Here is a 72,089-nt window from a genome sequence, read left to right as displayed (position 1 = left end):
TTAGTACCAGCTTGATGGAGTTACGTGGCAATTAGCAGGCAAGCAGCTCTTTTATTAGTTTAATAAATGAAGGGGCTGGCTGGTCGGAGCCTGTCCCCCCGCTGGTCTTTGCTTGGTTAACGCTGAAACCTGCCATCAGCTCCTCTCAGTTCTGGCACATCGAACCACTTACTCCCCAGTCCTGGTTTTCTGTCTAATAGTGCTACTCAGGAAATGACACGGCAGTAATGACTTTTTTTTTCATTTTGCATTAGAGATCTAAGACCTGGGCGTTTTATTGTTGCTTGAAATGCAAACCTGGAAATGGGAAAACAGAGCAGACAGAGCGCTCATTAGTTTAAAGCGGATGGCACTGGAATCTCCCCAACTGTCTGAAAGTCTCTCCTTTAATCTCACACATTTCAATGCATCAGGCTGAGGCGTGACATCCTCTCAGCTAGGGGGGAAAGTATGAGACGTTTGAGCTAAGGCACACTCTCTCAGGTCCTTTGGTTTGAGTGACTGACATTTTTCCTTTAACTGTGGTATTACTGTGGCACAAGTGAGGAAGCATAGTGACAGGAAATTTTGTTCGCTGCGGTAGCCGCGGACATGCATCGAGCACCAGAGTAATGCAAGGCTGACAACAAGGCAAGATGGGAAGGAGCTCTCCGCACACCCGGGCAGTATTGCTTGTTTCAGAGGAATATGTTGTCCCACTAGCTTTAACACACTCTGACAATGGCATTGTGTGCTGTACAATGGGATCCTTGTCGAAATAATAGCAGGGGCAGATTGGGGCCCGCTGCTGCCAGCCGTGAATGCACAAACACACACGCGTGCACACAAGGGTGCCTGACAGGCTGATTACAGCACAAAAAGCAGGGCACGTCTCATTCCCCTCAGTCTCATTCCCCCAAAGGACCCCTTACACCCCCCTAAATACACCACTAACTCACTTACTCATCCACACACAATAAGGAAACCACTGTAATTAGGAAGAAGATCATTTCATTGAGCTCATTATGTCTCCCGTGTTACAATTTGATGCTCAATCAACTCTCCGAGCAGGGCAGAGAGATGGTTTCATACTTGCAATGCCACTTTAGCATGGTTTAATCCTTACGATAACAAGTAAACAGATTCTTGCAAATATCAATTACAGGGATACACAACGTACCTACAAATGTATATCCAGATGCAGTAAAATAAGTAAACGGACTTGTAACATTAATAGCTGCAGACATACCCATTGATATATATTCTATGAGTCTGAAACATCTATTTTCAAGCTGAATAACTTAGGGCATAACTTAAGACTGTTCTTGTATCATAATGGACTATCTTAATTGTACATCATTATTTTGTAAATGTGGAACATTCATGGCATATCACAAAATTCTGTATGATTTTTACAAAGCAAAGCCAAATCAAAGCGTGATCAGTTAATACACATGCATGTCTAATGTTGATCACTTTACTCCTTAAATTAGTGGAAAGAAATGTAACTATTACACCTGCATTCTAAAGATGTGCTGTTCAAATGTAATTTCTGAACAACAGTAGTTTCCCACGTAATACTGACTCTGGAAAATATGTGATATTAGGCAGGATGTGATTTTAACAGGGCTACTACATTATCCAATGCCACTACCATGCAGGAGCGCATTTAACAGCATTTTAACTGTGGTTGTTCATGAACCCTGCTGTTTTGTAAAGAAAGCTATTTGAATTACACAGTGTATTGTTTTTTTTATGTTTTTTTTGCCATATGGCACTACTGTTGCCATATTAAATTGCAATTTATTGCACAAGCCCAGTTTTTTTTTCAGAAATCACAAAGTGTGCTTGACTACAATGTCATCATTAAGTATTAACATATATAGTAGCCTGCATGAAGACCATGACGTCCTTTGTACAGTAGCTCTCTGAATTTCATTAGTAGAACAGTAGTTGCCTGAACAACAACCTATTTCTTAATATCAGTAGTTTAAACAGTGGACCATTCCTGAGATATCTTTATGACCCTCCAAATAAACATTAGCTGAGGTTTTACAGAAAGTCTTGTTAATTGCTTTGAGTTCACTGGACAAGCAGATATTTTCAGTGTGGTTATGGCAAGTGTGGTAACCAGTGTCAGTTTTGCTCATGATATCTCTGCAACATCGTCCATTTAACAAATAGTGAATGCCAAGTGGTTTTGAAAAAAGAGGTCTGATATTAAGCAAGGGGTATTGACTTGGATATGCATACATCCATACTGATCTAAAGAGTTAAACACAACTCTTCAGCCAGCCAGTGTGACATCCATGTCATCAAATAAACTATGCAATCTTAAAGAAATGTGCATGTAACTTGTCACTGCTAAAAGGAGGAAGGAAGGCATGGAAAGAATTCAAAAACTTTTTATATGACTTTCTTATACACATGGCCTAAATGGAGCTTACACTCGTGTACTGTTGTGTCCATGCTAGCCATGAGTGATTGAACCTTAGATGAAGAAGCAGACCTTTGATCGCCCTGCCGTTCTCCAGAGAGACGTTACAATGGGACATCTTTGTATTCTTTATTAGCAAATTTTTATTATGGGGGAAAAAGTGCAATGGGTGGAGACAGCATTTCCTTACCAGGGGCAAATTTTATCTTGCTTTAGGGGGCCTGCGGTGGTCCCCTTGAATATGCATGGGCTGCTATATCCTGGTCCCTCAGAGCCCCAGTGGTGACAGTGTGATGGACGACCGCGGCTGGGATCATCTGGGGGTTCTTCTAACAAAGGGCCGTCTCCCCCAGACCCGCTCTTTTAGAGGAGTTAATGAAGGCCTAATGTAAATGAGGGACATGCCAGCACTGAAGGCGAGGGACAGAGGGACGGTACCCCAGCAATCCAGCACAGGACCCCCAAAACACTGTGGGGGAACACACAAATAAGCAGCGCCGCTTTTTTTGACTGATCGCTTCATGAAATGTATCTGCGGTCTCAGTACCTTTGGTTAACCTGTCACTAATGGGCGCATGCCCAGAGAGAACTAATCTCGGACACTGGCAAAGCAAAAATGAACATATCTTTACTGTCAAAGTGCACCGCCTATACTTGCCGATGCATTCATTCATTTATGTCATGAATGTTGCTGCATGCACTGCAGTGTTAGATAAGTTGTAAAATGTATTCAAAAATAGTTATTTAGAACTGGAATGAGCAAAGCAGCAATCACATATTATTTGTATATTGGATTTCACATTTTAATATGTATTGCTTCTTCACGGGGATGGTAGGATCAAATTCTACCCTCAAGACCTTGATAGGTGGACAGCGTGGCTGAGTGCCTTTAGCCAGTCAGGAAGTGAGAATGAGCTGAGGGCTGAGAGTGAGGCTATTTAGAGCAGCGGCGAACGCGGGCTGATGCAAGCAGAACCAGAAGGGCCTGACACGAGTCTGCATCGCTAGGTCTGTGCAGCCTGCGTGACTGTCTGATCCATATCTTACCAATTCCCAAATTCAACAAAGAGTGATCGCTTCCACATCTGCCTCTCCCTCCCTCACACACACAGTGAATGAAAAACAAAGAGACAGAGAATGAGGCTGCTAGGCTGCTCTCGCTATTGATCTCAAAGACATTCACAACTAGACTGAAAGTCTCTTTTAAAATGGCACGCATCCTCGGCGACTTGTCCTTTTCAAATATAAGTGAGACGCTGCATAACAGGAGGGAAACACTGGAGTGCAAGCTTGGCCAGCAAAACCTGCACACCACTGCGGGCAGTCGAAATGAGACTGGCCAATAAGATGAGGGGGCTCCTGCTACAGAGCTTTCCACACTGCCATACCTTATCGTTATATCAGTTATATCAGTCACATGGAATCAATCAACACATTTATTGAAGCAGTAAACTGGAAAACTTGCTCCAATCCGAACCTGAACCTGCAACCTTCTTGACAGAAGTCTGGCTCCCAAACTGTATTTACTGCGATCCGTGCTCAGAATTGATCGCAGTTGCAAGTCCTTACATGCAAACATGGCATCCCCTACACGCCTCTCCTCCACCACTATAGTCCATACACAGCTGTTCTACATGCTGCAATCTGAGAGAACCAGCCTGCAATCTGCGGTTGTGCCACATTTAAATACTGGAAGCAAATCAACAAAGAAACCTTGAAGCAATCGAATTTGCATATTTCATTTCACATTAAGAGGACGGGCGAATTGCAAATTGAAATGGGAGATCAGGCCAGACAATGAGAAGAGGCTGACCTTTTCAGAAAACAGAGGTAAACCCTTCAAAAACAGAACAGCAGCTTGGGCATGTCTAACAGCGTACACCGTTGCACCGCCGAATGCAATCACCGAAAGGATTACAGCCGCGCTCTAAGGAGGGCAAAAAACTAACAGTGGCAGCAGACTCTTTGTGAGGGTGCATCAACAGCACCTGCTCCCTGAGGAGTAGCTGCTTGGGGTGGGCCACACTGCCTCTGTGAAGTGATCCCCCCCCCCCCCCGCTCCCACCCACCCTTCCACCACCACCACCACCATCCAGGGCGCACGTGTGCCCGCATTCTGGGGCATTACTGCGCACCGTTAATCAAAGGCAGGAGGAGACGCCAGCCCTGCTGTGAGTCTAAACCATCCCCTCTGTTCCCAGCCTCTTTTAATTAGAGTCACAGCAGGGCCACTTCCCTGACCCACGTATCACTCTATCTCCCACTCCCTCCCTCCCTCCCTCCCTCCCTCCCTCTTTCCACCTCTACATCTCTCTCATTCTCTGTCATTCCCTCGCTCCCACTGCACTCTCCCTTAGGCTCCCTTAGGCTCACCCACACCATCCTGCCAGCTTGCGGGCTGCTGTCCGGCAGCCAAGGGGTCATGACCTGGCCGTAGAAAATGAGATGTCCAGAGACATATCCCTTTCCAAAAGTCTAGTTTGTTCGATTGTCCGAGCAGAGCTGATCAAACGGGCGGTTAAGTACAATTTCATTTGCATCTTCAATAGGGCTCAATGCTTGGTATCTCTTGAGTCTGAGAAGCTGTTGCTGCAGTTCAGTTCCCAGAGAAAATGTGACCGGTAGTTAAAGAGCACTTATAGCTGGTTTTGTAAGAGTGCAAAAGTATTGAAAAGCAAATCACATTTTAGTTTATGACAGATGTAACTACTGAAAACAGTTCACCTGTGTGGACCTCTCACACCTGCATGTGACTCATTGTTTGGGATAAGCTCCACAGAGGAGCTGCCTACCATCTGTCCAGACCCCAAAAGTGCTGATGTTGGGTTAAGGCCTTTAACCTTGCCAGAAAATGTCAGGCCACTGAACGTCACCCCAACACAAAGACCCTGACCTCCCAGAGGACAAGAACAGAACAGAGATGACAGGAAGAGTTTATAATGACAAATCAAATGATTAATTACTCAGTACTCATTATAATTGCAATTATATATACAGTAGCTACATTCATAAAACTTAAACAATTGCGTGACATTCTAAAACAATGTAGGGAGCGACCATTCAGTAACAGTGCGGAACTCCCTGCAGTGGGTTCAAGGGGGACCCAAGGTGGGCAGAGATAAGGCCGAGCTGAAATGAGCGGGATACGGAGCAATTCTAGTCTTTATTGCCATTATCAATCACCACCTCACAAAGTGAAGAGACAGCAAGTGGGCCAACGTTCACACCCGAAGCAGTCTCATTATGCTAAAGCAGAAAGGTGTCTACAGTGAATTATCTTTCCGCCATTCGCTGAGATAGTGTTTGAAATAGCCTTCTCCAGTCTGTTTCATAGGCTTCAATCACTAAGGATGCGTGCCCTTTCCCCTTCACAGGAACTTGAAAGGGGGCTGAACTGTAATTAAATACCGTGCCTCTCGACTTTACCATTAAGATCTGAGTAAAGGGACTTCACAATTGGTCTGAGGTGTACAATGTCCGCACAGAGTATGGTCATTCATTAGGAGTTCTTTTTCATCTTAACAGTAATATAGCTGGTGTACATGATATGAATTGTCTTCAACCTGTAAAGGAGACTTGATTAGAGCAAATGAATTCATTATGTTGCAGTGCCATGCCTGCTCTGAATCCATCATGGCAGTTTAGTCAAGCTTTAATCCACAAGTCCCGTTTTCCCTACACTGCTCACAAAGCTAACCTTCTTGATGTTGCCTAGTACCACGCGGCATCTGTCTCTTTGAAGTCATTGGGAAGGTTTGGATACACAAGAAGAAACAGCACAGTAAATTTGATCAATACGAACGATAAAATAATGGCAATAATAATGTGTCAAGATGAAAGCTTTGTCTTGAACAAGAGCAATTATCATAAAGGACATAATCAAACATAGAGATCATCTCTCACTTTCATGCAAAGCATTGTATTTTACAATGAGATTTTGCTAAGCAAAGAGGAAGCCAGCAGAATGCTGATATGTTCATTTTTCTTTTTTTTTTTTTACTCCAGAGACAATATGTGATCCATTTCAATTAGGCTCCATGGAAATGATAACTGTAGCGACTGCAGAAACGAGACTTTCACGGAGAAGCAGGAGACTCGTTTCCTTTGCTCTCTTTTACTGGCTATCGGAAAAAGGATAACCCCCTCAGAGCGCTTATGAAGCGAGTTCTCCCACAGCAAGGACAGGGGTAGATAGGGCAGCTGCCGCCGGTGTAACGACGTATTGAGTTCTGGACATCGCCGAGGTCAGGGGCCACTCCCAGTGCTGGGGGCCCAGGGTCCAGCTGCCTCACACCTGGGTCCACAGGGGGCAAAGGCCCGTCCGCCCCGGGACCTCCCTCCACCCAAGCAATGAAGTGGCCAGTTTATCAGTCAGGCATCACGCAGCACATCAACTGGGAGGGGGCTGAATCTCTTAAGTGGCTTCATGCATCAAAGAAATGGCCATTATGGATCCCTCATTAACTCCTTCTCTGTCTATAACCAGGGACACTGGGTATATTTACATAGAGTGGACCCTGATGGCGTGAGGTAGTTGGCTTTACACAAGGCGTCCTTGTAATGTTGACTGAAAACTGAAGGATACAGGAAATGAAATGTTTATTATTAGCACATTCAGACTGAATAGTATATGCAGATTGTTTGTGTTTTTCATGTGTATATGTGCACACACAAGAAATTGAAATCTATGTCACAAATTTATTGATATCTATGCGTAAGATATGAGAAAGGCATTTTCACACTATGTAATACATTCATTAACCATTATAAAATTTTTAACGCCATAATACAATTCATGGCATATATCAAGATGTCATTGCAGATTTACATTTTTTGCTTGGCAGATGCTCTTATTCAGAACAATCGATATTGTTTTAAATTTTTACATGTTATCCATTCATTCTGCTGGATTACTACTGAGGTCACTTGGGGAAAGTTCCTTGCCAAAATCCTTGCCAAAGGACACAACAGAAGTGGTCCACTTTGGTAAAAAAAAACTAGCAATCCTTGGCTTTCAATCCCAGCTCCTTACCATTAAGCCATACTGATTAGGTGCATGAGCCAAACATAGTTTTTCATTGGTTGATATGGTCATATTCACATTTATGCATGAATTAATGTGATTCAATGGTTTCTGCTCAAACATCCTGAAATTTTTAGGAGTTTTGAAAATACAAACAGTATTCGGTCCAAACCTTAAAAGCTTTTGTAAGTGGTTTATGTTATTGTTGCATGGCTTCCAAAACTGTTCATTATTGCGGAATGTATCTATATTTTAAAAACCCAGGTAACAATCTTGTTGTTTGTATCTGATTACAGATGAAGTCGCATTAATTAATGCACAACAATCTGAGCAAATCTGAATGACGTAGATTGTTTAGACATCTTAAAAAGAGACGTCTGTTGTAGCAGTCATTTCTGTTAAAATAATCAGTTGTGTCATTTATGAATATTCTCGGTCACACTTTAAAGCTATCTATTATTTTCATAATAAAGCCACCACCCTGTTTTAGACTTAATGCAGAGCTGAAATGAATTGCTTTGTGGCAGCTTGGTAATTACACCAGCAGCTTATTAACTCCTGCCTAATTTCACATTAATGACACATTAATGAAAAGCAGGCTGCATGTGATTAAAAAACAGCACTGCTCTACATGGCTAAATATGATGTAACCTGCATCATAAAGCTTCATGCATTAAAAGTGGCATGCATTGTAATGGGACAGTGAGCTGGTAACTGGGGTGCAGTGCAACTTAAAATCTAGAGTTCAACTTTTGTAGTCATGTTCATTTGCTATGCATGGATATAGACAATAAACACGTAATATCTACTGAAGTGAGTTAAGTTTCTTACTCAAGTGTACAGTGACTGTGCCCTACCAAAGATTCAGACATTCACACATGCCAGAATTCCCCAGAAGAGCATCCTGCCATACCTCAGTGTAATCTCAAAAGCAAACGCTAGTGAAACCCTTGAACTTGGATCTCCCCTGCCTCCCCCTGGCAACGCGGGTCCCTTTGGCAGGGCCGTCGGCGCGCCGCGGCTTTGGCCCTGACCCTGGTACCTGGCTGCTCTGTGATTAGCGCCTGAGATCAGATGTTTGCAGTCATTACAGCGGCTCTCATTAGGGCCCGGCCTCGTCCACATCAAGCTAATGAGACAGTGTTTAATGTAAAGATGTGCCCCAGTGAGGGACTGAGGACCAGGGAGCGCGTGTGTTTTGGGAGGGGCAGCGAATTACCCCAATGTCTGACTGCGGCACTGCACCTGGTCCTCAGTCGCTCAGGGGAGGTTAACAGGGGTGTGTGGGGGGTCCCCTGGGGGAGGGAGGCAGAGACTCAGCTGGGCAGGAAGCAAGGTAAATGCTCCTTGGGACAGTATGGATATGCGGTGCCCTGGTGTGAGCACCGACAGGGCGGGCAGGGGGCCTATTGTTCAGAGACATGCAGGAGAATTCGGAGCGACAGTCACACTTAATTGGCAAAAGTCAGCTTGCGGTATGAATTTATTTGGCGTGAGGTGTCATTTTAATTTACCTATTTACGTATTCATTCGACACATTCAGTGTGCTGGAGTGGCAGGTCTTGGTACTCATTCAGCAGTCTCCTTTGAGAAACGTACATTGTGCGGTATGCTTTCATCAATCCCAAAATAGAATTACCAGTTCTTTTTAGAAAGAGAGAGAATTTTAGAGAATTTTCTTATAGACTATATATTTTTTATTTTAAAATATTGAAAATACACAAATTATTGCCATTATTTCCATTATATATGCTTAATACATTTTTTTTCTGCTATACATATATATATATATATATATACTACACACATACACACTCGTACTACTTTCACAGAATGTTATACACAATTTTTTTGTTTTTACGGTTAAAGAAGAATTCTGAAATGATGCGGACATCGAGGTGCTCCGTGTAAAAGCAGCGCTCAACCCTCAATATGCAGACTGCAGGTGCTCTAATCACTCGTCTCCATGAGTGAATTTGACAGCCATTTGCACCACTGCGATAATGATCTGATGGAGAGGATGCAGCTCAGACAGATGAGACAAAACAACATTTGAGGATGGGTGTAAAAAGCACCTAATATGGACAACTTTGCTTCGAGAACATTGCCTACACTGAGACAGAAAATTGCTGAAAGATACTGTAGTTGTTAAGAAGTGTAGAACTGGTCGTTTTCTTGCTTTTGATATGTTTTCTTGCTGTAAAGTCCAATTTCATTTTAGTGCAAGCCAGATCTATCATTTAATAATATGTGAAAAAAGGGCAGAGGGTGAGGGTTTCAGCTACCATGGCCTGGGGATGCTACAGAGAATGCCCTCAGTGCAAATGCTTGGAGACAGACGCATCTGCAAGCTGACACAGTGGGGTCAGTGCAAATCGCAGAAACCCCATCACCAGCCTGGAGCAAATAGTGTAGAAAATTGCTTGCAGGCTGCACGCAACACAAGCCAAGGTTGTGTCCAGACATCTCTCCTGCATGTGCCCAGATTGCAATTTTCCATAATTGACTCTGAATATACATGATTTTCTCCCCTCTGTTTTGATAAATAAAACAACAAATCCATGTCCATTTAGTGGCTATGCAAATCAAAGTTCTCCCATTTGTCATAAAAAGAGCATTGATCAGATCAAAGAAAATGGGCAGAGATACAAATTCTTGAATGAATTCTTTTAATTCATTATTAAAATTACATTATGATGTATACAGTATATTCGGTTCCCTAAATTAATGATTCAATAATACAATAAAATTCTATCAATATAAATGCTCATTTGAAGGTTCAGACTTCCTCGACTACACACAACATAACAATCAAAAATTTATGCATAAATAGCATTGACCAAAAAATGAGTCTTTATTTGTTTAAGAAAAAACCCAGAGCAAAAATCACTGAGTTCATTGCTGTCTGTTGCCCCAGATATAACCAGATATCAGACACTGAGACTGCTGATGATAAGTAAACACCAAGTCTCCATGCAGCACCAGTACAAACACAGTATGCCCCACACTAATCCCAGTAACGTCGGTGCATATCTACAGAGTATAATGGCCCTGTAGACCATGGATTAAAACAGATCCCAGTACTTTGTCCTAATTTACATTCTGGAATTATGAAATCGCACGTGAAGAGATTTTTTTAATCAAGACATGAGACATGAGAAGTGATTTTTTTCTGCATGGTTTTGTCTTTAGCATGTCATGACTGTGAAAGTCAGATACTGGCAGATCAAATAGTCAGAATTTCATAGCAAATCATTTTGATACGTACAATGCAAAAATCCTTAAGTAAACATCTCATCGTAGAATTTTATTTTGTGCTATGTGCTAGAAGTGTCAATGAACAGCCCCATGATTTCATTCACAATTTGACACTGTGTAATAATAGTCTTTGGGGTCTGAAAACACCTCTCAAATTCTAATTTCTCCCCTCGCTGACTGTCCAGAGGAAACTGCCTCATGTCATTAAAAGTGAAGCTGTCTACTGCCTTCCTCTCACTGACCTTTAACAGACACCTATCATACAGACATGTCAAAAAAACATGAAGAACTGGACAAAAAGGAGGTCAGGACATCTCTTTTTATCTTTGGCCAGGTCATGACCTTAGGTCACTGGGGGGGAAGGGGGGGGCGACTGACCAGCACTGGATGGGCAGCTGGCCAAGCAGTCTGTGCGTAAATCAAGCCACACTCCCCAAAGTCGTTACATGAAAGACGGCCAAAAGGAAAGTGAGCCCTTGACAGCAACAATCCCTTGGTCCACCAGGACCACTTAAATGAGCAGACAACATGCAGGCCTATCTTAACTAAGCAGCTGTATCATATACAGCTGACCTCTAAATAAGGACAGGACTCTAATTAAGAGCAGAACAAAACAAAAGAGTAATTCTTTTATCTCAGCTGTACACTTGGGGCCTCTTTGGACATGGCAATATCTACAATTAAGACAGGTTTCACCTCACTGGTTAACTTACCAAACAACCAAATTTTATGTTTTTGCACTCTAAATATTCGTGGCTCAGTTCAAATCACTGTTGAAATAATTCATACCATGATATGTGTGACTGTTGCATAAAATTAGTACTCCTAGCAAGTCATAGTATATGACATAGTTCAAGCAATTCCACTATTACACTTTTAAAGGATGTGAGCATGTTACTTTTTGTGGCTGTTGATGATGTTTTGTGTTTGAAATGTATATGTGTGTGTGCTAGGAGTGTTTCAGAAAGGGTGCATTATAGATTTTAGTCTAATCTTTTTGGTTACAGACTGAACCTCATTGCCACAGTCTCCTTGAAATTCTGTTGGGGTCAGACTGCAAAGACAAAACCCAAAACACTCCCTTTTCTGAATCATTAGAACCACAATATTCAATTTATTTGATTTTGCCTTAACTGTTCTGGGTGGGGGGGGGGGGGGGGGGGGGGCGTTTTTGATTCAGCACAGACATACACTGGCTGTAGACAGTAGCAAAATGAGAGAGTAAAAGAAAGAAATCAGCAGGAAAAAAGATGGAGAAAATAAAATCTAAACTGCTTCACAATGAAATTATCAACAGTTAAGCCCTTAAGTAGCCTGTGCTCCTAAAAAAAAACTGCTATAATATCCAAGTCTTGACTTGAGTGAAGAGCAGTGCATTTGTCCCTGTGCTGCTCATCTACCATGCTGATTGCAAACTCAGACCTCGGCCTCCGATTACCTCCTCACATGACAAGCACAACTACAGCACGTGCAGTTACTCAAGACATTCCACCAGAGCACTCAGCTGCCCTGTGGAGGCCACCAATGCCTAGACTGTCTAAGACTCATCCACTTAGCAAGATGCCCCTGAGCTCCTACAGCTGTGCTATGCCAGCCACAGCCAAAGCTCAGCTCCCTGCAATAATGAACTCTGAGCTCATTTAAAATCCTGTGCCATCTAGCTGCAGGAGAGCTGTGAGTCCACAATCTTCTCCTTGACTCCTGCATCTTGTGAGGAATATTGACCATATGATGAACAACCATCATTGTTCTTGTGACAGAAAAGTGATTAGATTTTTTGCTCCCTTTGTTCTTGAACTGTGAATGGTCCATCATGGTGGGTCTCCTAAAGTAAACACACACATTGTGTAACATTTCTTGGGATTTGCCTTGCCTCGCAGTACATGGTATACTTGTACATCATGTCTACAGCAGCTTGACAGCCTCCTCTGCCCTCCTAAATGCAACTTGAACTCAAGGGTACATGCCAAGCCAAACCCCAGATGATCCAAGTGGCTCAGCTATGCTCTTACCAATCAAGTCTGACCCACTCGATCAGCCATCAGTTGGACCCAGTTAAAGTTCTCCTCTACAATCCCACCAGAAATAATACAACTCCAGTGCAGTTGGAGTTGCAGGAGAAATGTCTAAATGTCTGCTTGCAGGCAGCTGCAAGTACAGTATAAGAGCGATATCTTCATGCATATAATCTGGCCTGATCCCGGGCCAGCTCATGTAATGGTCTGCTTACAAGTAACTGGTTATTGCCAAACATAACAATGACTAACATGATATACATACCCACAGAGACAGGCAAGTATACAGATAAATTCACTCAGACAAAATAATATTTAATACATATTCACCTTTTTAGGCCGCATTTTGTGAGGGTTCAGGGCTATTCAGGAAAAGCATATGAAGAAAGGGGACAGCTGAAGGACCATTAAGCCACATATTGTTAAAGAAAAAGGAAACAAATTGCAATTATTTTCTGCATGCACTTTAACCTGGCTACAGAAGGGAATCATCTTTTTCGGCTACCTTTAACCACTTAAAGTTACAGACACATGGACAAGGTTTCCTTCAACAAATCTGTGGGCAAAAAATATTGAGTGGTGCAGCATCAAATAACATGTCCCTGATCAAGACATCATACCTGTTTTTGATCGAATGTTTTTGCTAAAGTGCAAAATAATATCTCATGGGGTTTATTTTCCTCAATAGCCTTCAAATGTACTGGCAATTTTCTGTGGCTTTTGCACTGCTGGATATCCAGGTATGTGGTGCTGTTTGCATTCCCTCTGTCTGTGGCTATTTATTTTTGTTTCAATGTTGGTAGCTTGTCATCCAAGGTAGGCACAGTGAATTTGAAGCTATAGTCACTATGTGTGCAACAGCAACTGCTAGTTAATAGTCAGCAGGTAGCTATAGCACTACAAGCATCAGAGGCTGACAGGAACATCTAATGCACAAGGGCGGCAGTGTAGCATAGTGGTTAAGGAGCAGGACTCGTAACTGAAAGCTTGCAGGTTCGATCCCTGCTGGGACACTGCTGCTGTACCCTTGGGCAAGGTACTTAACCCACAATTGCCTCAGTAAATATCCAGCTGTATAAATGGATAACATTGTAAAAAAAAAAAAAAAAATGTAACCTATGTAAGTTGCTTTGGATAAAAGAATAAATGTAAATGTACAACAATGTCAAGTTACTCACATGTAAGGAAGATGTTCTTTATCAGTAATAGCACTGGAAAAAACAGGTTTGATATTTAAACCAATAGGCCTAACATAAAAATGAAGCCAATTTAAAATAAACAACATGGGCTGAGTTAAGTCATACAAACTGAACAAGCACTTTTCAAAAGCAACACCACAGATGGTTCTGAATTCTTCCATGTGACTAGCATGCTCAATTTTCAGCCATATTAGCTAGCTGGGAATCTTGTTGGCTACCTTGCAAACTCAATCAATTCTCAACCTATTACCAAGCTACATAGCAAAAGAGTTAGCTAGCTGGTAAGATAATATTAGCTACCTAGCTAGCCAGTTCGATCAATAAGTTTCAGCAGTGTCCTATAGCGTCCTATAGCATACAGTTGGCTACGCTGCTGTTATTAAGTTAGCTGAGGAGAGACCAGTGGTGAAAAATGGGTTACTGTGGGATGTGCAATGATAGAATGTGGCAGGACAATGCAGAACAATAAAGTGCAATTGTGTGGCTCTGCGCAATTTTATGTATAAATTGTGTGTGTTCCAATGACTTTAGATGGCACAGAAATCAGCTGGGCTCATACATCTGGGTCACTGTTGTTATGTCTGTAAGAAAGTCCATAATGGCCTAACTCTACAGGAGCTGCATGGTTATTGAGTACACAACACTAAACTGAATGGTGAATTGACTGCTGGCCATTCCAGTCTGATCAGACTTCTTTTTTTACGTCTGATTTGGCAGACTACAGTATCAGTGAGGCTTTATGGGCAACTGTGGGAATATGTCACTAGGCTGAAATCAAACATTATTTTAAATAAATTATTTAGAAACACTGTTCAAAAACGCCATTCTTTGGAAATATTTATAATGTGGCTTTCTAGAACATGTTGTCCTCATCTTTAGGTTCAACCACAAGCAGACAGCATGTTCGGCTGGCCCCCTGCTGCTGACTGTCTGCCACTATCCCGAAATGCACCCGACCCACAAACTAGACGTCAGCTTCCCCTCCCCCTCCCCTTAGCAACAGAACCAAGATGGCGGCGCCCAGTAACGCTGATCATTCGCCCGAAATATCTACGCCGTTGAAGACCCCTAAAACCGAAGTTCCGTCTCCAGAATCAGAAGATTTGAGCGATAGCAACCAGTATCATTCCAACCCGTCTACGCCCAACCGTTTCTCGCCGCTCAACGTGGGTCTCTCCTTTACTGGAGGCGCAGGCCGAAGTGGATCGGCCTCGGCTTCCAACAGCTTCACCGCCTGCCGGGGCATGTCGTGGACTCCGTCCGAAACAAATGCCCTGATCGCCGTATGGGGCAACGAAAGGCTAACCGAGGCGCGGATGCAGCAGTTGGAGGTCGCAGGTACCGTGTTTTCCGGAAAGGCGCCGGGGCCAGCTATGTACGAGCGGGTATCCAGAGCCTTAGCAGAGCTCGGCTATGAAAGGACCCCGTCCCAATGCCGGGAGAGGATGAAGGTAAACACAGAGATGACGAAAAACATAACCTGATCATATAGCACATAGCTAGCTAGTTATACACAGCTAGTGTAACTGATTCTTATACTATATGCCCCACGCATGTCGAAATTATAGTACGTCTGCATGGTGTCATTTTTAGTGATCATTAGCTATTTCATACAACTTTGTAAACGTTGCAGACTTGCCGGCTAGTTATCCAGCTAGGTAGGCTGTTAGGGGTAATTGCAGCGGCTTTGGCATTTCGAGAGTTATACTAGTTTGCTAATTATCCTAGCTGCGAGCTAGTGAAGACAGTTGCAGTGACACATTTGCAGCAACCTAGCCGAATCGCTAAAGAAAGCCTACTGTTCCAAAAGCATAAACCTAGCCAAGTTAGCCAGGTTTATATTGTCAGCGTAATAACTATAGATTATGACTGCTTAAGTTAGTGTTAACGTTAGCTGTTAAGTACATTGGTAGGTAGCCTACTACATTGCAATGTCTGCTGTGAGTTTTGGTGTTTGGGTAGGCAAATATGTATGACCATGGTAACCTCCATGTAAAAGGACGCCTAGTGAAGTGTTTTGAATATTTTAATTGAATTGAAGCTCCATCATTAACTACCTCACACTTGTTTAGCAAAGTAGCAAATTGGAGAAACACAGGGCCAGCCAGTCTGCGGCGTTTTTTGTCACGATCAGCTGAGTGTGAATGAGTTCTCGTTGAGCTGATACCTGGTCTTGACCGTGTTTGACGACAGACGCTGCGGCGGTGTTACAGCCGCGTAAAGGAGCACGGCATCGGCAAGAGGAAGAGCAGCTACTCCATCGAACAGCTGGAGAAGGTGTTCGGCCAGGGGGGCTGGGACTCCCAGACCTGCCAGCCCGTCCTAATCAACAGCAGCGGCTTGTATCAGGAGATGGAGTCGGACGGCAGCACCATGGAGGATTACTCCCAGGAGGACTGGTGCAACCAGGAGCTGTCCGCCTTCCAGGAGGGCGAGATCGAGGCCGGTGAGCAGGGCCCTGAGCAGTGACACTATCGTTAATGCGTGCTGCTGCCTTAGTCCTAAGGCTAAGAAACATGATCTTGAGGGAAGGGGATGTTGGGTTGCATGACGAGATTGATGCAGAGGATTGACTGTCAGGAGGCAGAGCAGCCCCCAACCCTCCAATAGAGCCCCTGGACTATTAGTAGTGAACCCGTTATGCATTACTTCCAATGGTAGAAGTCTGAAACATTTCTTGGTTCGATAAACCTAGTTGAGCCCAAGTGAGTTGTCTGATTTTTTCAGTAGCTTTTACATGCATCCTATGGATTTAAAACCCCCTTATGAACTGGTTAATCAATAGGCATGAGGCGGTCGATTGAATTCTCCACGCTAAACGTTTAGCAAAATGGAGTTCAGGAGACATAATAATTTCGAAACTATAATCCTCCCGCAAATAATGCTGATTACAAAAGACAAATATAACATGGTTGAAAAAGTTTTCCGTTTTCCAACGCCTGCCCGTGCCATTATTCACGATATACCGCAGATTTTGTCATACTGCTTTTTTAAACTGATACACAATTGTCTGAACTCTCATCTTAGCTAGTGTACAAGACACAGTAGTTAACGTTAAGACCGTAGAGGTTAGTCGCTGCTTTATTGCAAAAACCTCTTGAAAGATGTGGTGAATGTTTCCATCTTCCATACCTTAATTTAGTTCTTTGTGATGTGAAATTAATCGGTTACAATATGTTTATCAATGCGCAATGATATTAAAACGATGTACGAAAATTCCATATACTCATGGTACATTGGTGAATATTGTCATAATGCATCTACTGAGAACTAGTGGACAGAATGAGTACAGCAAGTAAAATTCCACTGACATGTTAGTAAAAGATGTAAATTACATTTTAGCCAGTTTTAGTCTAACTGACACGGTAATTCGATGAGAAGGGGTTTTAAGGTTACTAAATATTTAGTCATTTTATGATTTCCTTAATTTCGAAATTGCGATACTTCGTCTCATGTCTATTGATTACTACTGAAGAGCGTACCGTGTCAATTTTCATATTTATGCAGGATGAACATACTGCTATAATTTCAACGATGTGAGTCACCGGAGCACCGTTCATTTGCAAACAAAGTAGATGTCACAGGGTCACATGTGACAGGATCGGTGTAAGTCATGCACGTCAACATTGTTTATCAGAAGCCAGATCACCTTGGTAACAGCTAAGTTTTGTTTCCCATGAGCCATAGCTATTTTTAGCCTTTTGCCTTTCTTCTTAATTATATGTTATGAAATAATATGAAAGCCATTGCAGTTAGAAGGCGAAAACAGAAAATGAAAAACTTTTACCACATTAATGTAGTAAATTGAGGCTGATACCAGAAGAGGTTTTGTTCTCAGATGTTTCTAGGGTTAAAACATTATGAGAAGCTTTTGATCAGGAGACTGGTTTAGACTCATGGCTGACATTTTATGCGTGCATTTTTTTCTACTGTGTTTATGGAAGTGAGATGGCTGTAGGCTGTGTGTTGAACACAGTCATTCTGAGGTACAGTTGACAGTCAGGTGAACACAAATAATAGCGGTGACTTCCTGTGTTTAAAGTCACTTTGTAATTTTGCCTCTCTCTCAGTGCAATGTGCTCTTATTACACAGCTGTAACAGTTATACATTAGAAAACATCTGGTAGTATTAAGGATTTGGGTCTGAAATATTGCAAACAATACAGTAGCACCTCTTACATAGTTAAAATGACTGTTGTCTATTAATAACTGCAGGTAAAATGACTGCCTTTTTCTGTAATGGTATAATCTGACAGGTGAAACCAGTTTTTATTGCCTTTAAATCTGTTTGTTTAATGGTTTTAAGTCAATATTTGTATGATGCTTTACAAGTGGTCAAACTCCACTTATTTAGCGAAAGTCTTTGACAGATTCAGTCAGCCTGCTCACTGTGCATGGACACCTCGGTCAGTGCCCCCCTCAGAGTGATTGTTAAACCAACCAAGGTTTGGGGACTGTCGGTCAAAATAGCATTTTGTTGTGGCATGCTTGTGCATTTCTGATCTGAAGCCTGTCTGAAGATAACTCTGGCTTTTGGTCTTTTTCAGAGGAAATCCAGCTTCCAAAGAACCGAGTCCTGCAGCTGAGACAGGAATCGTCAGAAGACCTCCAGTAAGTTTCAGGGAATGAATCACCGCTGGCCCCCAACATGAACTTGTCTTAATACATTTCTCACCATCAATTACACCCGATAATTGAGAATCAAGCCAAAGTCACCTTTACCCTTTTATGCATTGATCCCCCTTCTGACTGTTACATCTTTCTTATTAACCAACTATTTAGTTCACTACAGCTTGCCAATGTTTTTATTATCAGAAGCAAAGTAATTTGTAGAGGTTTCCATGTTAATTCAACCAGGAGTCAGTTGGTGTAAATGTTCTTTCCCTGGTGATCTGCGTGACTGAATAGATTATGCGCCTAGTACTAATATAATGAAAGGCCATAATTGTTCCACTTTAGCTTCACATATCATATAGACAGTGTTTCAAAAGGACACTGTGAAGTTCAAAAATAGAGTTTTATCAGCTTCTCTGGGTCTATTTGTATTCTCACAGTATCAAGATTCAGGACTTCAGATATTGCAGCCAATATAAGAGCACCTCTTACAAATTTAAAGTTACCACAGTCTATCAGTGTATGGTAAAACTACCTATACAATGCTAAAACTGAAGCTGTTAAAACTCCACTACCACACATATAAAACTACCTTATATTGCCATTAAATATCTTTATGTATTTGCATTTTGCAGTTTCCAGTTTATACCCATTTAAGGGGTTTAAATCAATATTTTCTGTAACACTACAACATTACAAACGATCAGACTTCACAAAATCATCTGTTAATGTGCTGCTTGGGAAAATAATACACCTCCTACATGATGTAAAGTTATTAAATCAATTTTGAAAATTATTTGTTCTGATTTTCTTCATAACAGTGCAGCATGACATTTTACTTTTGTGTCACATATTGTATAAACAGTGTCAAAAGGACTCTTCACTGTCATGAGCACAGTTTTCATTTTATCTTCTCTTGGTGCATTTACCTCATTTATCCTGCTCCAGTGAAACAAAGCCTTTCCAATGCAGTGAGATTCTTTAGTTTACCCAGGCATCTCCCTCACTGTGTGTTTCTGAACGTTGCAGGCGACAGGAAGTGATGCAGAACGTGGTGCGCATCCTGGAGTCGGTGCATGTCAAGTGGGAGCACTTCCAGACGTGGACGGACTTCTCCCGCCTGCACCTGTCCAACAAGCTGGCCATCTTCGGCGTGGGCTACAACACGCGCTGGCGGGAGGAGATCCGCTACCACTACGCCGAGATCAGCTCGCAGGTGCCGCTGGGCAAGCGTCTGCGCGAGTACTTCAACCCGGAGAAGGCCGAGGGCCGCGTCGTCATGACCAAGGTGCAGAAGATGAACTGGAAGAACGTCTACTACAAGTTCCTGGACATCACCATCAGCGAGGCGCGCTGCCTGGAGCTGCACATGGAGGTGGACTGGATCCCCGTGGCGCGGTCGCGCGTGGCCAGCTGCGGGGAGAGTGCGCAGTACCTGCTGCCCGGCGGCATCCCCAAAACCTACGGCCTGTACGCCATCGGGTACGAGGAGGAGGAGGCTGCCCCGGCCCCCGCCCCATCCAGCCCGGGGGACGGGCCCTCGTCGCCCGAGCCCAGCGAGCCCGACCCCGGCCTGACCCAGACGGAGCCGCCGGGGAAGGAGGGGGCGTTGTCGGCGACCTCCAAAGTGACTTACTGCTACCTGGGCATTGCAGAGGACAGGACCCTGCAGCAGTGCCTCGTCCAGCACTTTCAGAGCTCGGGGAAGTACTACGGCAGGGGGGAGCCCTCTGCGGTCACGAAGTTCCTGCTGGCAAACTGCGGCCTCCAGCCCAAGGAAGGGGGCTCCCCCCGAGCGGCCATTTACATCAAATTCATTGAGGTGGAGTTGGACTTTCTTTCGGCGGGGTCACTTGTGGAATGTCTAGAAATCGCCATTGGTTACTCCTTAAAATTTAACAAGAAGGAGACATTGTAACAACTCCCCCACCTCCTTGTTTTTCCAGTGACATGGAAAAATGTCTGTATTTGCCCCCCCCCCCCCCCAACTTTTGCAGCTACGCTTTTATCAGGGAGTCTGTCTGTATCTTTCAGATGGGATTGATAATCTGGGGCAGGGCCTCTGCGGGGGGGGCGGGGGCAGTGAGAGGAGGGTGCGGTCATGTGATTTTACAACTGCCTTTTTCTTGCCCTTGTTATTGAAGTGTAACTTCAGCCAACGTGCCAGATAAGACCCCTAGGTAAAGCTGAAATCGGGAAAGGTGAACTTTTAATGAACTGTGGAAATTCTATAATGAGTATAAATATAAAATCTATCTATATATATATATATATAAATATATTTAAGAATATATATATATTGACGTCGTCAAGCATTCCAGCATTTCCAAACATGTCTTTCAAAGAAGAAAATGTATATTTTTTGTTGTAATTTTTTTATTTGTGAACACACAGTGACTTTTTGAGTATTATGGTTTTCAGATCACCTTCTTGTATGTTTACATTGTTGGGAAAACAATAAACAGGCCACTGTCCATTCATTTGCCATTCACTGAACACTTCCAAGGTCTTGCACTGGTTATTTCCTCCCTGATGGACCACTTTTTAAATTAGTTGTGCTACTTATGCTCTCTAAAGGTAGTATTTTATGAATTACTGGTTATTTATTATCACCAGCGTTAATAATGCCAGATACCAAAAATAACAAAAAGTTAGTATACTACATCACCCAGGCCAGTTGAGTTTTCTCATAGGGTTATAGAGTATTAATATCAGTTTTGGGAGTAGTTAGAAATAATGCAAATCAATATTCCATTAATTCCATTAATGCAAAACAGTCCTAATTCTCAGGTAGGATGTGTATATTCCCTCATCAGTCTTTTTCCAGTTCATCAGGAGGAAGTAATGAACAGATTTATAATTGTGACCTTATTTCATGAACCATGAAATCAGCATTACCATGTTATATAATAATTAGTAAAATATACAGAATGGGGGTTGATGAAATTTTAATGTGCTTCAGAATTTGCATTGGGCTTGGGACCAGATTCATTTCAGACTTGACATGAATGTCCTAATACATTTTCTTCACTTTTAGCTCATCAGCATTGTTTCCACCATATACTTAACTGTTCTGGACATACAGTGTACAGACAATTTGCAATTAAGTGTTCAGTTTGTGCTGCATTCAGAGATTGGATGCCATATTTCTCCAGCAGACATACACATGCTTTGGTTGTAGCGTGAGCAGAAAATTACACATTATGTCAATGTGGCCATCAGGGGTCATATTCATTTAAGAAGGGAAGTGTACTTTAAACAAAATGTAATACAATATATCAAATTGTTGTTCACATTATTTACTAATTTTCCACACAATTTCAAAGCTATAAAATGTGATAAATCATTGAGGAAAAACTCCATCTCAAGTATAGTAATAGGGGGGCACAGGGGGATATTCTTGTCTGTCACCAGCAGATGGCAGTAGCAATTCACTTAGCTGAGAAAGCTACACAAACTGCACCAATGCTTTGAGTCTGTTTTTCCTATTCATTCTATAATACAATATTGATTAGAACAAATGTACGCTTTAAATTTCTCCCCAAATGAACAGTGATCAACTGAGCTAAGTCTAAAACACTGAATTTAGTTCAACATAAAACATCTCTACACCATAAAGTGCAGTGACATTTTTCAAATAAATATGTTGTTTTCACACCTATTCCATGCCAATACATGTTTGCAGCAATTTTCTTGCATTGTTTGATTTAGATTTTTCACCCCCCATAAAATCCTCAAAATAAGTTGCACAGTGAAAGGGTTTTTTCTATTTCATACATTATTCCCCATGAAATCACTGGAAAGCCTGTTTCCTTTGTCCTCCACCTTTTAGTTACTTTTAGTTTCCCTCACCATGGTGTTTCCTAACAGGAGAAAAAGCTTGAATGAAATACAGTCCTATGTTCCCATACATTCAGGAGAAGGCTATGTGGAATGCATTTACATTGATGGGTTAAAGTAAGATCAGAAGCGTCTTTGTGGCTGAGTCCATTACAATTGAGAAAATAACATTCCCAAATAGCAGATTCCCAAAAACATGCTTCCATGCAGCCGTACAGAGTACATTCATAAATTTCCCAATAGTTGTCATGTTGCATGTTGTCATGTGCAGTTGCTTTCTTAGTACCTTTAAAATTCTGCAGAGCTAAATCAGAAAACTCAGCTGAGTGAAACCACTCCTGACTGAGTAAGAGCTGATATGGTTCATGCAGTGCTTGACTTTCAACATCCGCCAGGCATAATTAATAATTCACTCACTATCAGCATCTGATTTCTGGCCCAGCTGGGACATATTGGGTAAAAATGGCATGGTAGCAACAGAAAGGCCCACAATAATGTCTTTTTAGTCTTTCCAGTCAGCAAAGAAATGTACATTCCATACTGTACTGGTGAAAGCACCGATATTTTATTGATTGATGGCAAAAAATAGTCAAATTATATCCAGTGACACAGAAGCCACAATATCTGTATATGCATACTTTTTAATACTAAATATACGTACATATAGTGAATTGCTTTCCAGTTCCTCTTGTATTTCTGTTATATTTGTAAAATGGTAAAGTTACTCACCTTTAAAGTATCTGTGTTTGAACACATTGACACAAAACAATGGATAACAAAATCATAATTAAAAAGTAGTCTACATGTGTTTCATAATATCAGTTATATATAACACATTGCCTGTGTCCAACTGCTAAACATGGCAGTGGATTTGTTATGGTATGGGCAGCCATTTCATGGGAGTCATTGGTTCAGTTATTGCTTTCCATGGTAGAGTAACAGCCCAGGAATACAAGGCAATTTTATAGAATCAGGTGCAACCTATGGTACAAACATAGTTATGTTATATTATGTTATTCCTACACTGAAATTTGTTCAGCTCAATTGTTATGTGTTACTCCGCCTGTATACGTATTATAGATGTCTCTGTGTGCACACACACACACACACACATACTAAAACTGACATCCAGATTATATGGTTACACATATGTAATCTAGAGGATTATGTGGATCACATAAAATGTTAGTATTGCTGTATTGAACTTTAAAACACATCACATAGGTTTCCGTATTTGTCACAGTCCAACCCTCTCTTGCACAGATGTAATTTTATATCGGACTGATTTGACTGGGGACATTTCACAAGGGGTGAAATAGACGAGAAAATATTAAATGAATGGTGAGAATAAAAAATTCAATATTTTGCCATTCAATTATTAACTTGGTTTTCTGGCTCCACAAGGAACGTCATTAGATCTGTGTTGCTTATGAATCTGAGGTAAGGGGAGGTGGTGTTTCACCATTCTACAGGGTGAGAAGTCACCCCTGGGGCAGCTACCTCTAAATGCCCAACTTTGTTCTTGATACTGTTTTAAATCTCTCATAATAACATCCAGTGCTGACCAGATTTGCAAAACACAGCACTGTCGGGAATTGATATGATAATCATTGCTAACTAACTGCCACACATAATACAGCTGTTGTTAATAATTCTAATAATCATCATCATTATTAGCAGCAACATCATAACCATAACCAGATTAGTCAGTGACGATTATTATTGATATTCAATAAACTCATTGTATATACTTTTTATCCTTCTCTTAAGCAAGCTCACATCAGCCACCCCTGATATGTTGTCATTCAGCCATTATGTGCCCAAACCTTCCTATTGAATTATGATTCAGGTACTCTTTTAGGTAATTAAACCTGATACAGCTGTGGAATTAAACCAGATTTCAAGATTTACCTCTCCCACAATGCCAAAGAAAGTGCAGAAGGATCCTTAATGATGATGGCCAGTCTCATCCAAAAGCTATGCTTCCAGTTGCACCTGTGTCTCCCATCTCTTCACTGGGACATAGTTCTTTCAAGCAAAGGAGGGGGAATAGTGCCCCCTAATGTCCCATCAAACCATTTTCAGGAATCTGGCCATCAGCATCACCAGGCATTGAAAGGGCACAAGCAATTTCCTTATCAGCTCTGCCTCAGACTTAGGGCTGGTCACTGCACGTGAAATTCATGATCTGAGGCAGGGTTACATGTTACATTATAAGTACCATGTTTCTTTTTAATTTTTACCAGAATTTCTAACAGTAAAGATTATTCAAGCACTGTGGTAAATATTCAGCAGAGTGAGTATATAGCTTTATATGGGTATTGTGATTGTCATCATTGTAATATGTCGCTGCGTTTACCAGCATAAACAAAACATATATTGTTTTGGGATGTTTTATTAACGGAATATTGATTGAACCGAATCACAACTGTCTGTAGGATACCATGCATAATATGGATAGGGCATAATATAACCTGACGCTCTGCCAGAAAGCACAAAAGAGTGGAATGTGATACCGTTTCTCATCTAATACTAGCTGGATAGCAAATGGAATGGTATAACCACCAGATTGACTTGTCCTCTGCCACAAGTGGAAATGGTTTTGTGTGGATTTATAGAAAACAAATGCTAACTGAGGAAAACATATCCATGTATAAATCTGAATTAAATACAAATGGGAAAATGAGGGATGAAAATCTTGCCTGACTGCCATCCGTGAATAATTGTACTTCTGTGATTCCATTTTTTGGTGTGATGACATGTCATGTCAAATTCCCCAAACTTTTACTCTTTTCTTTCCACAAAATAACCTCCCTGCTGGCTGGTGCAGGAATTCAGAAATCTGAACAAAGTTACAAATCAGGACTACTGTAACACATGCTGTCCAATGTGATGCAATGGTAGCGGATTTAATCACAGAAGCTAGCTCGTCCGCCTCTAATAATTGAGCAGTCTTGCTGCATTAACTTCACCGTTGTTTCTATGGCAACTGGCCAGACCTCAGAAGCAGGAGTGGAGAGGTATTCACCTCTGAGGCCAAGCTTGTCTGCACTCACCACTCGGCGCTGCAGTTAAGTGCTGGGGGTACTACTGCACTCTGACAAGCTACCCTGACTGTTTGGTTGAATTAACCATCTGAGAAATCCAGAGGAGCAATATAATGTGAATTATTGTCCAGTAGCATGGAGGGAGAGTGGATTGCCTTGAACTCCAGCGTGCAACCACAAAGTCTGGATTTTAGGTACATTTAAAGTGTGATCAGTTCATTTCAAATTGTGCATCCATAACAACATTTACACATTTTTTGAGCAGGAAATGCTGATATGCCAAACATTTGTCCCATTATCATACAAATAAATGTTTTAATGAGGTTACTAAATTGAGTATTTCAGCCTGCAGGAATAACCAGTTCTTTTGTCTGTGCTTTAGTGGACCTGGTGATCATTTATTTAATATTGCTCCCCAGGTCTGTCCCTAGGAAAAAAGAGATGGAAACTATAGATTTGTGATCCAAGGATGTAGAAGGTTGAAATATCTCTCATGAAATAATATTTGAGGTGTTAATAATTTTCTGTGACTATGGCTATCAGCAAATTTTTAACTGCTTTGTCCAGTGTAGAGGCTGTTAACAGTAGAAAGTGAGCTATTGTGTTTGAGGCACTCATGTGTTTTCATTTAAGCCTTAACAGTTTATAACCATAAAAACGATTTATATATCTATACATCTATCTGTATCGCTATTAGTATTTATGATGAATATGTAGCCTTATAGTTTACATGAAGCAAGCGGGATAATGTTAAACAAAGATAATAAAGGATGAGAAAAGGTAGTGCCCTAAAGCATGAAATGTAACAACATTAATACTGTGTTTTTGTGCGTGTGTGTGTGTGTGTGTGTGTGAGAGAGAGAGAGAGAGAGAGAGAGAGCGCGACGGGGGACGCTGATGACGGGAAGTGAGTTAAGGAGGCGCAATATAGAAATAAAAACAGAAATGCAACGTCAAAAAGGAAAGACAAACAATTCAGCCTTGGTGGTAATGCAATTCAGTTCAGACAGAATTAACTATATTTACCCATCACATCGCAGTCGTGTCGCAAATCAATTTTGTCACAGTTGTAGATTCAACTACGACACATACTTAAGATAGTTTCCCCGGATTTGTAGAATCACTTCAATTAATTTAGTTCAGGGAAATTCGAGTAAGTCTGCCTGTAGGAGTTAGCTCTGAAGATTATGTGAACAACAATCATCGAGCAAGGAATAGCGAATACTCTCACTCTATGTCACAAAAATAGCTACGGACGTTTACGAAAGTATAAAGTGTTGGCATCCTTGCTAAATCGCTTAGCATTTCAAATTGTGCTCTAAATTAATTGTTATTCGTTCAGTTGTTTTTTTTTTTTTTTTTTTTTTACATTATATAGATACTCTCTTATGCTATTCATATCTGTCTCTGTCCATTTTAAATCCTGAAAATTCGAAGTAAGTGGATTCTGAGAGAGCAAAGAGGCGCCGACAGGCGAATTTTCCATGCACCTGTACGAGAACCGAGAGGAGTGTCCATTCTCGCAGAGGGCGTTGCTAGTGCGTACAGGTGCGGGGGGCTGAGGTGGCCGTTTTAGTGTCCTTCCGGAGAAGCTCCATAATGTTAACCAGTTGCCCGGCAAATAACAGAACACCCATACTCTTGGCTATTTACCGCGTTCTGCGAGAGGAGATTGCAAGGAAGTCTGTCCAACGGAAAAACTACATTACAGGGATTGCGTGCTTTCCTTGACCGGGTACAGTGCGCCAACGAGGGCGCTCAGCTAATGTCAGCCAGCGATCAGTCTGTGCGACGGATGACAAACTGGAGATGATTTGCAACTCGCGCACAATTTCACTCGTTCCGCACTGACGAATATTCCCCTCGGTGAATTCTCTTTCATTGCTGTTCAAGAGGAGACTTGTAAGACTAGGGCTACAGCGCCAAAGGCAAATTACGTAAAGATAACAGGAATACTTAAGGGATTGTATACTTTGGGGCTGTGGCACACGGACGGTGGAAGTTGGGCGATGGACATCGCGACTTCTAGGAAACTAGGCACCTTGGTGTCACTTGCGTTTCTATGGCTTTTTCCAGGTAGGTTGCTGACGGTTTCATTCAGTTTCTCAGTTTGTCTTATTTATATTGTTCATTGCTCACATGTAATACGTTCTGCAGTTTTATAAAGATGTCCGAGTTTTGGAATGCAAAGGATTTTACTTGCTCTGTGAAAAAAATAGTGATCGTGAATGGAGCCCGTATAGAGGGAAAGAGAACAAAAAAATCTCGATGAAAAATTACTTGATCCCAGAGGCAATGAAAATTCTTAAATTGTAACTACAGTACGAGATTAGTAAGAGCGGTTTGTCATTGGGATTTAAACCTTAAGCACCTGTTCTTTTTCTCTGGAAGTAAAACAGGTGCGTGATGATGCGTAATAAATTCTTTTATTAATACTCGAGCTGTTTGCCACCTAATAGCCTACAATTGTTTTTATGGTGGGTAATTGCTTAACCTAGCTGCCTTTAATTGACCTATTCCCAGTTTTCCGCGTAGCGCGGCTTTTGTGGTCTGTTTACCTCGTGGTCTTATGTGAGGCGACAGTAAAGCTCGGTTGTGACAACTTACTAGGCGGCCTACAAGCAGAATTCACTTTGTTTTCATCCTGTAATGACTTGCATATACAACACTTAAATCTCTGAATGGTTATTAGGGAAAGAGGAGTTTTATTTGGAACTCCATATATCAACGTGTCAGTGTCAGTTGATTGCTAGCTATTGTATTCCAAATGTACCAAGGTGGCTTGGAGTTTGTCAAACACCGCTGAATCATTTCCTAGTCATATGTTAACCAGCATTCTTTAAGCCCTTGAAGTCTGTGTTGAGTGCAGAGCTTGTAGAGGTGAGATGTATAAACGGTACAGAGCACTTATCCTACACAAAGACGTACGCATTAACTCACAATAATGTCGGCGTGCGGCGTGCATTAATTAACTGTTTTAGTTTAAATGGAAATGAAATATGTAAGAGTAACCTTACTGCGAACTTAAAATAGGCATAGGCCTACATTTGAACTGACGTCTCGTTTAGTGTCGGTTTACTGTCCTGTTCTTTCTTACGGCCGAAAACGGTAAAAAATAATGCAGCAAAGTATCACCTTCACCTCAGCAACATTTGTACTGTAGAAACAACTGCAATTTCTTTAAAAACGCTGATGTGACACGGGGCAGGAGAGTGACATCGAATCACCTTGGAACTCAGTGTTACTGAATAATAGCTGTGTATTATCCCAATAGTAAATGTTATAAGAGTCAGGCAGCTTTCTTGGTACAAAGAACTGCTGTAAGCCTATGCAGTCTTCTCTTTTTTACTCAGTTGTTTAATTACTGTATGAAACCATCCCGAATTCCCTAAACTTTCATCTAAGCATCGTACTACTGAGATAGAAATTTCTACTAACAGATATAGATTGGAGCATTATTACGCAGTTCCTCTAAAATGCCATCAGTAACAGCGCCCATGAGAACCAAAAAGCGAATGTTGCCACGACATTTAGTTATGGTTACTTGCTCTCTTCTTCTCTCTTATCTTGGGTTTCGTTCGACGCTCGCCAATGATGCGTATGCCCTCATGGGTGCTTTGTTACCAAAGCACTCGCAAGTGCTGATGCAGACAATCTATCACAGGCTTTCTGGTCTCACTTCTGCTTTCACAGTCACAGGGCGCAGAAGCACCTGCGTGGAATTCTAAGGAGTGTTCTGCAGTCATTTGGTAGCCAAAACACTTTGTTCATCCTTTCTCGATGGGTACAATTCGTTCTCGCAAGCGGTCGAATTGAGTTAACAGAAGAGGCGCACGGTGGGAATGTGTTTAAGCGCTCCGAACGCACAGGATGTAGCTTGGCCCGCCGTTGCCTCTGAGGACTAGGACTCAACGGCGGGCGGCTCCAGGTGTGTCCTTTAAGATACTGCGTCAGAGCAGGGAAGGAAGCTAAAAAGAATGGACTCTTGTAAACGGGAAGATGTGAGTCTCGGAGAGCCGCTGCTGCCCGAGCCACTTCGTAATCAGCCATGAAAGGAAATCTGTTCCCCAAGGCTGCAAAACATAACAGGATAGACAGTGATTGTGCTTTGTTTTCTGTCTCAAAGGTTACCAGTAAAGACTTCTTTACAGTAGTGTTGAAAAGGATAACGGAAAACTGGGCTTGAATGTAGCTGACGTCACTGTCCCAGGAACGCTGCAACTTGATTGGTGTACAATGAGCATGACAGCCCAATACTGTGGATAAATTCCTCTAGAGCCCTCCACAGTAGTCTTTTGACTTTAGACTTTTGACTCTGTAGTTTATGTACACAGCTCAAAACAATTACAGAGATTCTTATTCGGACTTTGCCAGCTCAACATTTAGTGTATGAAAACAATTGGCATTCAAAGGAAGCCTATATATAGACTGTACATAGAAATATTCATGTGGTATATAAATATACAAATGTTTATGTTCCTCATAAAGTAAATAAATATAGTTTTTTGTATTTTTCATCTCTGTTTGCTGCTTGATATGAGATTTAAATCATATAGCTCCATTTGTTTGATTATTGACCTTCCAAAGAAAGATTAGGGAGAAGAACATCCAGACAACACAATTAACCAAACGTAGACAAACTGGGCCCATCCACTAGTATAAAAATCCCACTTACCACTTCCTTTTCATGTCAGCTGTTCACAGTATCCCTCCTCCACTCTATCTCCCCCCTTTCTTTTCCTTGTTTATGATGTCCAAATCAGGGGTCAACAACCTAGCCCATGACTATGTGTGTTCCGTTTGTCAGACTCCAATCCAAATATAAGTACCATTATGTTAATTTCATGATAACCTTCATAACCATTACATTTAGATTGTATGGAAATTCATACCCACTTAATGAATGATTGTTTTCAGCTGAAACACTTTTCACCCCTATCAATGTGTTAGCGATACGCTCTCTATCGTTTCATGTTTTAAATGTAGGTAATGCAATTGGTAGTGTTTTTTGCATCAGCCTACGTAGGAGTAAGAGAAGTTTACAAGTGGTTTCTGTGATGTTTGTCGTGCGTTGACTGTTATGTAGCTTCTGTTGATTTGCCAATCAAGTCGTCCATTCACATTGCTTATCTGGAATACAATTTTCTTCTTCTAGTTAATTGTGATGATTTAAGGGCTAACCCCTCATTAGTGTTAATTGTATGAGTGTGAGTCTTTGGCTTTACCTTGTTACACTGATAAAGTGTTAAGTGATAAATCTCTACAATAGCCACACCACTTCACACAACAGCTTACTATTCTTTAATCAATAATTAGATTATCCTTTGCCGAATAGCTGACTTATATTCAGTCCAACTACGCGGGTTTGTCCGAAACTTTGATAAACAACTATCAGCTGGTGTTTCATTTTTTTAAATGCATCATCATTAGCTTGGCACCTGCTGAAATTATCGAAAATGATGAAAGAAACTAAAAGAGGTAGCACTTTATTAAATGTGTTACTGAGAGGAGAAAGCACATTGTGGCTAGTTTTGGATGGGGGGGTCACCTGCGGTCTGTGCACACCTGATAAGCAGAACCAGCCTGCTGCTTATCTGGTGTGTTCACGGTCGCTGTGGAACACGCCTTATCTGAGTCTTCACCTGTAATTAATCTTCTGTTCCTGGCACATAAATGGGGAGAAAGAGGATCTTTATTCCCTTTTCCACCACAGGCTCTGCAGGTTCCACAATGCAGGCATTGTTCAGCACTGATGCTGAAACACACATCTATACATACATTCATCTTGCAAAGAAAAAGTCATCCCATGCACAGGTGCAGTGGAGTGGAAGTTAAGGGGAGAGAGAAGAAGCCCATGTTCTGGCCCATATATGGCATACTGCGGTCACTGACCCACGTCTGTAGGGGCTGATAGGTGTCCTTACCAGTATTATAGCCTTAACTTTTTAGAACATACATATTACACACACATAGCTCTAAAGTGGGCACCATACACCCTCCGACTCACTGGACTCTAACAATCAGATTGTTTACCTTACCAAACATCCCTAATAGAATTCATCATTAATATTGTGCTTTTCAATCAGTTTGTACATTTTTACTGCAGAATGAACAGGTGGGTTAATGGATGCTGCTTACCGTGTCTCTGTGTGTGTATTTCCTGAGGAGGTGTTACAGTGGGAAAGAATGCAATGCCATTCTGCGACTGCATCAATTGTGAGAGTACTGAAAGCAGACTGTTGTCCTAAGATGCAGGGCTGTGGCTGCAAATGTATCCATCACAGAGGCAGGCGGTCGTTGATGGTTTTCTGCAGTTTCCCCTTTTTATTGGTTCAGGATACCATTCTTAGCCCTGACAGATGTCAAATCTAAGTTGACGACTGGAATAACTCAAAGTGTGGAAGTCACGGAGGCTCTGGTCGAGGGAGATGAGGGGCGCAGGTATCAGGGTATGATTAGGGGACTACTGAAGGTCAAAGACGAGAAGCAGGAGGCAGAAGGTAGAGTTCGGGAGAAAGGAAAATGCCAGAGAAGTGACAAGGGCAAATGGGACATGGGATTGTGTGAAACCTGTGAGAAAGTGACTGTCATCCACAATTTGGGACCACTGTGAGGAAATGTTTGTTGGGGGGAGGGCTGATGTGAGCAAGCACAAAGCTGTCAGCATGTGGGCCTTTCTTGTAAGCTGCTGTCGTCTCTGAAAGGGCTGTATTAGCAGCAGGTTTCTCCCAAACCTTTTTTTTTATTTTACTGCACAAAAAAGTCAATACCAAACTTGCTATAATAATGGGACTCACCAACAACATGTTCCTTTCCCTTTTTTCAATTCACAGTTGACTCCATTTAGAGAAATTCACTGCACTGCTAATACAGAGAAAGAATCCACAGTTAAAATAAGAGGAACTAGGCTTGGTTTTAGCTGTATGTTGGTTATGTATGCCGTGATGTTGTTTTCCCCTCAGCACTGCACTCCTCCTGTCTCCTGTCATTAGAGAATGTATGACCATGTATCATCACCTCACTACCTTGTACCTCTGCTTTCAGTTTGGTCATCCATCTCATTGCCCCTCTGTCTATTCCAAAAACCCAGAATGCCTGGAACAGGGAGGATACAGAGAATTCAATCCATCAAATTTACATCAGTCTCTCCTTATCTCCAATTGCTCATTTCTTAAAATAATACACAATGGAGGCTTGCCAACAGCCTGTGCTTTCTGCCAGAATCTCTGACCCAGAGGAGTGTTAGGGCTTCAGTAGAAAATGCTCATAGCCTGCTGCCTGTGTATGGTCTGGACCTTAAACAGTTTGTTTGCTGATTTTTACCAGATAGGACATACATATGTCTTGTGGGTATGATGCTATTTACTCCACTTTTTTTTTTTCAGATTTTTGAAATTAGTGTCTATTAATAGCACAGCTAACACACCAGCCCCTCTTCCCAGTCAGTGTGTCAGAGATACAGGGATGTCCCGCAGGCGTATGGGCTCGCACGTCACTTCCCTGCCGCTCTCTAACGACTGTCCCAAGAGAAGCGGTCTCTGTGCTGGCCTGGGGTCATGAGAAAAGCAGCGGGCGACTTTCCCAACACACTGCCTGGCCGATGGAGTCTCTCAAAGACACACACATACCCTCCCCACTTGTCTTCGCCCCTTTTAAAAAGAAACAGCCCCAGTCAGGGATGAGCCCTGTTTATGCCTCTATGCCTCTGTATGTATGTGTGTTCTGCTTACTGCTTGCTGAGTGTGAAATGCAGATCTAAAAAGCAGCAGACATGAGCTCACAGCAACACAATAGTTTAGCAGCTAAAGAACTGACCTTATAATGAGATGGTCATGATTTCAACCCCCTGAGGGACTGCGTACTGAGTAAAATATACAACCGTATTTGCTTCATTTGACTATCCAACCGCAGAAATTGTATAACATGAAATATGTTCTGTTATGTAAATGAGATAACAGCATCCGTTAAGCACATTAAAAAATGAAGTTCAGTTTGCATAAAGTCAGAGATGATGAGCTCGTTCTCAAGGGATCTCAGTTCAGGGAACAGGGTACAGTTATCTGTGCTGTAACACAATATTGCCTTCTTCTTGTTATAAAAGAGCAAACATGTATTTTATGGTTAAGTTAACATGTTTCTATCACATTAGGGAGAAATATCATCCTGTGTATTTTAAATAAGGCAGATGTAGGGCGGGGAAGCACCACGCTGAATATATAGAATTTTGCAGATGCCTCTCATGGTGGAATTTTTCATCAAAGTGAAATGTGGTATTTCCAATTAAAAGTAATATAGTTTGACTGTGTTTTTCTTTGGGGGGAGGGGGGGGGGTGGTGTTGGACAGTTTATTTGTGCTTTTTCATTGAATTACTTGTTGAAACACAGTAGCGAAGAGGCAAGATAACAATGGCACTGATCTGAGGAAACATCTGGCTCTTTGGTTGCTTTGTCAGGCTCAGTTTGCTCTGCTCTCAAATGTGACGGAGGAATTCTGAGGCCACGCTGCTGTGTGCCTTTTGGGGAGAGAAAAGTAGTAGTCGTGTGTTATGAGAGCTGTTCTCCAGCCAACACAGAGACTGCATCAATGGGCTGAATTCGGTGAGGACAACAGGTGTTTTCTCAACAGGGGGTCCTGTTACCTTGAAGAAACTTGAGGGAACAGAATAACTTGAAGGAAACTATTAAAGGGTCTTAACAAAGGAACCAGCCTGGCATATTTTCTATGACATCCAGTGCCATAACATCAAAGGCAGTTATGGGCCTGTGCTTCATTATTCTCAGTATCGTACTATTGCTTTCACTGAAACTTTGTCAACACTAATGCGTCTGTTCATGAACTGTTCATAACCTCTATTCCTGTTCCTAACCTCTATGTAACTCATCTAAGAAAGGAGTAATCTAAGATTAGTAATGTAAGTGTTACTGTGTTTATTTCTTATATTTGTTTCTTTTATCTCTTCTTTCTGTGAAAGAGTTTATAGGAAATGTGTTCTTAAGTGACTGCTCATGTGGCTTGTTGGTATCAGAATGTTTCAGTTGTCTGAGCAGTCTTACATTTTTGTCCTCTTCTGCTGTGTGCCTTTGTGTCCATACCATTAACTCGACACATAAAAGAATCCAAGTCTGAAAAATATCTGTAGAGTTTGCAGAGATGAAAGGTAGGGAAAGAGCGCGGATCCATCAGGATCAACATGAGGTTGTTTCAGAGGAACAATGACAAATACAGCTACTCCAAGGTCAACTGGCAGAAACCAGTAGTTTTGCAAATCTGATAATGGGCATAAAGGTTCTTGTTTTACCCCCCCAAATTACCTTAATGATGGGTTCTGGGGCATAAAATTATACCTGAAGTTTTAATGACAGTGCTCAGGTCCTAGAGAATACCAGTGATTTAAGGTTAATGTTGGAATAGTTTTATTTTTGCCTCCTCAGTTAATTGCCTCCTAATCTAAATCAATATGTGGAAATAAAGGCATTCTAATTATACAATTTTTGATCATCTTAATTGTTAGACATCAATTTAGCTGAAGTATATTGTTGAGGTTAACTTCCCAGGTTATTATGCAAGTACCTCCCCCTGAATTCCCAACCAAAGAAAACTCACCTGCTCTTCTGCATTTCACTCTAGATGTATGCCACAGACAAATTATTGAATTACAAACATGTGCCTCTCTTCTTGGTAAATTATGCAGGTCTCTGGACAGTTCAGTATCTCGGCATTGGAATGGGCCCTGGCTCGGTTAATGACTGTGTAATGTCTACGGATGAAATCTGTGCTAATCCTATGCAGTCAGTTGAGGCTGAGAAATCTCCCGACCCATCCCTTAATGCAGCTGCGTCTTGGAGGCTGTCTGTCAGACTGCGACCCAGTGTTGGGACTGCCAGTGGGGCGGGGGGGATTAGAGCTCCCAGCCTGATGTGGGATACAGATGACTGTCTTCCCAATCCAAATGCTTGATATTCGTCATTATGCCTTTGCATTAGAATAGGACTAGGGGTGGAAATCGCAGAGTAACTCACGATACAATACTATCACGATACGTTGCCCATGATAACAATAGTATCACGATACAGCGATTCTGCGATACTTGATACATTGCAAGCTCCAGGTATGATACAATACATCACAATATCTGTGTAGCTGCAGAAGAAAAAATACCCCTAAAAAGGCAAAAAGCAGGAATTATGTATTTATTCACTGCATTGTGGTGTCAATTTCACAGAATTTGACAATTCATTTTCTAAACTTCGCAAATGAAACTCCAGAGGGTGTTGGAAAATGCAGCCGTTGTGTTACATATTTTGCGGCAATTAAAGTCATTCAATTCAAGTCATGAGTTCATTCTATATTATACATTAGATGTTTTCTGTATGGCCTCCATGTGTATTGAAATTCAGTGGCTAGGCTAGGTGACAAGCTAGATAATGTATTTCCCATTATCAGATGGCTCCGTTATTTCTTGCAGGGACACATTGATGACAAGCTCCTATGTGTCATGAATTACCTGGATTGGCTTGTAATGGTTACATCGTTCAGTCTAATTTCCATATTAGAGCGCTACACAACCCCACACCTTCAGTACGAAACTGTTTTTACTGTCTCTCTCTGGTCTCCACTGAAGTGGTGATGGTGTGTGTGGACGATCGTGAGGCCTTTCCGAGGGCAAGCCGCAGTTAAAATTAGTTTTGAGGAGTTGGGAGGTTGGCTAACCGTGAGGGAAGACACAAACCATGGAAAGCCCTAAGCATTGCTGCCGTATACAACAACCGATGTGTGTGAATACATTTTCAACTTCATTCTGGTAAATACGTTAGCTAGCACGCTAGCTGTTTTTTTTTTTAAACCAACTTTGATAGAAGAAAAAGAAGTGTGATGAGGGACCGGTTGTAGAATACTAGCAATATAATTTCAATTTAAACAATTTTGTAAGTAGGAGCTACCTAGCTAAGTTGGCTAAGTGCTCAACTGAAGCTAACTACTTTAAACAATTTTGTAAGTAGGAGCTACCTAGCTAAGTTGGCTAAGTGCTCAACTGAAGCTAACTACTTATATACAGTCACTGGCATCCAAACCATTTAGTCAGCATTACTTACTGAAATTGAGTTTCCAGGGAGGACTGAGAAAGAGAAGTTGTGCGCTTTTCTTCACCACAAGTTTACCCTCGTTCATTTGATAAGTGCCAACAGAAGGAGTCATGAAGTAGTGACTCTGGTAAGTCAAATTGGCGGGGGAATCCGTTTAGAGTGCCTGCATGTTTTAATAAAAATATCGATATTTGGCACCAGTGTATCGACAACGTATCGCAAGAGGAAGTAATACAATATATTCCCGTATCGATATTTTGTCCCACCCCTAATTAGGACAGATATGTACTCAATGCCTAAAAAAATCAGATTACTGTTCGTCAGCGGTGACTGCATATGAAACTGTTCAGCAGCCACCCTTGTGGAAAATGAATCATTTCCATGGCATTTTACAAACACCCACCAGCATGCTTAATGTTGTCCTCTTCTTGCTGGAGCTGAGCAGTTTATCAGGAGGTGCTTCGAGTAAAGCAGTTACCCCCCCAAGGTTGAGTTGCCTCCTGCTCTTTCTTTGACTGTATTTTCCCAGAATGCACAGGCCTCTCCCAGAAAGCAGTGTGAGCATGCACCCACTTATCATAGTCAGCCAGACAGCTAACCACCTGGCAGGGATAACTCAACGGGCCAAGTCAACCTGTCAGCAGATCCAACCACATTGAGATTGGCTTACATTTGGTCGTCCTGTCAGCATATTTCAGGACAATGAGCACAGTGAAACATCACATCCTAATTACAGTAAAAGCAGGCTAAAATGAACTCAGGTCACTGCACTCAACGGTTTGTGGGATATGTGGTTCCATACCTGAGAGCCACCTGGAATACCTCGACCCCCCACGCTCCATATTTCTCCATGTTTGTTTACCTTCCCTGCTATTCCAGTCCTCGAAGTCCACATAATTACCACATTGCTTCCAAAGTGATACTTTTACTGTTGTGTTTTATAACAGTACTCTGGGAACAATGCTTTAAGCCTTTTAATGATAGCTTAGCTATGCAGCTGGGGCTGTTTTGTCTTTTGCCATCTTATTTTCATCTTATCGTGTCTTTGGGGTACTTGAATAACACACGTTTCAACATGCAGGAACAAAGAACCAAAAAAAGGTCTTCATTTTGACAGCATGTTGTCATGGTTTCTGTTTCTCTGACATATCTGAAAAATAGTCATAATTTAATAAAACTGTCATAATTTAAACATATCCACAGCATGTCAAACATTACAGTGTGTGTATAAATAAATATGATAAGCAAATGCGGTTTCCGTGGTCCCTGCCAGGAAAACATTATTGTGTAGTTTTTGGTTAGGGAGAAGGTCTTTCTCTCATCACTAGCCCCTAGCGGTCAACACCCCACGAGCAGGAAAGGCCCTTAAAAGGCTATTGATCAGAATTTTTGGGCTGCTTCTGGCATTTTCTTTGTTACAGCTTTTCTGGAGCTGTTAGTGCTAATGGCTCTGATTAATTTGGTCTCTGTCAACAGTGTGAATCGCCCATGTTGAGATCACAGCACTTTGGATCAAATGTGCAACCAGTGTTTCACTCCAACCAGAATATGTCATGCTTTCAGGAAGGTGGTTATATTGAGTTTGCTTCCACAGCCATGGTGGATACAATTTACCTGTGTTGAAGGCAGTACAGGACAAGAGAGCTGAGATCAAGAAAAGCAGCAAATATATGTGCTAATATACTGTATAGCCAACTGATTTTAGCCATGTTTACACGTTTGGGAAATTTGTACGCTGCGTCTTCTCACTGCACCCTGCACCCTGCACCCTGCTGCTCTGGGTACTCTCATGTGCCATATCAGGTTTTCTCTGTGTATCTGCAGAGGCGAGGAATAATATATCCAAGGAGAGCTTCAGTAATCACCCTGGAAGTCTTTGAAGAGACAGAAATATTTTTGAAGTGAATACTAAACCGGATCTATACGGATTAAGTCCGGATTTGAGTCCGATTGGCTGAGCATGACTTTCATGCAGTTTCTTTTTTGGTAGGGGGAGACTTGCAGTATCAAAATTTGTGCGCTTTGGCAATGAGCAACTGATAAAAACATGTTTGTTATCAAGCCCTTCCTGTTCTGGAGATTCTTGTGGTCAGATGCCTTTATAAATAAATAAATATAGGTGCTTTTTTTTCCTTTTCTTTTAGTGGCTGTCTTCATTTGGGTCTTTATTCTGAGTAACAGGCATTGTGCCAACTTTTGACCCTGACAGTACACAGAAGAACAATGCAAACACAATATGATTCCTGTCATACAAAGGAGGAGCGGCTTGCGCTTGCAAGCGTCTACTGGGCTGTTCAAGAGAAATGGGTACATTTAGTTCTTTTCTCTTCAGTTCATCTTTTTGTGTAGTATATTGTATAATTAAGATGTACAATTAGATAATAATTAGAGATTAACAAATGTATTCTTCCCTGTATGATTGTTTGACAGATGATCCCAACATCGCACTACTTGGTTCATAAAAATTGAATGGAACTATTTGTTTGTTTTCAGTAAATGCCAGTTGTTGTGCTCTAATTATAGCCCAGCACTTTCCATTTGGTTTGGCTGGCTTTGTAACATAGAGGTGTCCTGCTTTTAGTCAGCTATTGTCTGTTAACAACTTTGTGCCAGTGTTTTCATTGACAGTTTGAAGCCATTGCTCTTTAAATTAATTAGTGACTAATCATTAAAGCCATTGATTTTTTTTTTCCAAGCTGGAAGTGTGTGAAAGCAGTGCCCGCTAAAGTGTGTGTTCCTTTTGTTTCTACTCTCCACTGAATATCTGCACTCAAATGAAAGGGAGGCACTTTATTGATCTTTGCTTTGTTAATTCAAGGCTTGTTTTTTCCTTTGATGCTCTGTAACCACACTGCTACGTCAAAAATTGAGCAAGGAAACAGCAAACCTAGCATGCTCTGGTTGACTGTCACAAAGCCTGGACACTGAGTCCTGTAATAGTTTGGACTGCCCAAATGTCCCTGGTTCCATGGCTTTCCATTACAGATCTTGCATGACCTCAGGATGGATGGCCAGAGGAGAGAATGTAAGGCAGGGTCCTGTTTGATGCATCTCCCAAACTAAGGTTCACCTCCAAGAATTTGCATACAATGGTTGCATTTTTCACATCAAACCAGAACTGGGTTCCACAGTTTCTACACCAGAACTACAATTTCGTGGTGAGCCAATGGGGTGGGCTGAAAGGCCTCCTGGATGGATTCTACTCTGTTAGGGTGGAAGTTGCACCAGAGCAAAAATTGTGTCAAGTTTGGGGATCGCGCCAAAGCAGAAAAGCAGACGGCGACAGGGGGGCAGTGTAGAAAATATCGCTGAATATAATGGAATGCGATTACATTCTTCATTCTTTAGGCTTGTGGAAATTGCCCATTGGCACGGAAGGCATCCAAGAGGATCCTCTGAGCCTAACACAGGCCGTCAGAGCAGGTCTAGCCTGGCATCTGCAGACTTTGTGGTGCCTCTCAAATTACTGGCTGCATGTAGTGTTGGGACAACACCAGGCCCTGGGCATCCTCCCTCCCATTGATTCCAACTGAGAAAGCAGTCATCTCCATTCACACTGGGTCTCAGTGCTCTGTGGTGTTTCATGTTGTCCCAGATTTTCTCTGCTCCTTTGTTGAAAATGTAAAGTTCACCTAGGAATGTTCTCTGGAAGCATTAGCATTGCTGTACAGCTGTCATTTGACAGTTAGATCTAAAGTGAGTTTGAAAGAAATTAGATTTTTTTCTAATAAAAAATTCAGTAGTTACTCAGAAATAAACCTCAGTGATTATTCTGAATGTGTCACATGTACACCAAGTCTGCAGCCCTTTTTAGGAAGATTTCTAATTCCTCGGCATGTTCAAGCAAACTTTTTTTGGGTTTTAATATAACCCAAACATTTGGTTTTAGCAGCACCCTCAGCACATTGCTGCTGAAAGTGTGTACACACACACACACACACACACACACACATACAGGTGCAGGAAATTCTGTGAGCTATGAGGTATGTGATGTAAGGCATGGTTTCCCATAATTACATTCACATGTCCTCAAATATGATTGCTGTGCTCCTCACCCTTCTCAAATTTCTAGATATTGCCTTCAGATTATTGCCTGAGATACACAGTATTACAGTGTAAAAGGTGCATCACCACGTGAACACCCAGTGTATTTTCCCACTGCTAACTCAATCTGTCAAAGCTAAGATAATCAAGAAGGTTATCACCACCTGCAAAGAAATTATGGGATCGATGCTGAAATGGCACTGGGGAAGCTAATTTCGCTTCGACTTCAAGAAAAAAAAAAGCCCAGTCGTGAAGGACCTGCTCAAGACAATCTTAAAGCACCTGAAATCAAAGATACAAAAGTCACAACCCTCTGTCAGCCATCTTCAAGTCTTGCATTGACATTATGGCTGTGATGGTGGCATTTTTCAGCATGGATGGAGAACCTGCTTTTTATAAAAGCCAGAGATAATTTAGAGCCCAGTTACACTGCAATACATTATTAAGTACTTTTTGGAGACCTCCATAACCCTTTACTGGCTCTCCTGTACATAAAACATGCCGTCCTTTTACACGAGTTTAGTCCTTTCACACATAAAGCATACCAATGAAGGGTTTAGTACTTTTACACATAAAACATGCCAATGAAGGATGAGGTTCATTTATACATACAAAATGCCTTATAGCAGGTTTTGAATACAGATGAAACAAAAAACCTGTGGCAGGAGAATAAACCGTTCATTACTCTCTTAGACACCAATATTTTATGAATAATAGCAGTTAAACTTACATCTCCTGTCTGGAATGTCTGTTTTACAATTCTGTCAGTCATTAAGGTTGACTTATGACAAACGCACTTCCTGACTGTCACTGTGTCTTCAGAGGGATTTGAGGTGGCTCCCGCTCTAGCTGTTCCTCTGCATCAGGTTGCATCATCAACGCTTTAGCAGCACATAGCCTGTCTCACCCCCGGCCTCGTGCCTCACTCCCCTGCTGGGTGCCTGCTCCATGATAATGAATTTACTCTGAGGCCAGACGTGTGGAAGTAGAGGTAAAGGCTCCCACGGGCATACTGTATATTGGCCTGTGTGCTGAACAGGATCAGAGAGAGACAGGAGGCTGTGGGTGTGTGTGTGTGTGTGTGTGTGTGTGCGCGCGCGTGTGTGTGTGTGTGTATGGTGTAAGAGAGAGAGAACAGACAGGTGTCCGCTGAGGAGACCAGGAGATACCGTGCAGGAGATTTCCTGGTTTTATCAAACCCGTGAGGATTAGGGTAGGATTATGGCTGGAATTGCGAAGTAGCAACAAAATTAGCTTCTGGGCTTTAATCTGAGAAACCGGCCTAGATGGGGGGACATGAGTGGGATCCAACGGGGGGGGGGGGATCTGCCTGACAGACATATCTGCTTCCCCAAAACACACACACACACACACAATCCTCCACTGTGTAAAGCAGTATTTAAGATTAAAGATTTTAATCCGATATCTCCACATTAGTGCCCAACATTTGTAGCTGCCCACGTTTTTCTTCAAGACTAGTGTGAAATATTATGGGTTATAATAAGATTCTAATTTTTCAAACCCAGCAAGAGATTTCTCTATTTCTCTCATTCATACAGCAACATGGAGAAGAAAGTTCAAGAGCAAACAAATGAGCAAAAAGGTCATTGTATACATATTTCTATAAAATTCCATAGATGTAGCTATTCCTATTTTCACTGCAAAAACAAATTTATACTAATACTAATACATTGCAAGATTGACTCAAAAAATGAACTGCATGTTACAATATTGCATGCTTTGCTTATTTAATTGAGTAGCCCCTGATTTCACATCTGTCAGAAACAACTGACATGGTTTATCTCTTATCCAGTGAGGGTGTGTAAAGCATTAGCCACTGTGGACTGTCAGTAATGGAGGGGTGTAATCCACAGTCATTTAGAAACAATTCTCAGGTGTTGAAAATGTATCATGGAATTGATAGCACCACTGGATACAGCCTGCATTTGCTCCAGAGGCGAGGGAGCAGTTTCCGATATGAAGTTCACTTTGAGCAGTCACATAAATTACTTTCCATATCCTGTTGTCCCTTTGCTTTTTTTATATTCGCATCCTACTTTAGCGCTGTTAGGCTTTCCTTGGTGGAGATAGTTCCAGCAATGCGAGCAGCTCAGGTCTTATGGAACCTGCTCAGAGCTGATAAGTCATGCATACGTGTAGCAGCAGGGCAGTCGTTTGCATATTTTCTATTTCTGGTGGCAGGGGTCTCCTGCCACTTGATTCACATGACTGAACATGTACCTGAAGAGGGAAAAAAAAAACATCTGAAACATTAAATATTTATGGCTCAAAGGTGTAAAAGGGAGTTGCTAACCCAACTTACTTTAATGTTCTACCTAGCTTATTTTCCTTTCTTCTCCCCCAACATGTCTGCTTAAATCGTGTATCCATCTGTAAAATAAGTGTGAGCATTTTCCTCTGAGAAGGTAAGGCGCCACAAAATGCTCTTCGCAACAATCCCTTCACATTTACACATTCCACATACCGCAGGGTCCTTTGTGTTTTAGCCTCACCAAGGTTACCGCTCTTACAGGGAGGTGTGCGGCAGTATAGTGCTCCTCTGGTGTAACACTAATTGAAATGTTGCCGTGGAGGCTTTCTTTTATGCCAGTTTATTATAATTCCTTTTCCCAGCTAATGCAATGTAGCCATTCAACGGAATGATTGATATTCTTGAATCTGTTTTTGAATACCATTCAGCTGCCTCAATGTATACCTCTGGATGCCACAAATTCTTAGAAATTCAGCCCTTGCGGGAGAATAAAATTTGATTTACCCTTGTCTTTGAAGTATAAGCCTACATCGTGAGGTTTTTTTAACTTTTTTTCATCTATGAGGCAGATTAGAAAGCATTCCACTATCTACACTAAATTTGTCATTTGCAATAAGTGACCTTTGCCCCCCCTTTACTTGTTCAAATTGTTTTTTCTATGCTCAGATGTCAGGTTTATGGTGTTCAAAGCTCTAAAGAAGTGTAGCTTTACTTGCTCTGTTTTCATCTCTGTCAATTTAAATTCAGCTATTCATCCATTTGAACTGTGCATTGAAACCAGGACTGCTTCTAGATGGTTTCTACCATCTACAATGAGGATTATTATAACTACAGTTATCATTATTATATCATCTATTCTGCAAAATAAGGCTCCTGAAAGTTCACCTTTGTAGCACACGGGTTTTGGTTGGTAGAAAAAGTGAGACACAGCCTCTCTAATAGGTGGTTGGACCATATAATGATCAGTTAGCTCGGAGGTTATCCAATATGCTGGATTTAAGATAAGTGTGATACGACACAATTGCTTCTGCAATACTTTCACATTGCAGCGGTTTTTATCCTGTCATGCTGATAGGAAATGGTGTTTCAGATGTCTTGGCAGTGCCCACAAAAGACTGAGCCCAAGGGCTTGGTATTTGTAAAACATAAAAGGCAAAACCACTTAAGTGAACAATAGCTGTTGGAGAGCCCATGCATTATTTCACAGGTGAAGTGACAGCACTGCATACAGGCAGAAATCCCAGCTGACGGGGGGTGGGGCTGGGGCATCATTCAAATAGGTGTGCATGTGCGTGTCGCACCACAAGCCAGTATGTTCACAAAGGCCCAAAGCATTTCCACTGCAATACCACAGGGCTCATATTTATTCTGTACTGCACAGCAGGGTGTAGCACTGCTTCTCCATCCATGCTGAAAAATGCCACCATCACAGCCATAATGTCAATGCAAGACTTGAAGATGGCTGACAGAGGGTTGTGACTTTTGTATCTTTGATTTCAGGTGCTTTAAGATTGTCTTGAAATTGCATGTCTGTCAGTTGGTAGAATATCCTAGTCTGTTGTCACCTTACAGAAAAGGGAAACCTGCAAATGTAGGCTTGGTATGAAGCCTGGAATCTATTGTGTCTATTGATGTTTCTGTGCAGCATAAGCCTGCTGCTTTGTTGAATACCTAACTCAGTTCTTTGAAAACTTTGGCAAAGCCAGCCTTATTACTCATAATGCATTTAAGGTTCTCAAGGTGCTCAGTAAGGGACAAAAGCGTTTCTGTCGCCAGTATCCACAAAATTAAATATTGCATAATTATCTGTTCAGTAAATTATTTGTTGTACACATGACAAATGCAGATGTCCCCCAGGGCTCTGTGTCTGGTCCCCTTACACATTTTCCTGGATTGAAATTACTTCACTGACTGCCTTTTAATTGAGCTTGTCATTTATGACTCCGATTCAGTCCTATTTACTATGTACTATGTACTTTGCTTGCTTGATCCCACCTGTGTAAAATCATTGAGAAACTGGTTAAGTCATTACTGTTCACCAGGAGACCTCATCTCAGTCTCTAACTTGCTCGATCACAAGGACATCCATTCATTGAAACATACATCTAACTTTAGCCAGGAAGTAGGGATGTTAATTTTAAGAAGTGCCCTTAATCGATTGCTGTTAGCCTTATCAAATAATAATCGATTAATTGTCAGGATCTTTCTTAGCCCACCCAATACCGTTTAGTAGGCTAGGCCTAAATTCTACGATCGTTGAAGTTTATTCTACTCTAGGCTATTATAAAAGCGATAGTTACCTTGTATATATACACAACACAAATGCATGTTATATTCCTCAGTTAAATGTTTATTGTAAATCAAAAATATAGGACATTCTTGTATAGCATATCAAAAAATGTTGTGTAGGCTTAGAGTTTGTTTTCCTATTAAGGCCAACAGGAAAAAGGGGGAAAAAACTAAAACAACTCTGTTTCGTTTGTCTCAAGTGAACCGATTAACATTATCTAACATTATCCCTCTTGAACGATATAGACGACAAAAGCCTGAACTAAGCCTTCTGAACTAAAGGCATACACACTTCAGAGTCTGATCTCCTATGCTCACATAAACCTAAATAACCTAAAATCTAAGTATTTTTATTTAGGAAGATCAGCGTATCTACGTGGTCAGGGGAGAGTCTTGTGTGCAGTCTGTTCACAGTAAGGCCAGCTGCTGAGAATACACGTTCTGATGGTACAGACGTGCCGGGTATACACAGGTATCGTCGCGCCAGTTTTGCCAACCTCTGAAATCTCCCTTCATTGATTTTCCACCATTTCATAGGACAAGAATCGAGAGGTGGTGTAGCGTCCTTCAGAAATTTCTTTTTCCTCATCGGTGCGGGTTGTGGAATAGTTGTCGCCCAGGAGTCGAGCCATAGCAGACGTTTGCCTCTGAGGTGTGGCTTCCTGGATGGCCACACTGCCCTCTGCCCCCCTCTCATCTCCGCTGGCGGTACGGCTTTCTTCGTCTGTGGAGCTCACTGCTACTATTAGTTCAAGAAGTTTTGAATTCCCTAGAACTCTCCTCGTTGGCGTTAGAAATCCAAGATGTTTGTGACGGGGGCCAGCATCGATGCTATCATTGGTGGTGTTGATATCATTGGTTGATATCAGGTCATCGGATTCAATCTGTTTCGAATAAATATTATGATGAGGCTCTAACATAACGGGTAAAGCTGAAATTATCTATTTGAATGGTAGGCCTATAAGAATAAAGATTTTAGGACTATGATAACATGCTTACCTTCATCCGTTCACTCAGCGAAGTGCGCACTTTGGATTTGAATTCCACCACTTTGGTACTGTCTCCTTCCACTCTCTTCAGATGTGTGTTTATTAAACTATGGGGTACATGTTGGATATGGACACCTCAGTCTCAGTAGACATGACAGTTGTTGCGCACTTGAGCGCCTCCAGCACGGGCGCCTTATCTTCCATTAGCTGCCAGTGCTCGTCTTTAAACTCGAGCGTCCTAGCATCTTGAATTTTAGTCACTGTGCGGTCTGACGGCACCACAGACGCGGCCCACCGCTGTTCTACTCACCTAGCAAACCTTTCACAGACCGAGTTCCACCCGGTCTTACAGGGCCGAATGAGCCAATGAGGTGGCAGTCGCATTTGTTGTTGCTTCACTTCCAGTGCTTTGGTGGCTGGGGTGCTGTGGTGGAAGTGTCGCACCAACCTGCCAGCTGCTGCAGTAGCCTGGCTCAGGCAGACAGAGAATCCGTCGTTAACAGCCAGCTATAAAGTATGCGCGAAACATGACTGAGATCCAACCGATTCTTGTGGGGCTGTTTGCTGAGACTATGTTTCTTGCGTTGTCATGAACGCAGGCAACAACTCGTCTGGTGAGACCCCATACCTCCACCGCCTGGTTCAATTTCTCTGCCAAATTATCGGCTGTATGTCTTTGTGATATGCTCTCTGTGAACAGGACCACAGACTTCAACTGCCAATCCTTCCCAATGTAGTGGCAAGTGATTGTAATGTAGCTTTCTGTAGTTAGAGCAGTCCAACAATCGGTTGTGAGAGCTACATTTTCCATTGCTTGCTTTGTCTTTAACTCAACTTTCCTCTTGTTGTTGCGTGCTTCTATACGGGTAGTTATAGTATTTCTCGAAGGGATATGGTACCCTGGCTCGATAAAACTTATTAGCTCTCGAAATCCCTCGCCCTCAACAGTGCTTATTGGCATCAAGTCCTTTTCAATCACGTTGCATATCTTTTGAGTGATGCTTTCCGCTTGTGTATTATCACATACTCTCTTTGCTAACATGGAGGTGATGGTGGGTTGCGGTTGTGGTCCACTTGGTCCTGGCAGCACGGTCGGATGCATGCTTTTTAGGTGGTACATTAAGGAGGTTGTTGAGTTGTAGAATTTCAAAATGGTACCACAGCTATTGCAGTGGGCATCATTTTCATTTTTAAGAGTGAAATGGTCCCACACAGGACTACGTTTAGCTCGCTTCATGTTTCGTCTTTCTCGCCGACCCTTAGGCTATATTTAGCGCCCTCCAGCGGGGAGCTTAAATCATTATCAGCCTATTACCACACAAAACTCCTGTCAACACAATAACAATAGGGTATGTATATTACAAGAGGAAACGGTTCTAAACTTGTGGAAGTTAAAACCAATTAATTGTTTAATTAAATCTTAATCAATTAAATTATTATTAACAGCTAATCGATAGTCGATTAATTGTTAACAGCCCTACCAGGAAGAGAACATAATTGCCAAACGTGTTTGTGAGAGGAAATTGAGTAAAATTGGCATTCATTTAAATGGGAGACATTTTATAATTGAAATGAATTGATCCACTGGATCACTGATCGGAAGAATTTAATTGGAGTTGAATTTATTTATGCAACTAACCTCACTTTCCCTGTATGGAAATGAAAATAAATACAGTGTGATGAATGAAGATTTTGAGCATTGTGTGAAGTAATACAGAGAGTTTTCTTTCTTGTTAGACCTGTGGTGTTCTTGAAGGTGAAAATCTGACACAGTGTTAGGCATATATAGGCATGACTAAAGACGCAGTGCAGGCAGGGTCTATTTTCCTAATCTCCTAAAGTTCCTCTCTTATCTGTTCATTGTGCAAATGAGTCTCAGTAACCAATCTGTCCGAATGACTTAAAGCAGAACTCTACAAATCTACAATATAATAATGTCTCCGTGTTGCAGCCGCTTTGTTCAGTTATTACTAAATTTATTTCTCAGTATTCACTGCACATCTCTTTTCAGAGAGCTTGCCTTAATGAATGAATGTGAAAGGGGTCCGCACCAGGAGTGACATGCAAAACTGTTCTCATCGCATGACTCACTCTAATCCTCAGCATCTTTACCTAGGGTGACCATACATCCTCTTTTTCCCGGACACGTCCTTTAGAGACGCATGTTTTAGGTCCCAAAACGAGGACATGTCCGGGAAAAAGAAGACGTACGGTCACCCTACTTTACTAGTTGTACTACAGGCAATTTGCCCCTAGCTACTTAGCTAACCAAGTCTCAGTGATGTCACCCCTAAAAGCTCTCTGCTACCTGCTGCCCTATCAGTTTTACACAGGAGTCATTTAAGGTACTTCTTTCAGCCCAGCTACACAAGCAGGTTTGGTCTTGAGTGTGTGCCTTTGCGAGTGTGTTGTGTGTTTTGTTTGTTAAGTATCTTGATAGATACATTTTCACACCCACAAGCTTGTAGAGAAACATGATTCACAGTGCCACAGTATATGGATGCAGTGAGATGTGTTCATTCTTTTTGTCAGGTCTGAAGTTATGCTATCAGTTCTATGAAGGAACTCATTTCAAGAGAGTGTAATTTTTCATCCCGTAGCTCCTCACTGCATGAAAACCAGCTAAGGAGGAGACGTGAATATGCAGAAAATGACACGTGGGTGATAGGACCGCACAGGGAAGAGAATGAGGATCAGGCTGTTCTCTGTAGAGGACCAGTTACATATGTGCAGCCAAACCCCCCACCCTATTCATTAATAATGAAAAATGGCAGTGCAGTGTGATGTCTGAAAATGTGTTAAATTGTTAGAGGGCTGTCACAAGGTCTCTGAAAATCGGATGAATGCACTACTACTAAGCCTATGTTCCCAACTAACTACTCCGCTCTGCTACCAAACGACGTCCGGTGGTCCGGCTACATTGCGGCACAAAATCACAGAACTTTCTCCATCATTGTCCCTCAAAGGTGGAATGAACTTCCACACTTCATCCATTCTGCTGAGTCCCTCACTATTTTCAAAAAACATCTTAAGACAAAGCTCCTCCATGCTCACCTGAAACACTACCACCTAAAGCAATTTCTTATGTCCTAAACTGTGTTAATGGTTTAATGCATCTGTGTCTCTACAAGCTAGCTTGTAACTTGTCTGGCCAACTATTGAAACTTAGTCATGCAACACTTCTAATATTATTGACTCCTTATATGCCTTTTGCTTGTGTTGTACTCTGCCTCACTTGTAAGTTGCTTTGTATAAAGGCATCTGCCGAATGAATAAATGTAAAATTTATAAATGTAGTGTCAGACAGTTCAAGGTCATGGTTCTTGTAATCCATTATCTCATTTAAAATTTGGAGATGCAAATGCTCTGACCACTCTTAAGCTGACTTGCTTGAAACTAACAAATGCAGCTATGTCAAGGGTTGTGTTATTCACTCAGTCATGACGTTTACTTCGCATTACCACAAGATGGCAAAAAGCCAACAAAGTAGCTTCAATCACTGAACAGTGCCTGTTCGGTTATTTTCCGTATTTTTAATGTTTGCCTTTTTCTAATCTACTGCTGGTTCCTAGCATGCAGAGAGAGGAAAAACAAGTTAATTGAATAGTTAATTCCAGCAGTGGCTCCCCTGGGCTGTCTATCAGCAGGAAAGGGACTGTATCTGGGCCCTTTCCTCTCTCTGACAGTCCACTTCCCCTCCCAGCCGCCTGGCACTCCCAGATAAGCTCCACATTCCACCGTCAAGCAATTCCACAGCGCACCGATCGCCACGATAACGCCACCCAAATAAATAAATACATCTTTCACTCTGCATTTCAATAGGAGTTGCGCGAACAGACTCAGAAAAAGCATGTTGTCATGGCCAAATGAAGCAGGGGAGAGGCCATCTGGGCGCCAACATGAAATATTGAGGACCCTGAGTCTGATGAAAAACTATGGAAAGACATCATGGATTCCGGTTGATGTAGGAAACACTTCACGGTGATTTTGAGAGCCTCCAACCACCCTCCTGTTTTTCGGTATAGAGGAAAACCATCTGTTTGTAAAATCACCATGATTAGGACACCCTTTTCAGTGAACCCTCTTACATTTATGGTAATATTTGGCAGCTACTGTCATATGTTGTATGTGTCATATGTTTGTATGTTTAACAAAAGCTGAGATAACATGCTGCATTGATCATTTATTACATTATTTTTTTTCAGCTCTGTCAGGATTAAAACCAATGCATGACTCTTGTTCCTGTTATAATGATTTTTTAGCATGTTCTGGTCCATCAAGGGTTAAAGGGAAATGTAACCCAGAGTTCTAATAGTGCTGAAAGGCCACAGTCTCCACCCATCCTTCCTGCAATTGGATCATTGTGCATTGCAGGAGAAAAAAAGAAGAGTTTTTTTGTGGTAACTCAAGTCCCCCTCCATTGTTTATTGTCTCTAAGGATGCTGGGAAAGGAGTGGAGCTCTGCAGAAGCTAGCTGTTTGTCGGCCAACATTGTGTCAGTGACACAAGGATGAATATACATTTTTTTTTCTATGACATGGAGTACAACAGTAAATATAGCCCTGTGCGCACGTGTGTGTGTGTGTGTGTGTGTGTGTGTGTGTGTGTGTTTCTTTTCTATAAGCAGTGGGGATTTTGTGGCTTGGACAGCTTACCTTGGAAAACGGAATAATTCTTGCTTTGACATTGCTCAGCAGGAATGGATTGACCTGGTCTGTGTGCCTTCATCATAAATGACATTAAACGTGATAATGTGTTCGCTGAGTAGATACTCTTATCAAATACCTTGCTTAGGGAACAACAGTATTGCCCCACCACAGAATTTCAGCATTCCAGTTCACATGACTACACCACACTGTCTCCTTCAGTGTTTGTTAAATGGGTGGTCCCCTAGTCTTGCTGTCTTAATAGATGATGCTTTAATAGATCATGTTTAAGACACATCCTTCACAGGGCCTAAAATCCTCCTATCTCCAGCTCCTTACAGGGAGGTCCATTTAAGACAGCTTTGAAAGCTGATGAGATTAATATTGTGGGGCGACAGCTTAGCCACCTGGCAGACGAAATCTATCTTATTCGTAAAGAATGTAATGGAATGTAACAGCGTGGGTGGAGTTGGGGTTAGTGCTGCCACCCCACAGCCAGGACACATCTTCAGCTGCACCCCACCTGCCAGAACATTTCTCTAATGTTCCCCACGCATCTTCACGTCAACCTTATTTATTACCTCTCCTGTAAAGGGGTGTACACCGTAATCCAAATGAATGACAGGAATAACCATTCCCTACCAGTGGGTATTGGAGAGAAGCGTGTATCTGTTGGAGATACTTGCAGCATTCCATTGATGCCACCTGACATGCTTTGCAAGCCATGATAGGAGGTCTGATGATGTAGCTAGATTGATTGAACAAAACCGCTGAGCTAAGGGAGGTCTGTGTAATGATCTGATTGCTGATCCTCAGTCAAGGCCTGGTTCACAGACAGCATGCAGCATCTCTCAAAAGCTCAAGAACTTTTTCATTCCTCTGCCAGTTTCATTTTTTTCTTCACTCGTTCCTGTTTCCATCTTCTTAAACGGTGTCAGCTGGGTCTGCACTTGTCAACAGCTGTGTGACCCTCCAAAGACCCGCCTAAGTCTGAGATGAAGAAACAAAACTAGCATGCCCTTATAACCTAGGTTGAGACACGTCCTCTCAGGACTTCCCACCCATTGCCTGTGTACAGTGTCTCAGCCACAGCCTGGGGAAAATGATTTTAATAACGCCCAGCCATGGTGGCATTACAGACTGTTTATCTGTTCCATTCTTTTTGAAGTATGCCACCGTGTATAAGGAAAAAAAGTCAACGCGTGATATCACCATTATTGTTTTGCGGTGATGCGGGATGTGAACATTTAAAAGGAGGTAATTTTCCAAATACTTCAACAAAATTCCTTGTCTTACTTGGATGTCTATGTTAAAGATGGCTTTCTGGTCATAGCAATATTTTATGCATTGTCATGTTTGGCCCTTGCTTCTTTTTCCTTGTGGCGGTCTTAAAGGAATGAAATGGTACTAGTCCCTGTTCCCATGTTCCTCCTTTAACACGGACCGTACGCTAGATCATTTGGCTGTGGTTTGCTCGTTCGTTGGTTGTGGACATGGCTCCTATTACGCCAGCACGGTCTGATATCATTGTGATCCCTGTCATTCACCAGTGTCCATGGCCTGTGAATTTTATTGTAATTTTCCAGCATAACCATTCACATCTGCAACTCCGTCCATCCCGACCGTAGCGCTAAACGTAATGGAGATGTTCATTAAGTAAGCCGATGAAAAATACGCTGTCGGAGGTGAACGGTGGCCTTTGGATGAGCCTATATTGCGTGCGTTTGGTAGGTTGCCACTCTCCCCCCCACCCCCCCCCCCGGGGGTGACTCGGATGCAGCGTGTGACTCGGCTGGAGAGCAATGTCTCCCCGGACCCGCTGCCCTGGAGGTCCCCTCAGGGCCTGTGACAGGGGTGCTCCCTTGCCTCCCTCTCTTCCAGCTCTTTACCACACACCAAGCCCACTGCGACACAGCGCGCTGCCCATTACCCACACGCTCCCCCAAGTATCCACACATACCTCAAGGGGCAGCTGTCTCGTGCCAACAGAACCTACATGCATCAGCCTGGCGTTCCACACTCTCCAATACACACGCTTACTGCAGGTGGAGGAAAGACTGTTTCAAGATGAATTTTCTCTACGAGTTTATGCTGGAAAGAAAATGGTCAACTTGGAATAAGAGCCAGATGAGACTGATTTCTCCACTGTGCTGCATCAGCTCAGAGTATTGGTCCTCCAGTATATATAATCCCTCACACATACTGTACACACACACATACACACATGCTATAGCTTCACTTGAAATAAAGCAGGCTCACAGCACGCCATTTGTTGAAGAGCTGAAAACGTTGCTGCGCTTGCTGTTTGAGGAACATTACTTCTCCATACGCTCTCATTCTGTTGTTTTCAGCAGGGTTTTGTGTGAAAGGCTAAACCCTCTCAACAGCGGTTCTCAGAGGGGGAGAATAAATGCTCGTTGGGTCCCTTGGTAGGCCTGCGCCCACGGCTTGCTGCTGATTGACTGCTGTTCAGGGTCAGATGAGTATTACTGTGTAAATGTATATTTCTCCCCTGTGCAAATGGTTGCCACAGTGATCCTGATTGGCAAGAAGTGGGAATAAAAAAACGTAAAGAATTTAGTATGTGTTTGAATTGTGAGATTGGCCAAAAATACCCCTTTGTCAATTGAAGGGAAACCTATGGAGAGTCAAGCAATCAATCATACAGGAGGCAAAAAGAGTGTTGAAGGTGATGTTGGTAAATTAATTCAAATTCATTACCGTGGCAAATTGCATGGCTGAATGATTGCTTTTGGGCCTTTGAGATTCAGTGCAAATCAGTGTAATTTTCTGTTTTTCATTCTGCCTGATTGGCCTCTGGATATGTTTACAAAATGTAAATGGTTGCAGAATGAAATAATTACACACCTCAAAAGAGTTTGCTGCTGGCATTGAGTTCAGAGGCCACCGATCAAGCTTTCGTGTAGCTTTCAACCCGAAGATTGTTTCTAAAAAGGCTTTTGTGTGCATTTCACATGTTTTCCTTAAGATCACTTAAAGCAATTATTACGTCACTGAGTTTATAATTGAATGCAAACACAGCAAAAATCTTCTGGTAGCTGGGATGTAATGTTTGTGTTAATGGTCTTCCCAAAAGCCAGGTTTGTATTATTGTAATATTTGTCAAATTAGGAATAAATAAATCTTTTTGTAAGATTAACTTCTTACTGTAGTATTTTACTTTAAATTTAATTACAGGGATAAAAATGCAGATAGAAGGGTTAAGATGCAAATTGCAGCATACAGTTGCCACCCATACACTTACACCTCTGGTGAGCATTGAGCCCTTGAATGCTGGACGTCTTCACTGCTTCTGTTGAACAACTTTTTTTTAGATGAAATTGTCAGTAACACTTTTATAAAAAATAAATTATTTCTGGTTTGCTTTGTGAAATGACAGAAAGTGATTACAAGAGTCTTCATTTATCTTGGTATAGATGAATGTCTTCATATTTTAATCATTTACATAGAGCATTGTCCAGTAACTTGAAGTGAAGTACAAAAATCCAAATTTTATTTGTGATATTTGCTAATGGAATATTTTCATTCGTATGTTTCTGTTATGATTTCTTCTGTGAGCTTGGAATGCAATTTAATTATGCAAGAGGCGGTTGCTACTGCAATTAATGAAAAAATTAAGTGAAAAACTTTTCTACTGAAGTCAATGACAAGACACAGTGATAAGTCAGTGACAATCGTCAAGTGGATTGATTGACAGTCAATGTGATCTTTATATCTTTGTTGAGTTAAAGAGACCAATTTGTTGAATTGCATTTGTAAATAGGACATGTACGCTCTTCACTGTTCTCATGTGGAGAGAAATTGGAGCACTGCCAAAAATCATAGACAGCTATGAGAGACTTACACACTGGTTTTTATTTTTGGCTTTCCTTGGTCAGTACTTGGGAGACCTCTCTTCTAAACTGATGTAATCTTAGGGTCAGAGCCAAAAATGGCGACACTGAGCAAATTGGTATTTTTCCGTAAACACATCGGGACTATTATCCCAAGATTGTGTTGTCATAGACGGATGGGCTCTTAAATACGCTAACACAAATGATTTGACCTTTTGGTTCTGGAGAGCTCCATTAATAGCTTTGGGTTTCTTTGTTTCACTTTTGAAATGGCACTAAAATAACAATGGCCCCAACCATAAAGCTGTAGACAACCCTCCATGCTTCCTTGATCACTCTTCATCTCTGAAAAGGCCTCCAAAAATGGGAGCTATGCAGTGAGAAAAGAGGATTTTTTTTCCACACAGCTCTGGGATGCCTGAGTGGGAAAGTTCCCAGCTTGTGTGACACGACCCCGAGCCGGAGGAAGTGCACTCACGGTTCCGGGAGGAGCGTGTGAAAGATGCGCAGCGTCAGTGCCTTCCACGCCTCTCTCTTGGTGGCCTTGAGGACACAAAGGGCCCCTATTTGGTCACTGTGCTGCCACAGTCCCAGGCATCACAGGAGAAAGAACAGCATAATCAATGGGACATACAGCCAAATACCAATTATGTGCAATTTATGCATCGTGACTTCATAAAATATCGGAAGATTGTGTGCAGTTTCTGTTTCTTGTGGACAGAAACAGGAAAATGATTCCCTCTAATGGAGTGGTTGAACAGCTAGAAGAAAGAGGAGTGTGTTTAGTGGCTTCTTTTCATTCCTTGTGGGTGTGAACATGAGAGTAAACATTTCACGCCTTAGCTGTGGAGGTTTGTCCTAATGAGCACGATACACCAGCTTGCAGAATGTCCAAACAAATGCTATTAGAGACTTGAATGGCCTTGGTCAACTGCTCCTCATCTTTAAGGTAGCCATGCCCACACATTCCCTCTTCCACTCAAACTCTTTAGTGCTAACAAAGGAGACACCCAAAGTGGCATCATCACAACCAGTCAAGTACTGGCATATTTTCAAAGTATCAGATTTAATATGAGAATTTTTGAGAATGCAAAATTACATGCATTTTAACTGCAAAAAACCTAGAGGTTCATTTTAATAAGAAAAATCACTGCGTTTGAATGTTATTCCACAAACCTTTTTTGGTTTCCAGTTCTGGTTTCAGTCTCGTAAAACCCAAGGGAGCAGCATTTACAACCATTTTGCTTTAGCGCGAGTCAGTTAAACGCGGGGTTAACACAGAGAATTCTGTTTTAGAACCCTGGCAGTGTGCTTACACGGAGGCATCGCTAAACTGATGTGACAGGCTGTGAGAAACGCTGAGTCCTTCAAGGACGTGGTATAATCCATCCTGATGATGCGCTGCCCTGTGTTGCAGATTATAGTGTTTCTAATTTTGTTATAAGCAAAATCATTTAAAGTGTATTTTTAGCCCCTTTGTATCCACACTTTTTCGTATGGTGCATGAAAACACTTTCTTTCTCATGGCATGGGAGTTGGTCACTAGTCTGGAAATGATTTTATTTTTGTTTTCTCAGTCTGTGGGAAAGCAAGAAATCAAATGAAACACGGAGAGCAACCAACAATGTCCCATTTCCCAAAGTGTGCTTAGACTGCTACATGTGAGGCAGTCCCAATTAACATAGGTGCATTAGGCCTAAGTGCTTATTGCAGTTGCAGCTATGGGATGTGTTATCAGTCCCCGCGTCAAAACAAGACTAATGCCTACTTTTTCTTATCTTGGATATTGAATTTCCCCCCCTCCCTTCTTCAAGGAAACAGCCCAGATGCCTCAAATGTAAAACACTTCATTTGAATTCTGTGTTATCTTTGGTAGGATTTAATGGGAGATTTGTGCAGTCATTAGAATTCTGCACGTTGAAATTGAAAGCCTGAAGGTGAGTCAGAAAATAAAGCATTACTGAATAGAAGCCCTAGGGTTCTGCTTAGCTGTCAAAATCGCCCAACCCCTTGGATGTCCTGTCAGAGGGCAACAAAGGACCATTCAAGTTGGACAGGGACGATGGCCATCCAGATCTACCACTGAGGCTGAACACTCCCCAAAGACTGCCTCACTCACCTCTGGATGAGGTTAGCATCTAGTGGAAACACAGGAGTGCTGGAGAACAACTCTGCGTTCGCTTTAGCGTGGGACAGGCACTATTGTGAAGCATCTGCGCCCCTCCAGACAGCTTTCACAAAATGATCCAGACCACTACCCACTCCTGTCAGCTTTCACAAAATGATCCAGACCACTACCCACTCCTGTCAGCTTTCACAAAATGATCTAAACTACTGTCCACTCCAGTCAGCTTTACAATCTAAATGACTGTCCACTCCAGTAAACTTTCACAAGACTATTTAAACCACTGTTCACTTCACTGTGCCCTGAGGGAACCTGAAGGCATTGTTCTGGTGCTCGTGGCCAGCTCGGTAGTCTGTGATCCATGAGGAAATGGTGGCACTAATGAATATGTGTCAAAGCAGAATATTATCCCCCAAACAAGTAGAAGCGGCCTGATTTAAACAACAAAATTCAGTGTCGCACACAAGCACGTCGCAGGATTGTTATAATGTATATATATGGGTTAATCCTCAAGGATTCATCTTGTTAATCCAATCCGTAAGAATAAGTCGGTGCACCTTTGTAAGCCGTTGGGTCTGAGAGGATTCCATCACCTGTCACCTCTCAGTATTGTTCAGATTGATCTCCCAGCTGTCTGATCCCAGGGCCAGATCAAACGCAAGGCCTTTCACGCTCAGATTTGCAATGCCAAAGCGTATTTAAAATGAGCACCTTCTCTCATGGGCTGTCTGCCATGGCACTGACATGCTGGCATTGTCCAAAATAATAACTTGTCCTATCTGACCGCTGTGTGTGTGTGCGTGTGCGTGTGTGTGTGTGTGTGTGTGTGTGTGTGTGTGTGTGTGTGCGCGCGTACAGCGAAATGCTCTTGTGAAATGAACAACATAAAACCTGATGTCTTGTTGCACACCTCGACTGGACTTATTTTCATCAGCCCTCATGTCCTTCTTGGCCGATGCTTGCAGACTGGCCAGCAAGGTCAGAGACATCTGGAAATACACGCAGCTTTCCGGAGGAAGAGGTTACCCAGGATGCGCATTTGAAAGGCAGGTTTGCGCAGACGTGTGTGTCTCCGGCTGACTTCCTGCCCTCTCCTCTTGACCTCTGCTTCTGTGCAAAAGCTCTCACTAGTTTTGGAGTGTGGCCCAACCGTTATCAATGGGCCCAGGTTTTTCCTGTTCTGCTTTATCAGCACAAGGCAGCCCTGCTTGTTTAGTTGAAACATGAGGGCTCGTGTTGTTTTTAGGGCACTGTGGACGTCTTAGATCGGAAAAGAAAAAATTTTACATTCCAAAAGGGTACTTTGCCCGATGCATTATCTTCAACGCATTGCTCAGATCCTGCCCTAAGAGCTGTGGGAATTATTGCACAGATATTGGTACATTTATATTTGATATCCGATGCTGTGAGAAAAGACATTCCAGGTGATGTTTTGATAAACCAGGCATTTCGAAATCTGCCTTTTATGCCATGGACTTAGGTTAGTTTTTAGAACATGCAATAAAACTATTTCCCCCGGCTGAGTTGTTTTTAAATACTCGTTTGACTTTTCACCAAGAAATTAATTTCATTTCAAGCTCCAAGTTGATATACTTAAATGGAAATTGTAAAGTGCAATTACGATTTTCAAAGAAGAACCTTGAAACAGAACTTTTTAAAAACAATGTCTGTATGAAATTAGAACGAAAACCACAGGAAATAAGTTTTTCACTGCCACACTGTAACATTACTACTCTGCTGTCACTATTGTTTTCATACAGAAGCAGGATCTTTTCAGCAGCAGTCGTGTGAGACGCTCCGCAGTTTAAGCTCCATAAGCTTAAATGGGATTTCATTCCTTAAATGGTTATTATAACTTTAGCGTAATTCCACATTCTGCAAGACCCAGCTGAAATCCCGCATCAGATCATAGAGCCTCATCATTACAGCTCCAATTAACCTTCGCTCCCAAACTCTAAAGGCTGAGCTCTCCGAGGCTTTATCGCCCCCAGCATCACTGCGGCGGCCCGCTCCGCGCCGAAAAAATGAGACAGATCCTGGAGATGAAAAGGCTGTCCTCGCCCTGCAATTAAACTAATGATTTATAAATATCTCTCTCAAAGCCCAAGATGAAGCTGGGAAGGAGGGGTGGAAGGGGTTTTGACGCGATATGGCTGCCCTTTTTTTTTTCCCCTTTCCCGACGTCGCCTTTAATTGCACTCCAAGGTGGCAGCGCGGGAATAGGGCTGCGTCACTTATCTGGGATGAGCTGTCAGTTCTGACAAGGCCAGCGGCTTTGAGGCAGGGAGAACGACCCACGGATATCCAGTTATGCGTCCCAAAACGCCGCACCGGACATGCACCCCCGCCGCCGCCCTCCACCCTTTGCTGAGATGGGCATGTGCCGTGTCTGTCACCCCGGTCAGATAATTTGCTCTCTTTGTAGCATATCGAATCGTGCCCCCTCCAAATGGGCTCAGACCCCCAGGCAGTGATAAACGGCCCTCCATCAGCCCTGTTGATCAGCAACCCTCTGATCCCAGGATGTCCCTCCTAGCTTTCATTTCCATCAATGTCTTTCTCAGCAGGGACAGCATTGCGATGAGCCAGATCAGATGTCACATCTTTGAAATCGTGGGCTGATCTGTCACACAAGCATACCGGCACGCCTGGCTTCAAAGCGTGACTGCTTAAAATGGATACAAAAGGGGTCACGAAAGCAAACATACCAAGTGTTCAAAGGTCGTGAGCATGGGTTGACCACAGGGCTTTCACCCGAACGTTTACTTAGCTTCTAACTGTCAACAAAACCCAATTTGGAGGCCTTTTTGATACATCAGCGAGAGTCATCCTTCAAAAGGGCCGGGGTCAGTCTTAGTGTGGAGTTTTCTGAGGGGAGGCTCACGGACAGGAAGCCAAGGAACATAAACAGTGCAATCTGCAGGTTTCCTGTAATTAAGCTTACGTGAGCCTCTGCCACTTAGCACTGTCCCTTGAGAGAGGGAAGCTCCCCCTGGATCCTGCCCTCTGCTACCACACATCCTTCACGCTAACCAGCCCCGCACAGTCTCACACCTTACTGTTGCACCCCCACCAGACCCCCGCACACACCCAAGCCTCCTGTCCAAACAGCACACCAACCTGGTCACAGACAAGGTACATGTTTGAGAAATGTTCCAGAGAGAGGCTTTTTATTTTCGTAAGAAGGGTGTGCTCCATCTTTAAGTCTGACAATATTTTTCTGTTAATTCCAACTACATAGTATCCCATTGGTTACAACAAAAAGTACCGCAATGCTGAAGTATTAAGTACCTGAAACATATTATGTCCATTCATGTAATTCAGGTCAGCATGTCTGTTGAAATTGGTCTCCACCCTGACCACCACAGAGGGCAGGAACTATGATTTGAACTTTATCATTCTCATTACAATGCTATTGTAGGACTAAATTCCATAGCAATGGAGTGGGACGGACCTTAGTGGAACGGTGGGAAAGATGTTTTTTTTATATTGGGTAATGTTCCATCTTCTTGAGATTATTCATAATGCATTATTTAAGTCCAATCCATCTGCTGATGTAAATGGATTATTAATTCTGCTGGAGATCCAAAATGGGAGGGCCATATGTCCATATGTCGCAGGTGGTGGAGTGAATGCTACTGTGGGAAGGTAGTCGCCAGTATGCACCAGCCTGCTCCTCTTTTAAACCTGCAGGGCCCAGAAAGGTAGAGCTCTCCCTGGGTCATTATGAAAGAGATTACTTCAGTGTAAAAGGACATGGAGTCCACATTAATTATCAGGCTGCTGTATTACGCTAGACCTCAGTTGCTTTCTTCCCCAGCCCTGCTTCATCTATCTTTCCTTTCCTCCTCTCTTATCCTCTCCATCTTCCTTCCTGGGAGCTGTCTTTCCAATTTTGTTTATAGTGGAAAAAAATGCATAATTCGATAAGGAATGTCTTTTTGTCCCTATATCTGCCAAGATGTTTATCCAGCTGCGATGTCATATCATTATTTTTCAGTCATTATTTATGCACAGGGTTTTTGTCTGAATTTGTGTGTGCCGAGTCCTTGTTTGCGTGTGTGCATGCATGTGTGTGTTGGGTGGGGGGGTGGGGAGGGGTTCTGACCACACAAGCTGTGTGCTGGAATGTGAAGTGGTTGCCAGGGATTTCTCATTAAAGTATGCATTTAAACTCATTCAAAAAAACCCAAGAGGCATCGAAGGTTGGTCAGACGAGACAGAAGGCTTGAAACCGCTGAAAATAGCATCGGGGATTACGCCTATCCAATTTAACGGAGCCTCTCCCAAATGCTACTGCTAATAATATGGAGCCCACTGAGTCAGCCTACAGTCGCGCAACATCACCGACAGCCCCTGTGCCCTGTGCCTCCAGTCATCTCCTCAGCACCATGCACACATCTGCTGCGGTTCGCTCCTATGCTGAATACTTTTTGCTAGTTAGGCAACTGTTTAACAATGCTTATCAGTGGAAATTTGCAATGTGTAAGGCCTAAAGTACACAGTATCACGTCACACAAAAGGTACAGCGGAACATCGCATTCCAAAATGCTGTCAAGCATAAACGTGTTTTGCTAAAACAGAGCTGCGGTTTGTAGGTGTGCAGGTTCATGCGAAACGCTAAAGAACAATAAACGCCTGTCAAAGTTAATGAATATAAGTGAATAAAAGATAAATAAATGAATGAGTGCATTGTTTCATAAATGCGAAGGTATTTTAGGTGTGTCTTTTCAAGATTGGAATAGCTTGTCATCATAAACCAAGGGTACAACAGCAGTGCCCCAGGAGGGATTTAAACCAGCAACCTTTCATTTATTCATTTAAGTTTTGCTTGTTGGTACTATTATTATACATACTACTATAGTAATTGTAGTAGTATTATTATAGCAGTAGGAGGAGTATTATTGCTAGTATTACTGTTATCATTATTTTGTAATCTTATCGTATCATCTAGGACTTCAAAGAAACATGCAGGAATACAAATGATAAAAACATCAATATGGGTGAATACAGTAATAAGACTGATAGCAATATCTGATTGCTCTACACCCCTGACCGTGTCCAGCTGTCAGTGCGGGGAATGTTTGATCCGAGCTTCTATTTGGAGACCCGCTCCGATGGGAGATTGTGTGACGGGGAAAAGGCATTATCAGAACTAAGACCCTTGCGAGGAGAGGATATGTGAGGAGAAAGATGATTAGAAAGGCCAGAACGCTGTTCCGTTTAATAAGAGCAGACTGCTGTTGACACAGGTTCCCCATAGAGCATCACTCACCAGCTTATTGGTTATCCAGCCATCTGATAGCAGATCCCTGGATGAGGAAAGGATTTTCCAGGAGAGCCAAATGCTTACAGGCTAGCATCCAGCGCTGCAAGGAGTTCAGGAATGGTGTTAATCATTCAGCCAGCAATGGACATTCAGATGCTTTAGTGATGACAAGTCTGAGAGAGTGATTTATTTGGTTGGTTGGGGTTTCAAAAAGGCACACACATGCACACCTACGGTGACTGTTTTCCACACTACAAATCCCACAGTGCACCATCAGGCAAACACTGTCAGAGGACAGCTGTATCCTCCTGATGCTGTCTGAGTAACTCATAGGCATCTGCACAAGTCTCAGAGTGTGAATAATGGAGTGATGAAGGGATGCTGGCTGACCTATCCACCCCTGTCTCTGGTGAAATGAAACCAAACACACGGGCTCCCGGGCATTGTTGACACGACTGGTCATAAACCCAGGCTGTAGGGCTCAGCCTTTATTTGTAACAAGTGCCGTTGTGTATGAGCCACGCGGGAGTCCAATAACTGGACTGGTGGGCAGGATTGAGGTCAATTCCAAAATTCTGAACAACAGATGATCTTAGTGTCGACCCATGCCTGATTTAATTGCATACATTTGAGAGCGCCAATTCGGGTTTGTCACAGCAACTTCCATAACATTTTGCTGCCCCCACTTGGCAGCATAAGGTCACCACATCCATCCCCTGACCATATGTTTCTCATTTGCAAATCTCTGCTCAGCTGGAGCTGCCATGTAATGTTTGTTGATTATTCAATACAGATTATCACAAGTAAGCTGTTTTAAGACCACTTACCCATCCATTACCATTGCCCCCTGAGTTGTTTTGGTTTTAAATTAGAATTACTGGTTAAGCCAGCTCAAAAACACCGCATACTGATACAGTGCCTTCTACACATGCGCCTCGGTTTTAATGGTGTTTTAAAATACCTGTTGTTATGGCTGATGGCTGATTAAATATATAAGGCATGTTTATGTGCTTTGAGCTGACTCTTAGCCTCTTGCATTTTAATAGCTGAAAAATAAAATATACCGTATTGTGGATTGTGAATACTAGTAGTGGTCAGATCTTTTTTGCATTCAATCTTTAAAAGTTTGTTTGATATCTGGATAAGGCAGTTTTGGTAGGCCACTTGAAAAAAGGGCCATTAACAGTGTATCCAGTGTGTCTGCTGAGTGAGACATGTGACTGACCCAGCTCAACCCCCTCTGATCATGCACATTAGCTCAGGGGCACAGCACGCACCCCGCCCACTCGGGACCGTTGAGTTACAGCCCCTCCTCACCCAAACCGCCCATCTCCCAGAAGGAGGCTCCGCTGGCACAGATGGAGGCAGAGCGCAGCTCGGGATTAAGGAAGATTTCCCTCAATTTGATAAACAATCGAAATGACACAGTCCAAGAGATAAACCTGCACAAGGAACACGAGCTCGAAACAGAGCGCCTAGGTCGACTGCCCCACCACGCAGAAACCCGCTGACACACTGTGCCTGGCCTATTTTCATCTTCACGCTCCCCCCCCCCGGCCCGCTGATGAAAAACAGAATTAAGGATTTACACTAAAAAGATTATTGAGACAAGCGACGAGTATCCAGACACCAGAATGCGTTCTAGTTTTGTGTGGACAACAGCGTGATAATATACTGATGGAATTAGGGTCCAAGGTATTTATTACATTGGTTTACATGGGTTCACATTTTGACTACCAAGCCTCTGTTTTCCTCATGCTTCTCAATGAAATACTATTAAGCAAAGGATCCCAATAGGTTTGGAGGCAGTCATTACTCACTGTTTGTACACACTGTGCAGATATGTGATATTTTATAGGAATTGCATTATCTTAGGTGAGCTGTACCTTAATCAGAGGTTCCCTTGCATAAAGCACAATTAAACTCAGGAATGAGCCACATTTGATGTTTGTGTGTTTTTATCACTTTGAGATGGAGCCAAATGACATCACCCTCCAATCTGACAATCAAGAAATGTTAATATTTTGCATTATGAAATTGTCTTATCATCCTCAGGGAGCAGACACACATGATTGCTGTAACTGTATGAGAATAAAGGGTGTTAGCATTTGCATTTGCATTTGGATTACTCAGTCAAGCAAAAAGCAAAAAACACTTTCTATTTAACAAATTTCCTCATTGTATTGGAATAACATTGTCATCATGAATAAATAAATTGTTATAGAACTTGAATCTTTTTTTGCTCTGTACTCGTTCTAAAATGGTCCTTGATTTAATTTTAGAAATACAGCCCTCGGGTTGATCCAACAGGGTAATTGGGTAAATAATATTATTTTCTCGGGTGTTCCTGTTGAGATTTTGTTAGAGGAAGCATCTTCTATAATCTTATATACACTGTGACCGTGGTGGGGTAATGTGAGCCCTGGGGTTGTATTGACCATGGTGTAAATGAGAATGAAGGCACTGCGTGGCCCTCACTATGCGGTCTGTGCCTTTGCAGGTGTTGTGCTTGAGGTGCATATTCCACAGAAAAAGATAGAGGTCATCAATGGAAAAATGGTGGTCCTGCAGGCCTGGTACCCCAAAACCGATAACTTTCAGAAAAACACAGTCCTCTGGAACTTCATGAACAACAACGACACCAAGCTGGTGAGTGTCTGTTTTCTCCGCTAATGCATGTAGTTTCTCCTTCCATCCTACCTCCATATCAACAGTATTCTCAGCCTCTCAGAGAGTTCCTGTTTCCAGTGCTGTTTGCGCTCGTAACTGTGTGCTTGTGGACGGACGCTCTGCAGAAATAGGCAGAGACAGAAGCGTGAGATTTAAGATGCTGAATGCCAGGGGAAGCCAGCAGCTCTGTTTAATTACCTCAGGGGGGCGATGCGCTGCGCTGGAACAGTCTGTCTGACACAATCTACCTCTCCCCGCCTCGGCCCTAATCAGAACGACAAGGCCCAGCCTCGCAACCCAGCCCCCACCCGCACCCCCACTCATTATCAACTGTCCTGGAAAAAGCCAACAGATGTCTGCTGTCCACCATCATGTCACCAGGCCCCCTCCAGGGTTCCCAAAGTTAGGGACATAAAGCTGCAGATGCTGGGGGTGTTAGCCTGGATTAGCCTGACATGTGACATCCCTTCATACAGTTCACAAACTGATGCGTGTGAGCAATGGGTACTCCAGATGCACAATGTTTTGTGCATAAATCAGAGAAATAAGTACGTTAGCTTGAAATGGTTTCTGATCGTAAATAGTTTATGGTTTACAATTCATATTCATATGTTTTTTGAACCCAGTCTCCAGGCAAAAATTTAGTTTTAGTTATTAGTTATTTAGTTATGACATAGATGCCCGGGGCTCCAAAATTATCAAAGGCAATGACAAAGGGAACTTGGAGTAGATTTTCTTCTTATTTAATTGGTATTTAATTAATCCACACAATTGGCAGGAACATTACCATATCTGTATCTGTAAAAAATTAAGACCCCCTCTCAGATGTTAGAAGGCTCAGTCCTGGTCCTGTCACATTTTACCAGGCCAGATTGTTAAAATATTATATCTCTACCTACATTGTTGGTTGATTCTATGTAAGGGATAAGATAATCTTTATAGTTTCATTTGGTGTTGCTTGACAGCTTATCAGAAAAAAAAAAAATCTTCCAGGCTCTGCCATCTGTGCACGTCATTTTCTGGATTATCTGCATAAAGGCCTGTTGGCGTCACACGCTGAACCCGGAAGGCTTTCCTTTGGAACCAGTCAAAGATGAACCGTAAAGAAAAAAAACGGCTTTAAAGAATTTCATTTTCAAGCTTGATTTTGCCTAATGTCTTTTCATTAGGGCCGTTGTAGAAGTTTAGCCTGCATTTTCGTGCAGGAGTCGCGTGACCTCCGGTGTACCCAAACTCAGATGTGGAGATACAGAAATATACTGGCCAATGCTGTATTTGCACTCAGGCATTCTCCGCCCAGTTGTGATTGAGTAATATTTACTTTCATTGCGTTTGTGTTTCCGCACAGATCATTTCCAACTCGGCGGGTGAGCCCAGTTTCGGCAACCCAGAGTTCCACGGGCGCGTGGGGTTCCTTAACGCCATGCCCTCCAACAACCTGACCATCTTCGTTAACAACACACAGGAGTCTGACTCGGGGCGGTATGTCTGCATGGTCCTCATCCCAAAGGGAAGGGCCCTCACAGGGGAGATTACGCTTGATGTCAAAGGTAAGCCACCGAACAGGGAACAGGTACGTAGAACAGCCAAAATACTGCTATGAAAGCAGCTGTCAAACCATCTGGTCAAATGGACCATGAAAAAGGTACATAACTGTGTAATTAATAGAAAAGTTGCCCATTTATACTGTTTGGAAAATGTGATAAATACTTTGAGTGAACATGTAGTGAGATTTCCATTTTGGTTACTGGCTATGCTGTATTTTACAATTGTTTTTCTTTCATATCATTCTGTATTTCTTAGTTGAGTTAATTCAAACCAATATTTACAAACTAATACATACTCTAAAGTTGTTATTATTTATTTTCTCTCACTAACTACTTTAAAAAATAGGTTTTAGTAAATAGGCTTCGTTGTATTTTTCAGAGGTGTTTATCAGTAAGCCTTCAAAACAAAGTGTAACACATACAGTTGACTGAAGTTTAAAAAATGTTACAAATAAATGATCTACAGGGAAGGTCCTAGCTGAATGTATTTAACACATATCAATGTCCCCTGATGTTTTTAATGATTTTGCTTAATTATATCGTGATATGAGGTACCAATATTGAGATCTTCTATGAGGTGAGCTGCAGGACCACTGGTGTGATTCATTTGAGATTATTACTTGAAAAAATACCATAATATTTCAAACAAGATGCAACAGGAAGTAATTGTTTATAGATGAATACTGAAAAAAGTTCCCACATGTATATATGAATTAAATACTGTAACTTTTCTGCTTATATTAGATAGATAGATAGATAGATAGATAGATAGACATACAAGGGGAAGTCACTGATACATGCTGTAATACATGCCTATGCCTTTTCCCCTTCTCTGGCTCCCTGCAGTTCCCCCATCGATACCAGTGTGTAAAATGGAAGGGAAACCCGTGCTGAAAGGGAATGTGACTCTGACCTGCAAATCTAAAGCTGGAAAACCTGTCCCAATATACAAGTGGTCAAAGACCACCCCAGTGAACGAGGTCTTCTTCTCTCCTATGCTGAGTGAGTACCTGCTTATGTTACCATGTCATGTTACCAATACTTCTGTCGTAGGCAATGTGGGGTATTTGTGACGGGAAAAAATCAACAGTTCATGCTAAATTTGCATTCTGTTACCTGCATTGACTACCTGCTCACGATTACCTACAGTAGTAATGTGCAGTTAAAAAGCTGGAGCTTGACAATGGGGGGGCTGGGCAGACCAAGGGCAACAAGTTACAGTTATTTATGTATGCAAGAGTGCATCTTATGTCCGAGTTTCTCATAATAATAATACCCTAAACACACTCAGTGAACCTCAGTCACCACAGGTGCCCCCTCACAAAGGCACAGTCTTCTTGGCTCTCTGCTCTTCTTGGTATTGTGTTCAACTGCCACATGAGAGCTTGGGTAAAACCAAGGCTTTGACCTGCTTGTCAATCACATTTCACAAGGTTTGTATTACTGTACTTCTATTAACTAAAGCTTTTGTGATCTAAGATTTAATGGAACAAGGACAAGGAATTTTGAAACACAGTTGTCTGGACCTAATAAACACACTCCAAGAAAGACAGAGGTTTGACAGATGTAACTTGTTTCAAATCCTCTTCATTTTCAGATAATCAGCATTGGTAAAAAATTTGTAGTAGCAGTAATAGTATCAGTATTAATAGTAGTAGTATTTTTCTTTTTACTATAATTACTGTTGTTATTGGTAGAATTGTTAGTAGATGCTCTTATCAAGGGTGTGCCCTTTTTTTACATGTAATTAATTTATAAAGCTGACTACTTACCGCAGTGACTGAGTTTAAGAACCTTATATGACCCATAAATGGCTTACTCAGGGACTGAACCCTCAGCCCTTTGGTTACAATATCAGATCGATAATAAATTCTGTCCATTTCAAAGGCCTTGCTCAGAGGCTAAACAAGGCACAGCAGCACCATATTACAAAAGGCTTTAGAGTGCTTTGAGTGGCAACACAGCTCAGCCTGTTCGGCCAGACCAACACAAAACCTCTTCTGCAGCCTGAGTTACACCTGTTCCTCTGCCTCTCTACATCCTCGCCTGAACCCACAATCTACTGTCACGCAATGGCACAAACTCAGTTTTGAGTTCAAAGTAGAGCAGGGGAGAGTGTTATATCAAAGTTTGTCCAACAGGAAGTGCTGCCAACTGTCTGATCACAGGAAAATGGAATTACAGACCATGTTTTGTTTTTTTATCATTTTTTTCCTTCTCTGTTTGTCTATCAGACAGCATCTTCTTCAGAGTGACCTGAATATCTTTCATTCTACGTATATTCTTTGTTTATATAGATGGCTATTTACCGAAATAATCAAGGTTAAATACTGCATTCGCTGGTACAACAGGTCCCCTGGTTCTACCTGGAGTTCAATCTTTCTGGTGACAAGCCCAGTTCCAAATCCAATGACCTACAAACTCTGCCCTGGTGCTGCTAATGAGCCAGCTGTTTAGCACAGCTGAGCTGTCTCACAGTGCCTTTCTACTCTTAATAAACAAATACCAAATCACTTTATATTGTGCAGCTCATAATACCCATAACGTGCGTGAATCTTTCAAATGGTCTGGATCCAGGTCATCTCAAATGAGAGTGGGTGTTAATGACCGAGAGTGTGTTACTTGTTTCATTTCATAAACCTGTTTATAAACATGCAAATTGGTCTGTGCAACGTTGATGATGACTATTTAAAAATGACAAGCAGAATCAGCTCAGGTACTGATGACTGCCCACCAAACTGGTCATAGCCAGAGCTCACTGTGCATAATTTACGCAGTGCGTAACATGGCAGCGTGCATGGGGTGCGTCTGACCGCGTGTGTCCTTTCAGATGAGAAGCTGGGCACTCTCAAGTTGAATAACATCACCAAGAACATGACAGGGAAGTATGTGTGCAAGGCCAGCAATACGGCGGGTTCTGAGAGCTGCTATATTAACCTGGAGATCACCATCCGTATGTACACCGCTCTTTCCGTGTCACTCTATTATGTTGCACCTTAATGTATGTATGTTTACTTCTACTGTCATGTCTTTACCTGACTCTCAGTGTATCACGCATTTAACTCTACATCATAACTCTTTATCATATATTCATTTAACTCTCTGCGTCAGTGACATAGGTTTTCTTTGCCTTACATACAGACTTTACTTAATAAACCCCTTTTACTTTGTATAGCATTATCGCATTAAATTCAATATATCACGTAAGGCACCCACTGTCTACCACATAACTCCAAATCGTATACATTTATCACATATACCATCATCTTTTATTCATGTAGATACACATATTACAGGCTGCACCTCTCAGTCCGTAAGATATACAGTTTTCCACATCAACATAACATATGATCCTATATCTTTTACTCCCTGTGTCATATACACATCTATGTCCCTTTATGAGATGCATATTTCTCTCTCTCCAACATATACCCATTTTACTGTTGATCCCTCTGTATCACACACGTGCAGGGTCCCGAGGGCTTTTAGTGAGGCCCGCTCTGTGAAGTGCACGGGTCGAGATGTGCCTGGGTGGGTGTGTGCATTGAGGTGGAGCGCTGACTGAGAGTGTTTCCTGTCTTCGAGCAGCAGCCACCAATGTGGGGGTGATCGCTGGAGCCACGGTAGGCTCGGTGGTGGGGCTCGTGGCCATCGTCATGTTCCTGATCCTCATCCTCAGGAGGAAGAGTGACACCGAGGACGACATGGCCAACGACATCAAGTGAGATTGTGTTGCAGGCTTGCATGATATATACACACACACATAAATATATATATATATATATACATAAATATATACATATATATATATATATATATATATATATATATATATATATATATATATATATATATATATATATATATGTGTGTGTGTTTGTGTGTCAGATGTTTAATGTGACTGCGTATTTGTGTGTGTTCATGTATAGGTTAATGTATAGGTGTGTGTCTGTGTGTCTGTGTGTGTGTGTGTGCACGTGTCTGTGTGTGTCTGTGTGTGATACTGAATATTGCTCTGCCCATCTTTTCCAGGGAGGACGCTCAGGCTCCGAAGCGTGTCTCATGGGCCAAGAGTGGGACCGGTTCTGACATCATTTCCAAAAATGGCACCCTGTCCTCCATCACCACCAGCCCCCACCCACGGGACCACCACTACACCCACCACCCTGCCTCCGACACCGCCTCCATCATCACTGCCACAGGGAGCACCATGGGCTACAGGCCCCGCCCCAGAGAGTCCACCCCCCCGCAAGGCCTTCCCGGATACCAGACCAACACAACCCTACACCGCGGCCCCCCTGGTCCCCCCAGCACCAACGGCAGCACCCTACACAGACCTGACAGTGCACAGCCCCAGGCCCCACGTCCACCCCCCTTGCCCACCAACATGACCTCCTCCAACATCTCTCGCATGGGCGGGGTGCCCATCATGGTGCCTGCTCAAAACCAGGCTGGCTCTCTGGTGTAGTGCTAACAGCGCCAAAGGGTTTGGACACACCTGCGGACGTCCTCTGTAAACTATTGTACAGCTCCAGATAAAGAGTGATTCTCAGAACAAAGGAGAGAACACCGCTGAGACTGAATCTGATCAGCACTGAGGAAAATCTGGTTTCAATTTTGGAAGTAGCAATTAGTTAGCCCAGAAGATGTAATGCTGAGAACTACAGGTGTGTCACAAGATGTAATTTACTTCATCCATGTGTTCCCCTGAATTTTTTTTCTATTACACACATACACACACACACACACACACACACACACACACACACACAAGAAGAAAATTTGGTTTTAATTTTGGAAATAGCAATTAAGCGATAATATTGATAAGTACAGGTGTCTCACAAGATGTAATTTCCTTCATCTAAGTGTACCCTGATTTCTTTTTTGCTGTTTTTTTTTATATTCAGGATGTATTCAAAATGTACAGGTGTCAGTTTAATACTGCATACTGCTGGTTTTTTTTTTTTTTTCAAAATGCATTATCTGTGTGTTTTTTACAAGCTGATTTTTTAATGGCTGGCGTTACACCTTTCCCTTTTTTGCTGTTTCCAGCACATAGAAGGCATAGAATTAATCTTCCAAGCAAAAGATTATTTAACCAAGCTCAGTTAAACTGACTATTTTCGTTTGTTTTTTTATTGGTTGTGTCATTTCATGTTGAATTTGTCTAAAGTGAATCAAGAAGAGATTCTGAAAAAAGTGTCAATTGAGAATTGTTGCCTGTGTCAACACTGGAGATTGTGCCATGCAGAATAGCTCTCACCTGTTTGAAGAAAGGGCTGATTCACAGGTTAGAATGATTTATACAACAGCTGGTTAAGAGACATCACTAAAATCTGAAACAGCTGTATCGAAACTCATCTTTCTCTGTGTCCTTGAAACTTTTAAGTAGAATACAATTGCCTCTTAAGAGTGAAAGAGTATTAAGATCAGATTACACACAGTTCATGCTGTATATAGATTCATATGCTTCACTTAGACCCAGAAGGGTTCAATTGCTGGACAGGATGTTTTTTAGGTTAGAATATAAACATCAACCAAATACCATTTGTTTGCCTTTATGTACATTGGCCAAATTTTCAGACTGTGTTAAATATTTCTTTTTTTTACCGTTTTTTAAAATTTTGTTCAACATAGTGACTTTTAAATTGTAACTTTTCATTCATTAATTGCCAATATTTAAGCGATAGTATTGTATGGCCTTTGTATCAGTTGGTTTCTATTCATTAGGGAGCACACTTGATAACTAATTTTGAAGTTGTAAATATGATCTCTATGATTTGTTTCAAAGTGAATGAGAATCTGTTCATCCCATTTAAGAGAGACAGCAAACTTTGCCAGCTCGTGGACTGAAACTTTTTTAGGAAAATATGGGATACAAAACCAA

The 72,089-nt window shown here is 42.1% G+C and overlaps 2 protein-coding genes across 2 annotated transcripts; both read left to right on the top strand.

Annotated features, from left to right (window-relative positions):
• The first annotated feature begins 14,916 nt into the window (after positions 1-14,916).
• On the top strand, positions 14,917-20,715 carry LOC118775505 (myb/SANT-like DNA-binding domain-containing protein 2). The gene is made up of 4 exons (XM_036525458.1): positions 14,917-15,362; positions 16,105-16,357; positions 18,459-18,522; positions 19,555-20,715. Exons 1-4 carry the CDS (start codon positions 14,922-14,924, stop codon positions 20,441-20,443), a joined length of 1,647 nt encoding a protein of 548 aa, XP_036381351.1. The 5' UTR covers positions 14,917-14,921; the 3' UTR covers positions 20,444-20,715.
• Positions 20,716-26,867: 6,152 nt separating this feature from the next.
• esama (endothelial cell adhesion molecule a) lies at positions 26,868-71,785 on the top strand. The gene is made up of 7 exons (XM_036525683.1): positions 26,868-27,488; positions 64,486-64,634; positions 66,004-66,205; positions 67,049-67,204; positions 69,033-69,155; positions 69,791-69,923; positions 70,235-71,785. Exons 1-7 carry the CDS (start codon positions 27,422-27,424, stop codon positions 70,668-70,670), a joined length of 1,266 nt encoding a protein of 421 aa, XP_036381576.1. The 5' UTR covers positions 26,868-27,421; the 3' UTR covers positions 70,671-71,785.
• The last annotated feature ends 304 nt before the right edge of the window (positions 71,786-72,089 follow it).

This window comes from Megalops cyprinoides, chromosome 3, assembly GCF_013368585.1.
Source record: "Megalops cyprinoides isolate fMegCyp1 chromosome 3, fMegCyp1.pri, whole genome shotgun sequence".
In the NCBI taxonomy this organism is placed as follows: Eukaryota; Metazoa; Chordata; class Actinopteri; order Elopiformes; family Megalopidae; genus Megalops; species Megalops cyprinoides.
The sequence above is the reverse complement of the archived record's forward strand: the minus strand, read 5'-3'. Positions and strand labels throughout refer to the sequence as shown.

Excerpts from the sequence above, each read along its gene's own strand:
- LOC118775505 (XM_036525458.1), top strand. The coding sequence starts at position 14,922 with ATGGCGGCGCCCAGTAACGCTGATCATTCGCCCGAAATATCTACGCCG. Across the intron at positions 15,363-16,104 it reads AATGCCGGGAGAGGATGAAG|ACGCTGCGGCGGTGTTACAG; the intron begins GTAAACACAGAG and ends GTTTGACGACAG. Across the intron at positions 16,358-18,458 it reads GGAGGGCGAGATCGAGGCCG|AGGAAATCCAGCTTCCAAAG; the intron begins GTGAGCAGGGCC and ends GGTCTTTTTCAG.
- esama (XM_036525683.1), top strand. The coding sequence starts at position 27,422 with ATGGACATCGCGACTTCTAGGAAACTAGGCACCTTGGTGTCACTTGCG. Across the intron at positions 27,489-64,485 it reads GTTTCTATGGCTTTTTCCAG|GTGTTGTGCTTGAGGTGCAT; the intron begins GTAGGTTGCTGA and ends GTGCCTTTGCAG. Across the intron at positions 64,635-66,003 it reads ACAACAACGACACCAAGCTG|ATCATTTCCAACTCGGCGGG; the intron begins GTGAGTGTCTGT and ends GTTTCCGCACAG.